Below are 72,089 nucleotides of genomic sequence, written 5' to 3' on the forward strand. Positions count from 1 at the left end.
GTGGAAAAGAAAATGTAATGGCATGGGAATCCCTCTTAACGACGAGACTACACTGTACACCTTATGTTTCGCTGATGACCAAATACTGATTGCTCAGTATCATGACGACTTGAGTTACATGACTCGGAAGCTAATAGAAGAATATATCAAATGGGGTCTCGAAGTCAACATTAAGAAAACTGAAACCATGTGCATTGTAGGGAAAAAGCCGTCCATTATATTAGACTATGAGGTAGAAATTAGACACTGATGAATACAAGTACCTGGGTATGAAGATAACTCAAGATGGAACACTCGAAGCTGCTATAAAAGACAGAAACATCCAGGGTAGAAAAGCCATATCCATGATGAACGGCATTCTGTGGGACCAAACAATATCTAAAGCGAACAAACAGCTCATATACAACACCATACTTAAAAGTGTAATCACATATGGCAGTGAAGTTTGGCCAATGAAACAAAGAACAGAGAAACTGTAACTAGCAACAGAAATGGACTTCTGGAGAAGAGCAGCAGGCAAATCAAGAAGAGATCGGATACCAAATGAGAGAATACGAGAAATGATGGAAGTCAAGCATACAATAGTTGATGACATAAAAACAAAACAGTTAATATGGTACGGCCATGTACAGAGAATGCCTGATGACAGGATTCCGAAACAGATTTTGACGTGGACACTACAAGGAAGAAGAAAAAGAGGAAGGCCGAGAAGAAGCTGGAGAGAGGGAATTGAAAAAGAACTAGAGGAAAGAGAAATCCCTCCAGGCCTATGGTTAAATAGAGAAGAATGGCGGTTAGAACTCGGAAGTCGTCGGAGAACGCTGTGAACCGATAGTAGTAGTAGTATTTTATATCTACATTGTAGAACCGGCCCTTTAGTGTAACCATTCGTATTTCACTTTAAGTAATTGTGATATGAAGGGAAACGATGTTTTTTATACGGACAACGTAGAAAAATGCTCTGATAATGTTAAATATACACATAAAGCGCAATTTGCAGATAAAATCCATGTCTGGTTCGCAACTTCTAACAAGGGTATATCCTGACATTTTGTGGGAAGAGTAAGGGGAGAAGCTTTGAATAATCAGAGCTATATTGATAACTGCCGTTCCAAATTGCTTCAGATTGTCCTCGGACATCATGCTAATAACAGTATCATGCTAGTGTTAAATAAATTTCTTTAATAAAAAAAAACTTTATCAATATTTTGTGCCAAAACTTTTAGGAAATAATATGTTATATTTGCTAAAAATACATGAAAACAGTTTAATGTATACCGAGTGTTGCGTATTTAATAATAGCCATGTATATTTATATCAAACAATAATCCACACCTTAATTGTGTAATATCGATGTTAAAAAGGGTATTCACCATAACCTTGGATTAAAAATTAGCATATTCATTACTGCTAATAATTGATCCATCGTAAAAATTCCTAGAAAATCTTGGATAATGATATTGACGGTATATAATAGCTCCTCTTATCTACAAATTTATTCCATGTAGCTATGAATATCTGAGACTGCAGATATTTATAAGTTCCATTGAATTAGTTGTCAGTATTATAAAATGTGTGCTTCAGTGTTGATAGTGTTGTCATTGTTCATTTTTGGTTCACTTATTGATGGATCTCAAGGTAAAGATAATTTCACTTATTTCAAAATTCGAGGTATAACGAAAATATGTATACTTTTTGTTGGTATGGTCATTAGCCACTCTGACAGTCTCAAAAATGTTTTCAAAGGGAATGAAAGCCAAACAATATTGCAACCACAGTTAAAAAATTTAAAATAATACCATGTGAGAAAGGATACACACGTGGACACTCGTGTCTTTTCTGGATTCATCAAGACATTATATTTAGACAAACTAGATTAACTAATGCATTGGACGTAAAAACAAGACAGGAGAAAAAAAAATTAAGATTAAAATTGATCTCTTTCTTCTTTAAGTGTTTTATTTTCTAAAATCATTTGCGATCAGTAGCATGATCTTTGCTTTTTCCGCAGCGGACCTAAATGCTGCCGTGGTGCTAACTATGATATCCCTATCGAAGAAGGTTGTAACTCATTTTTAGCGATTTTACAGGAGAGGCAAACAACAAAAACATGCATTTTTAATAATTTGTAGCGAAATGAATAAACTCTTTTACACTAATGCGATACGATATTTATAACATAATGAGGGATTAATTTGAGATGTATGTTTTGTAATTTTATTAACTATTAAAAATCTTGAGTTTGATTGAGATACAACCTGAAGACATGACTCTTCCTATAATAACTCGCTTCACAACCATTGTAAAATGGTTGTTATTGATTGAAAAATAACAATATTCTACCAAGTACTTTAGGGTCACAAACTTTTTATTGTTTATAGTAACGGTGATATATTTCGGGAATGACATTTGACTTATAAATGCAGTTTAAATCTTTATATTTGTCATTAGATATAGCACGAGATATAGCACCCGTGTCCGTCCCAGCTTGCGTGGAGGAGAAGTTCTGAATTTCTCTTCTGTACTTCGCGGAAGACGGACGGGCGGGGGAGTCCTCAACCCCGAAACGGCGCGTCCCACTAGTTAATAGGGAAATGTCCTACAGATATGTAGGATAGGTGTGAATAAGAATTTACCAAATAAGCACCAGTGAATCAACTGAGGACATGGCATAGGGCAACAGCTATGACATTACTTTATTAAGACTATAGCGGAATTATTTCTACTGTTGGCTTAATGACAGATACTCACGGACGGATATCACATAATGATTCAACTGGCCGTAATACTGCGATCAGGCAGGCAAGAGGAAACCATTTGATTATATTACCGTGACTACACCATCATGAATGTATCAAATCAGTTAGATATGCTTAGCGATCCGATTAGCGATCGGGACTCAGTTGGTTCCGGGCCAACCAGTGTCAAATGGGCTACCGGGCATATGTTTGTGAGCAACCAGGCAACACATGCAAAATTGGCACTTGGAAGAAAATTAGATTTTTAGTTAAGAAAAGCAATGGAAATAGTAACCTGGAATGTTCGAGGATTATTGCAACCAGGCAAAATGCATATACTACAACGAGAAATCGAAAGAGAGGATATAGAAATATGCGGACTTTGGCCTCAGACCCATTATATAGGACAAGGACACTTCCGAATGGCAGATCATGTTGTATACATATCGGGAGCAAATAACACAGGAAGATATGGTGTTGCAATTATGGTGACTAAAAAAGTTTCACAATACGTGTATGATTACCAACCGATAAATGATAGACTTATAAAAATAACCTTACTAGCATCACCAAACAAAATGCACATTCTTCAAGTCTACATGCCAACATCAGATGCGTTAGACAATAAAGTGAAAGACATATACTTCGGTATTAAAGACACAATAAGAAATATTTCATCTAAAAAACCACTCATAATCATGGGCGATTTTAACGATGAAGTAGGAGAAACAAGAAATGATAACATCCAAAATGTAAAAAAACTATGTGTTAGGTTAGGTATATAGAAACAGCCGAGGCGAACATTTAATAGATTTTGCAACCGAAAACAGTTTGACCATTGTAAACACAATGTTCACACATCATGCCCATCGTTTATTGACGTGGACCAGCCCAAATGGAGAATACAAGAACCAAATCGACTAAATATTGATTAGAAACAGATAGAAGACATGTTTATTAAACATAAAAACTAGACCAAGAGCTAAATGTGGATTCGATCATAACTTGTTATGGACTTGCTTCAAGATGTAGATAAAAAAAAACAATGCCGCACCAAAATCAAAACAGGCTGGAGATTTCAAATCCGAAAACATTTAGAGATGCATTAAAGGAAACTAGTCTGTTAAACACACAAGACAACACAGGAGAAATGTAGAAAGATTTTAGAAATGCCATAGAAATCTCTGTAGAAAGAACCAGAACCGAAAAAGTGATCATCAAGAGAAAACACTGGATGATAGAGAGAACGCTGCAACTTCTCGAAGAGCGAAGGAGAATCAAATCTCCCATATTATATCAAAATGGCAGCAACAAAAACGAATTAACAAGGTTAAATAGAGAAATGAAAAGAGCATATAGGGATGATAAAAATAAACATAAATAAAGAATGCGAAGAACTAGAGAGACATGCAAAGCGGTATAAATCCCATAAGCTATATAACAAAATCCGATATCTATACAGGGAATTTAAACCAATCACACAAACAATAATGGATCAAAACCAACATGTTATAAATGACGAGAAAGGGATTGCGGGGATATGTAGAAAATATTGTCATAGTCTATATGCAGATGATCCCCAGAATGCAACATAGAAGATAGAACCAAACATTCTAAAGTCAGAGGTAAAAAAAGCAATCAAAAAGTTAAAAAATAGAAAATCTCCTGGCGCAGACCAGATCACCGCAGAAGTTTTAAAAGAGACTGGAGATATTGGAGTAAATGTTATGCACATGATCGGCAAAAAAATTTGGGAAACCGTAGAGTGGCCCAACAACTGGACAACATCCATTTTCATCCCTATATTCAAAAAAGGAACTCCGCTAGATTGCAGGAACTACAGAACGGTAACCCTAATATCCCATGCAAGCAAGGTTCTACTTCATGTAATATATAAAAGACTAAAAGCTTTTCTATTGCCTCAGATATCAGAAGAACAAGTGGGATTTGTTCCAGGAAAAGGCACAAGAGAACACATCCTCAATGTCAGACATCTAATCGAAAAAACTCGTAAATTCAATACTCCTATATTCATGTGCTTTGTGGATTACACAAAGGCCTTCGATAAAGTCAAATGGCAGCAGCTATGGTCCATACTAGTGGAAATGGAAACACCCCATCACTTAATTCAACTGATTGCAAGTCTTTATGAAAATAATAAGTGTACAGTAAAAATAAACAACACCCATTCCAATCAATTCAGAATAGAGGTAGGTGTCACACAGGGATGCATAATCTCGCTAACTCCGTTTAATATCTACAGCGAACACATTATGCGAAAAGTACTAGACGGATGGAAGGGTGGAATATCAGTAGAAGGTCAAAAAATCAGTTACTTGAGATATGCCGAGGACACCTTTATAATCGCGGCAAATCAAGAAGAAATGGAAGACATAATGAGGTGTCTGGAGGAGAAAAGTAAAACATATAGACTAAAGCTAAATAGAAGTAAGACAAAGATCATGATAGTAGACAGAGCTCGGAATAATCTTCAACACATTAAAGAAATTGGGGCTTTGAAGCAGTAAATAATTTCATATACCTGAGGTCCCTAATAACAAATGACGGAGGGTGTGACAGAGAGATACGTAGAAGGTTGACTATTGCTAGAACAGCTATGATGAAACTGGTAACAATTTGGAAAAATTCTAGCATAACAATACACACAAAACTAAGGCTCGTAAGGGCACTCATTGTTCCCATAGCCACATATGCATCCGAAACGTGGACCTTAAAATAAGCGAATAAAAATAAACTAGACACTTTTGAAATGTGGGTATACCCCATGTTAAAAATATCCTGGATTGATCATCGCACTAACGTATCGATATTAGAACAACTTAAAGTAAAGGATATATTGCTTAAACAAATACAACAGAGATATTTGCAGTATTTTGGACAGATTGCTTGAAGAACAGGTACGATGGAAAAACTGATAGTTGAGGGTAGAGATGAAGGACAGAGACCTAGGGGAAGATCTCCAAGCCGTTGGGTATATCAAACAAAAATATTAACCCAGAACAATTAGCCCAGAGCAGCAAAGAATAGAAGGAAATCATGAAAAAACTGTAAAGGCCTGATGGTGTCACCACCTAATCAATAATCCTAAAAGGGATTAGGACTGAGGAGGAGGATAGCACGAGAATAGGAATAAACGACATTTATATCTGTCATAGTGATACACTCATTCTAATCTTTTTTTTTACTTCCTAGCTGAAGAACTTTGAGTTACAGGCATTTGTTCTAAATTAAAGAAGTAATTATTAATTACTTACCAGGTTTAGCGTCTAATTCACTATTTTTCAAAGCTAATTCTCATATACGTATATGACGATTAATTTTGAAAATAAATCTGAATATTGAAGCACTTTTATAGTCAAATATATTAACTAAACTAAATTATATATAAGTAACATTCCGAAAGGGATTAGGACTGAGATGGAGGATAGTACGAGCATTAGAATAAACGGCAGGTATATCTGTCATAGTGATACGCTCATTCTTATCTTTTTATTTACTTCCTAGCTGAAGAACGTTGAGTTACAGGCATTTGTTCCAAATTAACGAAGTAATTATTTTCGGGAAGAACGTCATAATTTACATGAATTATTTTCGCATTTTCATTGCGTATCTGTAAATATTTCACTTCATGACCATTTTACTTTATTACTTTTAATATCAACTCCAAAATTAATATGGGTGTCTTTCCTTTTGTTTAATCGAAGCTCTTTTATAAATATCACATGTTGCACATAAATCTTGGTGTGGCATTAAACTGGTATCTGAGCAATATGAGTCTTAGACTTTGTTTAATAACCTCAGGTACTTTGTTTGGGCGGTTTATATGAAGACCTCGTTGATCGGCTAGTAAAACACAATCAGTTACTTCCATATTAATTTCTTTATAAATACTGTTAACCCACTTATCTCTATTATCTGGAGTATCGAAAAAAAATTTCTTACATACCTGAATCTTTTCACCGTTTATCGTAAATGAATATTTATATGACTATCTGTACTTGATGATCATGATTCCCAAAAGCCCAAAATTGTGAAAACATCTGGGTTCTCATTTCTAAAGACAACCTTTGTATACAGTTTTTGGAACAGTTCTTTGTACACTCTGGTTTCATTTGCCTTTCTCAGATTTGTTGCCATCGTTGATTTGCGAATGCCAATCTTAATTTTATTTTTCCTTTTATTCAAGTTGAATTTCCAATTATTGGTATTGCATGTCCTCTTACGACCAGAAGTGCATTTTTCCGGCATATCTTATTTTTTTTAATGCGAATTTTGTTCTATATTCGTAGCACTATATTTGTATATTTAGGTTTATTTTTGGTTCAACTTCATCTATTTCTTGTAGATTCTTTTCTTTTGGTCCAGTCAAATAGCTATTTTCTATAACAAACTATTTGTATATCTACCTCAAGACGACATAACAACATATCTCGTGCTATTCGTACTATCCTATCCTCTGCCATTCTGCTAATGTGTTCGTTCCACTCTTGTTTCCGTTGTATTCTATATTATATACTCTTCTCTCCCTATCCAACAGACTTTTCCCTGATATTCGTCAAAGTATTTTCATCTCTGTTGTTTCTAGTAGTCGTCTAATTTTAGATGTGTTGGGTCTTGTCTCCGCCGTGTATGTTAATATAGGTCTAATTGCTGCTTTATAGATTCTTGTTTTTGTATTGTGTTTTAGGTGTTTGTTCTTCCAGATTGTGTAAATAAAGATCACGCCGCTTAACTTGCCTTTAAGCTTTGTTGTGGTACTTCTTCTTCAACATATTCGTAACTATATAGTTATATCTATTACCAGATATCTGAACCTTGATTCCTACTTTATTATTTTCCCATAAATTTTGGATTTTACATCGTAGTGGGTATTTAGATTTTGTCATACATTTGGTTTTTTCTGCTGATTTTATCATATTATTTTATTTCTTAGCTGTTGTATTGAAGATGTGTGTTAATATTTGGGGCTCGTCTTCTGTCTCGGCGATTAATACGGCGTCGTCTGCATAACATAATACTTGGATTTCTTTGTTCCCCATTCTGTAACCATGACATTTACGTACTGGTTGTATTATTTCGTCCATTATTATATTAAAGATAAGTGGGCTTAACGAGTCACCCTCTCTGACTCCGCTTTGTGTTGGTATACACTGTGTTAGTTTTCCATTTATGTTTGCCTGTATTGGATCATGGAAGTAGATGTTTTCGATGGTTTGTATAATGTTGATTGGTATGTTTCTTTTATACAGTAGGTGTAAGACGTCTTCGACTTGGATGACGATTTCGATGGCCTTCTCTGTGATTTTTCTTAGTACAAATACGGCGTCTACGCAGGATCTTCCGGATCTGAATCCTTGTTGTTAGGTATCTGATCAAGTTGTTAGTTTAATGATTTTGTTGGTTAGGACTTTTGTGGTAAGCTTAAGTGCGGTGTTCAGTAGAATTTCTGGTTCTGGTGACTTTCTATTTTTGAGTGAATTTTTTTGGGATCTCTACTTTCTGAAAACTTCATACATCGTACATATCTCTTATGAAGTCGTTCCGCAGTGAATCTACAATGAATTTTTCCTGGGTGATTTCCTATAGAAAATGTTTTGGTGTTATTTTCAGTTCGTGAAAAGCACAGAGAGTAGCCATAAGTTCTCCATTTGCGTTGACATGGTTTTGATTAAATATTTGTTTTACTCCTGGAACTATTTCATTTCCGATTCGTGCATTAAAGTCACCCATAAGAATTAAGAGTTCTTCATGAGGTATTGCATCCAGGATGGTTTGCAATTATTCGTAGAATGCCTCTGGGCTATAGATAGATATGACATTTAATTTTTGGTAGTCCAATGTAATGTTCATATGTATTATTCTTTTGGAGATATAACGGCAGTTATTTATATTGTCTTTAACACTAGAAAGTCGGGCTTAGCATACCTACCTAGAAAGCCCGAAGGGATCATTTTGGCCCCAAGTTCCTAAGTCAATAAAAACCAAGTTTAGAATTAACTATTTATTTGGGAATAAACAACAAATAAAAATAAACAATTTTAAGAAATTATATAAACTCTTAACGATAGAATTTGATTTAATTTTTTAGTTTCATTTTAAACATTTAAAACACCATACAGTTTGCAGTTTTTGGCATTTGCCACACATTGCCTTGTTACAGCCGTGGCACTCATTGGAAGTATAATTTCCTTTACAAAACATTTTTAACATTTTTTTCTTTTTTGGCTAGTAACAGTTCTGGTGGTTGGTAAATCCGGTGGTGCTGGGTATAGTACCAGATTTCGGAAGGTAAGGTATGGAGCCCGTAATTCTTCACACAGCTGAAGAATAAACTTACGACGACTGATTTTACTTCCAGTAACTTCTTTATAAATAATCCATGCATTTATTGCTCCTAAGTCAAGAATGTTATAAAACACGTGCATTGGCCATCGTCTTGAAGCAACTTTTGTAGTCTAAAGACGCGCCATTTGGTCCACTACATCAACCCCGTATTTTGTTTTTTTATAAAAACTTACTGTTTGAGGAAGTTTTTTTCCATCGACAGCAACATCCACTGATTGATGTAATGAGCTCAACAAAATCACATTTTTGTGACTCTTTCCTTGGTATGCAGTAAGTGTTATCTTTTCGTCGCTCTGGAATATATGGGTTACATATAATTCTCCATTTTTACTCTTTACGCTTAGAGGAACTTCCTTTCTGTTGCGATTCAAAGTACCCACAAGACTTGTTGATTTTTTTTGCAATTCCTTGGCCAATTTTAACGATGTAAAGTAGTTATCTGTCGTAACATTTTTGCCCTTTCCCAGTTGATTTTCCATTAACCGCCAAACAACATGTTCACCAACACTTGTATCTTTCTTGCGTAGATGATCAGTGCCAGTATAAGGGTAACTATTTACAATATATTTTGATTCCACGCATGTCAAAAGCCAAAATTTTATGACAAACTTATCCGGCTTATTTGATATGTACTGTGTGAACGGGCACCTGGCTTTAGAAGGCAGTAGTTGTTCGTCCACAGTAAGGTTTATTCCCGGTTTGTAACATGCACCACTATTTTCTATAAATCCATTCTAAACCGCAGAGGCTAGAGCAAATTTGTCGGTTTTCAATCGTTCAGATCTCGTTTGCTTTATGTCAAATCTGAGATATTGTATAATATCCTTGAATCTGTCTCGTGGCATAGTTTGCTCAAAAAACTGAGGACCCCATACTGTTGACCACAAGCTGTTGGTTGGGAAATTTTTGGCGCCGTAGACTCCTCTTGCGTACATAATAGCAAGGGCAGCCTCCAGTTCTTCCAAAGTTATAGTCCATGTGTCATTTTCCAAACATCGATGTGCTTCTGCAATAGTGCATTCTTTTATATGACGTAATATGCTGTCGTTGATTATTAGATGCCAAGCACTTACCACACAATTGTTCCTCACGTTCCTTTTTGCATACGACGTAGGACCTGATTCCTCTCGATAAATGTTGTGCTGAGCGCGGCGTCCTGTAATGAGCAAACATTCAATGAATATGAAGATACTAAAAAGCATAATCTTACCAGGTACTGATCCAGAATCAATAACTTTCCACGTTGTTCCGTCTTTCGATTGTTCGGTGTCTCCGATTGAAATAGTTTTTCCTTGTTGACCTCTTTTTCTCTTGTGACTTGGCTTATATGAACTTGGATTCACGATAAAATTAGCTGACTCGTGCTGTTGAGTTGTAGAAGCAGTATTTACATAAATTGGTGAGTCTTGTACAATAAAACTTTCTAACTGCTCTGAAGCATTAGAGTCACTTAAATCATTATTTTGTGGTGGTACGTATTGTTCATCGTCTGACTCATTATTTTCTGCAAATTCAGATTCACCTCCCGAAACATCTTCTTGTATTTTTCGTATTTCTTCAAGAAGTTCAAGCTCTGATAGTCCACGACGAGACATCTTTACAGTCGTCTTGAATTTTCACAATTGAACGAATGTTTCAATATTCTAGAAACGAGAGTCAGCAGAACCTAATAAACCGCTCAATAAACAAAATACTTTCAAGGAACAAACAGTATGTAACAAAATACCTTCTAGGAATAAACGTACATAAACATAATTTTATCTATCCGACAGAAAGTTAAAAGAAATCGTCAAATTTCCGAGAAAACGATAATAATTAATACAGGGCCAGTTTGGCCCCTTCAGACTTCTATGGTATGTTTGTTAGAAAATCCATTTAATAAATTTAGTAAACAATATTTTTTTGCGTTAAATAAGACTTTGTATCAAAATATTAAAAGTCATAAAATATGAAATTATTATTGTGTCAAATAAAAGAACTACAATAACTTCAAATCGCAACAGGGGCCAAATTGGCCCCTCCGACTTTCTAGTGTTAAAATTTTTATGGACAAGTATACCTACGCCTGCTCGTGCTCGTTCTTTTTTCTTCACTCCACTGTATGCTAGCAAATATTGGTTATAGTCTCTTTGGCCTTTACCTTTCTTCTTGGTTTCTTGAACTGCACAAATAACTATGTTTTTATTTATCAGTTCTTCTATTATCTCTCGGTCTTTGTTTTTAAAAGGAGTAATGTTTCATTTTGCTAATCTAATTATGAGCTTATTTTTCAGTCTCGTTTTTCTTTTCTTTGCGTAGTTCGTCATCTTAGGTTCTGTCTGGTTCCGAGGCTTTTTTGATCTCTGTTTTCTTTTACAATGTAATTCAAGAATTACTACTTGATTACAGAAATTATCTGAGAATGTCTAAAAAATCATAAAATAAATTGAGGTCTTAAGTGACACCAATTTAACAACTACAATCTGACACCTGGCCAAAGCTAAAACCCAAAGAAATTTCAACTATTCTATTTTAAATCCGTAAAATAGTTTCGAAACACAATTAAGATTTCTGCCTTAATCTGAGCCTTCTAAAAATTGCAATGCAAAGCAGACGTGGATAAAGATGTTAATAGAGACATGGGGAATTTAAAATTTGCATTCCACGACATGTCTCCTCAACTAAGCAGAAATCATTAGCGAATTGGTTTCTTGTACTCATTTTATTCTATTTTAAAATCTAGGCAAACTTTGGAAAGGATTATTTCAGAGCCATACAAAGCTATTTATACTGCTTTCAAAACTCTGTTCTACAAGTCACTGAAAAATAGGACAATTGTGGTATTGCAATGGTACACTGAAGAGCTTTGCCTACGAGCACTACAACCTCGGTTTTACTCGCCTGTCGATTATGGCCGTAAAAATTACTACAGCCTTATTAGTATATATTTAAGTAAGATAGCTTTTTCTTCTGTCTGTTTTTAAAACTTGTATGTGTACTTTATCTGGTTCTGGTGTCTCTTAGGGAAAAAGAACAGCTGCTTTTACTTATTCTACTAATTCTCGCTTTTTTTTTAGGTAGTGTAGAATGGAAAAATTATTCTAAAATAGAAATATATGAAAATGCCATACAGATCGACGCTCTGCCCTTCAATGAGTCTATATATGTCGGCCAAGTACATGTCTCGGATAATATTAGCGAGGCTCACCTTCCAGCTAATATAATTATAGGAGAAAACTACACCAGAGTGACTTTAAACAAGAAACTGCTTTTTATTTTTGAAGATATAAAAGTATGTATAAGTATGACATACAAAGGATCTTTTAATATAACATTTTTTTGCTAAACGTTAAGTTAATATTTTTTTAGTTATACTTACTTACTTACTTACTCCGTGGCGTTACAACCCTTCGTAGGTTTTAGCCGACTCGACAACATGCCTCCACTGTTTTCTGTCTTGAGCAACTTCCATCCAATTCTCCACGCCCATAGTGCTTAGGTCTCCTGCTATATTATCTTGCCACTGGAGATGAGGGCGTCCACGTGGTCTTCTTCCAGTTGGGACTTCCTCCCACACCAGTCTTACTGTTTGTTCGTCAGAATATCTTCTGAGGTGTCCTGCTCATTGGAGTCTTCTGGACTTTATTTCTTTTATTATGTTGGCGTCTGGGTAAAGTTCTTCAAGCTCTTTGTTGGTTCTTATCCTATATTGTCCTAATGCTTCATCCAGCACAGGGCCAAAGATCTTCCATAGGATTTTTCTTTCCCAAACACATAGTCTCTCTTCGTTTGCCTTTGTTATCGTCCACGTTTCGCTTCCATACATCACAACGGGTCGTATGATTGTTTTATAGACCTGTATCTTCGTACATCTTGTTAGTTGTTTTAATTTTATCAGGTTTTGGAGGGCAAAAAGACATCTGTTGCCGGCCTGGATCCTGTTGTTTATTTCCTGTGATCCATTATTGTCTTCAGTTATTGTTTTTCCAAGATACTTGAATTCTCTAACGCGCTCAAAGTTAAACTAATCGATGGTGATGTTCTGACCGATTCTGTCTCTGCTTTGGTTATTGCGGCTCATATACATATATTATTTCGTCTTGTTTTCGTTGATTTTGAGCCCCATCTTCTCTGCTTTCTTCTCGAGCCTCACAAAAGTCTCCTTCATCCTTAATCGTGTGTTTCTTATTAGATTGATATCGTCTACAAATGTCAGTAGTAAGTTTGGTCCTTCTCGATGAAATACTGTATTCGATTTTACGATTCTTGCACTTCTGATTATGTGTTCCAGAGCTAAGCTGAAGAGTTGTGGCGAAAGTGCATCTCCCTGTTTTATTTCAAATGTGTCCTACTGTGTATTACTTCTTCATATGTCGGGTATTGGTCTTCTATTTCAGCTGTATGTACCTCTATGTTTGATGTATTTCTTCTATATTGGTCGTTAAATAGTTGATAGAAGTATTCTTTTCAGGTTTTTAGGATTTCCTTGTTATCAGTGATAAGCTGCCCGCTGTCGTTTTGAAGGAAGTTTCCTGTTCTTGCTTGGTACCCGGTCTTGATATCTGAAACTCCTTTGAAGAACTGTCTTGCTTGTTTGTTCTTTCTTATTTTCTTCTATATCTCTGATTATTTGTTCCTGATACTCCCTCTTCTTCCATTTCATTAGTTTTCTTGTGTCCTAAAGGGGTTCCTTTATATACCTTTTATAACCTGATTTTTTTAGCTTTTCTTTCCTTTACTGGCCCAAAATTACAAACCAAAATTAAAATGCGTACAAAGCCCTTTGGAAAAATGAAGGGAAGTTAGATACCGGAACAGGAAATAAATTAATAAAACCATAGAATAAAAAAAAAAGACTAACCAAAACCACCAAAGAAGCAAGAAGAACATAACTAGTTAATAGATGTATACATTAAAAACAGAGTCTTTGACAAATATCATCTAATACCTATGCAAACATGTCTGGGACAATGAGCACAGAGTACAATGTAAAGATGCATCAATAATTATAAAAAAAACTACTACTACTAAGGATTTCCACAGTTTTCACTGTCTTCCTTCACTCAACCGTTTTCTTCAATATTCCCTGTCATTCCAGTCTCCATCTCGCAGGGTTTTTTTCTCCATAGCCTCGTCGATTTCATCTCTGAATGACCTTCGGGGTCTTCCTCTCTTTCTTCTTCCAATCGGGCTCCATTCTGTGATTTTGTTTATCCAGCATCCTCTGTCCGCTCTTCTGACGTGGCCGTACCAGGATATTCTCTTCTCCTCTATATAGTCGATTATGTCTGATTGCACTCCCATCCTCCGCTTAATCTCTGCGTTTTCAATTCTGTCTCTTTTTGTAAGTCTACAGCTTCTTCTCAGGAACTCCATTTCTACTGCTCTTATTCTACCTCTATTTCTCTTGTTTATTGTCCAGTTTTCGGACCCATATGTCAGGATACTTCTTGTCAGGGTGTTATATATTCTCTTTTTTGTCTTTATCGTAATGTTCTTATCCCACAACACTGAGTTTAGTTGTCTTATACAGTTTCTTGTTAGTCTCAGTCTGTTGTTTATATCTTCTTCTGTTGTTCCCTTGTTCGATATTATGGTTCCTAAATACTTGAATTTATCTGTTCCATTTATTTGTCTTCCCTCGTCTATCTCTAGGTTTCTCATATCCTTGTTTTCTGTTGTTAGGTATTCGGTTTTCTCTAAGTTTATTTCCATTCCGTTGTTTTTATATTCTTCTTCTAGTTTTCTGAGCATAAAGCTGAGATCTTCTTCATCTTGTGCGATGACTACTTGATCGTCGGCAAAACTTAAGGTGTATAGGTATTCGTCTCTTACTGGTATGCCCATTCCTTCGCACTTTCTCCTCCATGGTTTGAGTGTCTTTTCCAAGAATATTTTAAACAGAGTAGGGGACGTAGCACAGCCTTGTAGAAGTCCTTTTGTCGTCTTAAATGGATTGTAGGCTTTATTTCCACATTTAATAGCTACTTTGTTTTCTTTGTATAGTGCTTTAACTGCTTTTATTAGTGTTTGTCGGATTCCGAGATCATTCATTGCTTCCCATAATTTGACTCTGGGTATTGAGTCATATGCTTTCTTTAGATCAACAAAGGCCAGATGGACCGGTCTACCTTTTGCCATTTTCTTCTCTATCAGTTGTTCTAATGTGTACGTATGATCTAGGCATGATTTTCCTACTGTGAACCCTGCTTGGTCTTCTCCAATTTTTCCTATTATTTCAGTTTCTAGTTTTTCTTTAATAATTTTCCCGTAAAGTCTACCTACCGACGATATTATACTAATTCCTCTATAGTTTTCACATTTTTTCCTGTTTCCTTTCTTATGTATGGATGTGATGTATGCTTGTGTCCATTCCGCAGGTATTTCTTCTCCATTTAGTCCTCTTTCGAACATTCTATGTAGCATGCGGAATAACTTTTCTGTTCCGTTTTTAATTAGTTCGTTTGGTATTCCTCCGGGTCCTTTGGCTTTTTTGTTCTTCAATGTCTTGATTGCTCTCTTAACTTCTGCCAGGCTTATTTCTATCTGGTCGTATGCCCCATTTCCTGCATGTTCTATATTCTCTTCCTGAAATTGGGGACGGTTTTCTGTAAGTAGTTCTACATAGTATTCTTGCCACTCGTTTTCACTAATTTTGCCGATCTGGGTTTTCTCTGTTTTATTTCGTTGAAGTGCTTTTAATATTCGCCATGATTCTGAATTTCTCGTTCCTCCGATATGTCGTTCTATCTCTGTGCATGCTTGTTCCCATCGTTCGTTCTTTTCATTTGTTACTCTTTTCTTTACCTCTCTGTTTTTCGCTCTATATAGGTCTAAGTCTTCCTGTTTTTTGGTGTTTAGGTATTTTATGTGTAGTTTTTTCTTTTCTTTTATGCATTTCAATGTGTCTTCCCTTAATTTGATATTCTGATGGGTGTTCCTTTGGTCGTCTTCTCCAAGAGCTTCTAAAGCTTCAATTATAAAAAAAACATACCTAAAAAAGAGAAAAATCAGAGAAGCAGCCCTCATTCTACTCAATGAAGAAACATGTGTCTACTTAAAATCCCTTAACAGAATGCAACAGGCTTTGGTTGCCAATACTAATAGAAGAAGTTAAAGACAAGAATATACAAACAACACCGGATTAAGAAAGTCGAAGACATATCGTCTACAATTATACACAATATATATGCAACAAACAATACACAAACATGAACACATTTAAACAAAAGCATAATGTACATACAAATCACTTTCAGCTAAAAGAATGGCTGTTGTGGACAAGATCGTGGCCAAGTAAGTCAACCATCAAATTTGAAAAGATATAACCTCCAATAACTTTTGTCTGTTATACTCTTTTCACACAATGATTAAATAATCTTCTTAGAAAATGACTTCCAGAGTAGAAATCGAAAGACTAATATTTTAAATATTATTTAAAAATGTAATTTTCATTAGAATTAATTGTGGCTTATTCTTATTTAAGCACATTTTACTTAAAAATAGCACAAGAAAGCAGTTTTAGAACTTTATAAAAAATACTTTTTTAAATACTAATGATGATTTTCGTTTTAGATCTTGGTCAGCAACAACAAGGAAAAATTTGGCTGGAAAGGAACCAACAAGGACAACTTCTACAAACACTTTGATCAAAACGAGTATGTCCCGTTTCAAGTGGGATGGGAGTATAATTCGGTAGAAAAGTTTAATGCTTCTATATATCTAGGAAAAGCACTGATCCCTGCGTTGGGTGGCCATTTTATAGGAAAAGTGTATAAGGGACATCCGGACGAAAACCGAAATGGTAGATTGTGGATTGACTTTCCAGCTGATGAATATCCGTATTGGTTAAATAAAGGAAATTTTGAACTTGCTGTTTTGTATAAATAAATTTTTAAACTAATTTATTATATTAGTAATATAGATATTTGTAAAAATACATTGCTCAATTATTATTTTTTATTTACATTTAATAACTGTCCACTATAGTAAACATATAAGTACTGTCTTTAGTTTTGTTTTATTCTATTAGCTTTTACATTGCAAATTGAAAGGAAATCCTTTGGTTTAGAGAAGAAACGGATGCAACAAATAAAACAGAAATAAAATCACTAGGATGGTGGAGGATGGTTAGAGGAAAACGAATAGAGCTGCTTAAGGTAAATATGTCATAACAAAAACAGTAATTCACAAAAAAAATTTCTATCTCATCGAACTTTTAATGTACGAGTTTACGGTACTTTATTTAAAAAAAAATTGAAAAAAAACTGAATTCCCGAAGGATCGAATTTAAGTGTCGACCTATTTCTTATTGCAATAAATAATATGATCCCCACTTGTGACCTACCAATAAAAGCTAGACACTTTATTGATGATTTAGTCATTTTTTTGATAAGAGGATAAATAATAAAACTCTCCAGGCCTACATACAGAAAGTATTATGGAATCTCGAATCATGGAAAAATTCCGCTGGTCCTCAATTATTAACCATAAAATCAAGTGCTATGTTATTTAAAAAGAAAAGAAGTTATATCGCTCCAGAATTAAAGTTATTTAATAAAGAAATAAAATATGTTGAGAAAATTTGACAAAAGATTATCTTGGAATCACCACACTTGTCAATCTGCACTTAACATTATAAAAACTTTAAAAAAATTACACACAACACGTGGAGAGCAGATAGTAGTAAAACTCTGACTATTATGTACAAGTCATTGATCAGGTCTAAACTCGATTACGCTTTTATTATTTACGATTCATCAAAACCCTATTTGATAAAACATTTCGATGGAATAGAAAATAGTGCTCTGCGAACCATACTAGCTGCCTTTTACACTAGCCCTACTGAAAGTTTACACAGTGAAGCTGTAGAAGTACTAGTAGAATTTCGAAGAAGAAGTTTTACTAACATACAATAATACAGGCAAATCCTATGAATCCTGTTAACCAATTCGTAAATTTAGACCGTTTTAGAAATATTTTTACAACACATACTAGACTTGACTTATGATAGGGTAAATAGATACCTCAAAGAATTTAAAATCAAATTTCCAGATACCTATTGTTTATCAAATGTCAACACGATTCTTTCTTGGTTTGTTTCTGTCTTAACTATCAATACCAAACGCACCATTATATCAGTATGTCTTCCAAGAAATTTTACAGTCATACAGAAATAAACGGCATTTTATAATTGAGCAGGTAAATTGTTTTGCAGACATAATGAAATTAAAGCGAGTGTTCCACAATGCAGTCTGTTGGGTTCGGTCCTATACCTACTACACATGTGTAATATATGTGTACTGTATGACAACATAGTTGCCACCTTTTCTGATACCTCAGCTATCTAAGTAGAAGGGACGACTAGTGAAGAGGCGACCAACAAAGTCCAAATATAGGTTAACCGAGTTCATAAATAGACAAAAAATGGAGAAACAGATTGGCTAAAGCTAAATCTATTTATGTTAATTTTACCAACAAAACTATATAATATATACCAATTATAATCAACAATATCCAAGTAACATGAGCAGATATTGTTAAGTATTTGCCAAACATTAGATAACAAATTACGCTGTAAGGCTCACGCCGAGAAAAAACCGGAAGAACTAATACCTCCTGTATCTTTCCTCATTCGTAATGATGTAGTGGCGTCATGTAATCTGTTTGACTATTTCTGTCCAATTTTCTCTTTCCTGTGCGTGTTTTTTTGCTTCGGACAATGAGTACCCAGTCATATCCTTTATTTGGTCCGACCATCGTACTGGAGATCTTCCTCTGGATCTTTGACCCGCTACGTTACCTATCATTTGCTCCATGCCTTCTCTTCTTCTAGATATAATATGTCCAAAATATCTCAGGATATTTTGGTTTATAGTTGTAGTGAGTCTAGTTTTTATGTTATGTTCTGCTAGAATTGAGTTATTTGTGCAATGGGCGGTCCATGGTATACGCAACATTCTGCGGTAGACCCACATTTCAAATGCCATTATACGCTTTGAGACGGTTTTTTTTATTGTCCAAGTTTCTGAAGCATAAGTGGCGATAGGAAATATCAATGCTCGAACAAGGCGTAAATTTGTATTTTTTGTGATGTCTTCATAACTTATTTTCTCTGTATTATTGTCTAGGTTGTTGTTAGAGAATAGTATTTCGTAATATTGTTTTCACACCTCTGTGATACCGTCTGGGTTTGTTATGGTATTTCAGCTATTATCTTTAATAATCTCTGTCTGCGGTTTGAATTCTCTTGCTAGATACTTGACTTTTGGGAAAAGTTCTCTAGATTCTTGGCGGTCAGCATGTTCCTCTAGTTGTACACATATGTTTTTATTATAATTATTTTGTCCCTTCTGCACAAGTGTTTTATAGTTGTATTTATGTGGCATATTTCTATTTTTTTTTTGTTTTGAATTTGATGTGCCGTTTCTAAGTTTTCGTCTGTCTTCAGTCATTCAATGTTTTTTCCTAGCTGTTTTGTGTTTAGGATAGTATTGTTGATGGATTCAGTGATCCATTTCCTTGTGTATTTCCACGTTTTCTCAGGGTCTCCGGTAGTCACTGGTATGTCAGCTTCTGCTAATGTTTCTCTAAACTTTTCCGGGTGTTTTGGATACGATTTTTGTGTTTTTCTTGTGATTGTTTTACTGTATGACTTAATGCAAAATTCTACTTGTAACATTTTGTGGTTGAAACCACAGTCTGCAGCTGGTTATGTCTTCACGTTGATTATTGAGCTCCTCCATCGTTTAGTGACAAGAATATAATCTATTTGGTTTTTGTATCGTCCTCCAGGCGAAGACCATATTGATAATCTCTGTGGATATTGTTTAAATATTGTGTTTACTATAATAAGATCCATATTGATGGTAAATTAAAGGAGCTGTTCACCTCATTCATTTCGCTCGCTTAAGCCATGCTTACTTATCGTTTCTTTTAAATGGTCATCTATTTTAGTTTTTCCTATTTTTGCATTCCAATCTCCTAATATGATGATTAATTGTTTTTTAAGAATGTTAGAGATGTTAGGAATGTTTTCATGTATCAGGTGATATGTTTCTTCTACCATATTATTATCTTCAGCCGCTTCGGATGTTGGCATATATTCCTGTATAATATGCATTTTGGCTGGTTTAGCGTTTATACTTATTTTGATTATTCGATCATTTACTGGAAGGTATTCATGTACATATTTTGCCCGACGTTTTTGAATTATAATTGCTACGCCTTTTTGTCCTGATTTGTTAGCTCCTGATATGAAAACTTTGTAGTGAGTGGCCTTCCAATGTCCTTGACCTTCCCAGTGTGTCTCACATATCCCACAGATATCTATCTTCTCCTTGATCAGTTCATTTTCTAATACATACAATTTACCTGGCTGAAGCAGTCCCCTAACATTTGCTCTTTTAGTATCCCACTTCGCAGATATTGCCCGGTCGTCCATAATCATCTGCCCATTTCACACCATTCGACCTGGAATCGATATGGCGCCGGTTTCTAGACGGATTGCAGAGCACAGAACTTTCTGGCTTAGTCGTCATTTCGTAACGCTCTCTAATAAGATAATCAGGTGGTTTCCCGTTGCCTGCCTGATCTCAGTCTCACTGCTGATTGAACTAAGATATAGTTGCCGCCTGTAAGTAATTTACACTAGACCTGTATGGATCATACAGCCCCAGTGCAATAATGACATAACCGCTGCCCTATGTCATGCCCTCAGTTGATCCGCGGGTAATTATTTGGTTCGACCTTATTCGCACCTATCCTTCATATCTACAGGAACGTAAGCTATCAGCCATTGGGACGCGCCGTGTCGGGATTGAGGACTTCCCCCGCCCATTACGTCTTCCGTGAAGTACTGAAAATACCCTACTCAGTTCAGAGTTCTTCTCCCACGCAAGCTAGAACCAGCACGGGAAGAACTAATTATGAGGTATAAAAAAATGTATTAGCTACTTAGAAGGAACTCCTCTCTGCCGATCTATATTAAGTTCCTACTTTACAAACAAATATTAAGACCTATATGGACTTATAGATGCCCACTATGGGTGTGTCTTAGATCAAGCAATATAAAAATAATAAAAAGATTCCAGAACGAAATACTGAGAAAAATTGTAGGTATTCCTTGGTACGTGACAAACAGTGACACGTGGTAAACAGTGACCTCCCTAAGGCCCTAGAAATAGAAACTGTAGATATATTCATCAAGAAGATGGCATAAAGTCACGAGCAACAACTTCATAGGCACTAGAATATTAAGTCAATCCAGCTCTTTTATACTACTGGGCAACCTAGAAGATTAAAGAAGACAAAGTCTTGTGCACTAGATTAAGTAAGAGTCAAAAGCAGAGCATAGTGCTTATGGGCATGTGCATGTTAGGATAGTACACTATCTTGTTAGTTTAGATAAGAAAAGCTCAAGGATAAGTTCTTTATTTTAAGAAATAGTAGTAATTTAGATTAAATTGGGTCATTTATGACCAGACTGTAATTGTAAAGATCATCATTGTATTGATTATTAGTAAAAAAATACTTTGTGCATTGTTTAAAGTGGAAAATAATTATTTGCGAAAAGTAGAGAAGGTTATGGTTGGTCTTAAAGTGTAGGGGAGTTTTCCGTTGTCACAGATGCATCTGAAACGTGGCCGTTAAAGGTCACTAACTGAAGAAAAAAAAGCATTCGAAAAGTGGGGTTCCAAAAAATGTTGTCAAAATTATACACAGATCACCACAATAACATTTCAGTTATAAATCAAATAAAAATAAATCAGTCCTACCTCAGATACTTCTGACACATAGCACAAAGAACTAAAAGCCTAGGAAAAGTTGACCGAAGGTAAAAATAAAGGTCAAATAACCGCGAGGATATTCGACACGAAGGAAATGTTTAGCCATGGTCAACATTAATTTATCCTAGTAGTTCAAGACGAAGAAGGAAAATACACGTTCCATATGATTGACATGATGTCATAATACTTTTTCGATAATTAACAGACAAAAAATTAGATTATCTATTCCCATTTTTTTTTTTTTTTTTAGTTTGTTGTTTTTATAATCTTCATATTACCGTTTTAAATACTGTTTCTAAAAGTAACTTTTTTAATATTTTTTTTTTAGATTAAATGGTAGTATCTCTTAGTGGTGATATAAAGGAGGTCGCTCCAGCTCATTTATTTGCTTTCGCATAACGATATCATGATCTTTAATACACTTAAAAAGTTAAATTCACTTCGCGTCGCAAAAAGACTTCCAAAACCAGAGTAAAGGCTATTAACGTCAGCGATATTAGCAAAGACACACGTCCCCATGGCGAGATAAAAAAAGAAGTCCGGAAGCCATCCAATAAATTACCGAAACTTTTCCAAAAGATGTTCTTTATAACTTGTCCGACCTATTAAAATAATGACTTTGTAATTTGTTATACACTTGCAAGCACAACTCTGTGCGGGCTTTCCTTTTTTTCTTTTTTAAGTTTTCCAAGTTTTCCAATAAGAAAAAAGAGTCTGGCTACCTTCAGTCAAATTCAATTAAGGTTTTTTTCAACGGGTGGAATATTTGAAGTTGAGTGGCTTTGACGAAAATAGCACAAGAAAGGCAAGTGGAAAATCCTAAAAGGAAAATTTAGCTTGTAAAAGAAAAGCTTTGTTGATAATCTAGCGAGAATATTTTATAAGAGCTCGCTAGATTTTTTTACCTTAATAAATGTATTAATAGAATCAAATCGCTTTTATCAAATGTCTTGGTGGAAATAAACCGCTAATTAGGCTGCGTTGCAAAATGTAAGATATGGTATTCTTAAAACTTATAACTCTACAGTATAAACTTATCTTAATAATTGAATCGTTACAATATTTAAAGTAGAAACTGAAGTTACGTAAGCGAACGATATCTTAGTGCTCTCTAAATACTTCATATGAAAGTCGTCTAGGACAGGATTCACAGCGTAGTAATTATGAAAAATTGATTTATAGCTTCTAAACAAGTTCTCTAGTCCTTCTTTCTTTTTTTCTTTTGTCTTTTTTTCTCCTTGTTTTAATATTTCTCTCGACAATCTGCATTAGTGAGTGTATTAAGTAATTTTGAGTTGGTAATAATATAATATTATTTTATAGATTACAAGAAACCAAAAGCATACTAAATACTAAATAAATATAATTAATATAAAAATATGTAATATAAATCTACTAAATATATATATATATATATATATATATATATATATATATATTTATATATATATATATATATATATATATATATATATATATATATATATATAAAGTATACAAAGAGCTGGTCTTGCATTATCAAGAGCTTTGTAGATGTTTGCAGTTAGACCACAGATTGGATTATATTCCCAAAAATCTGGAAAAATGCCATCGTTATCCCGATTCATTATCGTCAGTAGCTCGACAACCCTTTCTGGGTCCTGGCTTGTTCTAGGATTTTTCGCCATTCTGTTCTGTTCCCTGCTTTGTTTTTCCAGTTGGTAATCTTAAGTGTTTTCAGATCTTGCTCCACTTGTTCCATGTATCTAAGTTTGGGTCTTCCCTTTGACCTTCTTCCTACTGGTGTTTGCTTTATTATATGTTTTTTAGCGCAGCATTTATATTATCAGCGCAGAATCCGATCTTTATGAATTTTATGACCTCGGGTTCATTGTATGCTATGTATAGTTCAAAATTTGCCACCTGGAACGTACGCTGCTTATTTATGTCCGGGAAACTGGCAAACACTAAAGAGGAGATGGTAAGACTGAAAATAGACATCTTGGAAATGAGTGAAGTAAGATGGCCTGGATCAGGAGTACAAAAAGCAAAACATGGATACATATACTATTCAGGTAGAACCGACTCAGAACATCAATATGGAACTGCTATATTAGTGTCGAACAAAATTGCTCAATCAGTCATAGACTTTATCCTTCTAAATGATAGAGTAGCAATGTTGAAATTACGAACAACTCACAGAAAACTAAACATTATTCAGGTCTATGCTCCAACAAGTGACAAGTCAGACGAAGAAATTGAAAAATTTTATAACAACATAGATGAAATAATGAGACTGACAAAAAGAGGTGAGATAACGATGATCATGGCTGACTTTAACGCTCAAATTGGTCGTGGTGCTGAAGGAGACCACATAGGAGCATAAGGTCTAGGTATGCCTAGAAATCGAACAACTTCAGGAAAAATCTTCTTCTTCAAGTGCCATCTCCGCGGCGGAGGTCGGCAATCATCATAGCTATTCGAACTTTTGAGACGGCTGCTCTGAAAAGTTCATTTGATGTACATCCGTACCACTCTCTCAGGTTGCGCAGCCATGACATTCTACGCCTCCCTATGCTTCTCTTTCCTTGGATCTTTCCCTGCATGATCAGTTGGAGCAAGGCGTATTTCTCTCCACGTGTAATATGTCCGAGATATTCCAATTTTTTTGTTTTTATTGAATTTAAAATTTCCATTTCTTTGTTCATCCTTCTCAGAACCTCTTTGTTTGTGACGTGTTCTGTCCATGATATTTTCAGAATTCTTCTGTACACCCACAGCTCAAATGATTTCAGTTTTTTCGTTGATGTAGCATTCAAGGTCCAAGATTCCATTCCATAAAATAAGGTCGAAAAAACATAGCACCTCGCCAACCTAACTCTTAGTTCCAGTTTTAAATCCCTGGTACATAGAACTCTTCTCATTTTGTTGAAATTTGCTCTAGCCTTTTCTATTCTTATTTTTATCTCCTGATTGTAATCATTCGTGGAGTTAATCATTGTTCCCAGGTATGCATATTTGTCCACTTGTTCGTTTATTAGAAGACTCTCGTTATTTCTTTGAGTTTTCGATATTCTCATAAATTTCGTCTTCTTGACATTCATTGTTAGACCATACTCTTTTCCATACTCTGCTATTCTGGTCACCAGTCTCTGAAGATCTTCAATGTTTTCGGCTAAAATCACAGTGTCGTCCGCATATCTAATGTTGTTAATGGGAACTCCATTTACCTTTATTCCAGCTGTTTCACCCTCAAGAGCTTTTTTCAGGACCTCTTCGGAGTAGGCGTTGAAAAGAATTGGCGACAATACGCATCCCTGTCTTACTCCACATCTAATTTCAATTTCTTCTGACAGCTGTTCGTTAACACGTACTTTTGCTCGCTGTTTATAGTATAAATTTGATATGATCCTGAGGTCGTTGTAGTCAATCTTCTTTGATTTCAGGACATTCATTAAATGTTCATGTCGTACTTTATCGAATGCTTTATTATAGTCAATAAAACATGCGTATATATCTTGATTGACGTCCAGGCATCTTTGTATTAGTATATTAAGTGAAAAAAGAGCTTCACGTGTTCCTAGGCCTTTGCGGAAACCAAATTGTGTATTATTAACGTCTATGTCCAGTTTGTGATATATTCGGTTATGGATGACTTTAAGTAGTAACTTTAGCGTATGAGACATTAAGCTAATGGTGCGGTAATCGCTGCATTCTCTTGCGTTTTTCTTTTTAGGGAGACAAATAAAAATAGATGTCAACCACTCTTTGGGTAATACGCCTGAACTATAAATTTGGTTCAAAAGTGTCACTAAAACATCAATGTGCTTCTCATCTAGAATTTTTAGGATTTCTATAGGAAGCATATCAGATCCAGGGCTTTTCCCGCTCTTCATTGTTTTTAATGCGTGCAATATTTCTTCTTTTGTAATATATGGACCTATTTCTTCTGACGTAAGTTCTATGTGCTCCAGATCTCCTCTTTCATCATCGAACAATTCATCGATATATTCTGCCCATCTTTGTATTTTCTCGTCCGTATGTGTTATAGCAGTACCGTGTCTATCCAGAATTGCACAAGTGGGATTTTGTTTTCTTAGTCCTGCCAGTTCTTTGACTTTCTTGTGTAGGTTAAACAGATCATATTTATTTTGAAGGTCTTCGATCTCTTTGCATTGCTCTTCAAAGTATTTTTCTTTTGCCTGCTTTATCGTCTTTCTAATCTCGTGGTTTATCTCTCTGTATTTATTGTTATCCTTGTTTTTAAATTGTCTCCGTTGTTCCATCATATTGAGTATCTCGTCATTCATCCATTCCTCTTTTCTCCTTGAGGAAGTCTTTAATATTTCTTTACAGGGTTCCAGTAGACAATCTTTTAGTCGATTCCAGTACTCGTCAATATCGTTGGTGTTTGTGTTCAATTTTTTGCAGTTCACATGCAGTTCATGTTGGAGGCATTCTTTTACTTTAGGTTCTTTAAGTTTTCTTGTGTCTATTGTAGGGATTCTTTGATGTCTTTTAATATTTTTAAGGGTGAGTGTAATTTTGGCTATAAGTGGATTGTGATCTGAGGCCACGTCTGATCCAGGATATGCTTTCACGGCTTTAACAGCATTACGGTATCTTTCATTGATCATAATGTAGTCTATCTGATTCCTGACTATTTTCTCCGATGTATCTGCGGGCGATCGCCATGTATACAGTCGTCTGTTTGGTAACATAAAAAATGTGTTTGTAATAATAAAGTTCTGCTCTTAACAGAATTGTAACAGACGGTCTCCTCTCTCGTTTCGATTTCCCAGACCATAGTTTCCTATACACTTTCCGCTTTGTCCCTTTCCAATCTTTGCATTGAGATCACCTAGGACTATCGTGATTTCTCTTGTTTTCGTTATTCTAAGTGCCTCTTCGATATCTCGATAAAATAATTCTACTTCTTCTTCGTCGGCATTCGCCGTAGGAGCATAAACTTGTATCAAATTCAGTTTGGCATGAGAAGTCACTAACTTCAGTACCATTGCTCTTTCTGAGATAGGGAAATAGCATTCCACCGCTCTATTAGATTTTTTATTAACTATTACTGCCACGCCGTGTCTGTGTTGGTTATTCTCGCTACCGGAATAATATATTGTGGCTTCGTCTGTTGAAAAACAACCTGAGTTGGGCCACCTAGCTTCACTGATACCCAGTACATCGATATTCAACCTGTTCATTTCTTGAATAACATTGTGCATTTTACCAGGCTGAAACATGCTCTGAACATTCCATGTTCCTATTCTAGTGTTGGACAGTCTTATTTTTTCATCTGCGTTCTTTTGACAAGGAATTCGCTGATTAACGACCTGAGAGTCCTTATCTTCTTCTCTTCTGCCGGATCTTGGCTTCCGAGGGCCATGATCAGTAACGCCGTTATTAGTTTCTAAAACCATGATGATTTTACTAGGGATATCCATGGGGATCTTTAATGTAGTGGTTTCCCCTTGCCTTCTACATCCTTATGCTGTTGACCAGTATATTGGTTCCTCCATCTTCGAGATCGATTTCTCAACCCCAGGACAAAAGGGTGCCCTACCACCTACCAATTCTTCCGCCTAGAGCCGTTGATTAGTAAGTGTGAGATTGCTTATACCGGCAATCGGTCGGTGAAATTTTCACCATATCTGGCTACCCTCACTTAGTTTAGCCTGCAGACCAATGCAGTTGTCCGGGGTGTGGCACTTGGAGCCATAAGTGAGAGTTAGGTGTCTTATGAGGACCAGTTACCAAGAACCATCTCCCATCTATGATGCTCGATGTGGTCGTTCCGATAAAAGGTGCTACCTCTATAACACAACCCTACACCCCTTCAGGAAAAATACGACATCTTTAATAGTTATAAAAAAGTAAAAGAAATGACAGGTAGACACAAAATGAGATAAGCAACAATATTAAAAAAATGATAATAATGAAATAACTATGGGTACAGAAGACGAACTAGAGAGATGTAAACAATACATACAAACTCTTTTTGATGACGATAGACCTTGTTCTCCACACCATCCACACATAAGCGAATAAATGAAAAAGGCACAGAAATAACCAAAGAAGAAGTGATTCATGCAGTAAAATCTCAGAAAGATGGAAAAGCCACTACAGCCTCACAAGAAAGAAAACTAATTACAGATAACGAAAGTAAAAGCCTAGATTTAATAACAGCACTATTATATGACACAGGTAAAATACTAACAGACTGGCTAAAATCAACATCCGTAGCATTACAAAAAAAATCGAAAACCTCACATAAATGTAGATGTATATGCATGTTTTATTGACTATCGAAAAGCATTTGACTGCGTTAACCATCAAAAGATGATCGAAATTCTGAGAACAACTGGAGTTGACGAACAAGACTTGCGCATTATCTCAGAACTATACTGGCACCAAACGGCAACAATTGAAATAGAGCACACAACATCCGAAGACATACAAATCCGACAAGGAGTGAGAAAGGGTTGCGTCTTATCACCGCTACTGTTTAATTTGTATTCGGAGTCTATATTCAGAGAAGCATTAGACGAGGTCCAAGGCGGAATTAAGATTAACGGAATCAGCATAGACAACATCAGATATGCTGATGATACCATCTTAATAGGAAGTAATGCACAAGAACTTTAAAATATAATAAATGCAGTAGTTCATCACAGCGAAATGTTCGGTTTACATCTAAACGTTTCCAAAACTAAAACTTTAGTGATTTCAAAGACACCAATAAACGTACAGGTGTATGCCAAGGGTCAAATAATAGAACAGGTAAATTCCATAAAATATTTGGGAACAAATATCAATAGTCAGTGTAATCCAAAAAAAGAAATCCTATCAGGAATCGAACAAGCAAGGAAAACATTCATAAGCATGAAAACATTGTTGACAAGATCAGACCTTAGTCTACAGCTTAGAATCCGAATGATCAGATGTTACGTTTTTTCTGTCTTACTGTATGGCTGTGAAAGTTGGATAATGGACTCTGAAATAGAAAAAAGAATAGATGGCTTTAAGATGTATATATAGAGAAGAATGTTGAGAATTCCATGGGTAAGAAGAGTTACTAATGTTGAGGTACTTCGTCGCATGTGTAAACAAAAAGAATTAGTAAGAATAATCAAAGAGAGGAAAATGAAATACTTGGGTCATGTGTTGAGAGGCGAAAGATATGAATTACTTCAAGTTATACTGGAAGGAAAAGTACAGGGCAAAAGATCAGTAGGAAGACGCCAGAACTCGTGGCTGAAAGACCTGAGGAAATGGTTCGACCGCTCATCCGCAGAAATCTTTCGCGCAGCAGTTTCCAAAACTACAATTGCCATTTGGATCGCCAACCTTCGAAAGGAGACGGCGCCATGAGAAGAAGAATGATATAAATAAACTTGTCTGTCAGATAAAATGTAAAATATTTATCGAATAATAAGAAGTTATCTGGAAGATAAATTGTGTTTATTGTAGTTTGTTATTATGTTGTAGGTTATCGTAAAATAAAAAATATAACCTAAATATTGTTGTTTATTGTGGGTGAGAAACATTTATCCGGTATTAGAAGATTTACTGAAATCAAAGAGTTAAATGTTTAATGTTTATAAACTTAGTGCGAGAATATAAAACTTGGGACAGAATCGACCATTTTAATTTTTGTTATGATAAAAACCTTTATAAGAGGTTTAGATTACTGGTTTACTGCAACATTGTATGTACATTTAAATACGGAGATAACAAAGGATCCTATGTTGTATGCAGAACCGTTTATCCTCAATGAACATTTAAACCGGCCGTTTAGTATGAAAGAACTTGAAATAGCATTAAATTGTTTAAAACCAAGTTAAGCACCAAAAGTTGATAGAATTTCTGCTGAGGTGTACAAGGTTCTTCCAGAAAACGGAAAAGTGTTTGAACTTGGGCTTGCTAATAATTTTTGCATCAAAACCTTCTTCTAGAGGGTTTTTATTATGCAATAATTTTTCCTCTTTATCAGAAAAGAAATATGGAAAGTGCAGAAAGTTATAGAGGTATTAGGTTCTTAAATACAATAACCAAGTTATTGGCGTATTACCTCTACTAATAACTAACTATTATTAACCAGTTAGTTAAAAAGTATGTTCGCGAATACAAAATCGGCAGTCTGGTCTAAGGAAGGTCTAACTAAATGGTTTGACTGTAATATAGGAGTGAGATAGGGATGTCTTTTAAATCCATTACTGTGTTGCACTTTTCTTGTATGACCTACATGAAGCATTGGGAGGCGGTTTGGAGACAAATGGTTTAATTATAAAGCTTTTATTATATACAGATGATTTGGTTTTCATGGCAATCAATCCGAAGATGCTAAAGCGGATGATTAATGAACTGGAAAAATACTGCAGGATGTGGAATCTGAAAATAAATTTAGATAAATCCAAAATTCTTGTATTTAGAAGAGGAGATCGTGTGATCAGGGAATCTTGGAAACTAAATGATCGAGTATTAGAGGTAGTGAATAACTATAATTATTTGGAAATGATAGTAACACCCAAGTTGTCATTTAAAGCTCATCTAAAAAAGCGCCAGAATTTGGCAAAAGTGGCGATTTACATGGCTTGGAGTAGTTTAGTGTCTTAGGTTGATATACCCTTTTTGTCTAAAGTAACAGTATACGAGTCGGTTGTAAGATCAATTTTGACTTATGGGACTCAGGTATGGGGTATTTTTGAGTATGATGAGGTAGAAATAATCAAAAGATTTTATACAAAAAAAAATGTTTTTTTGTCCAGGGTATTACCCTAACTTTATGTTAGATTTGAAGACAGGTGTTGCTTGAGTCAGTCTATATACAATAAATTTACATAAAAAATATGTTAAAAAAATTCAAGGATATTCGAATGATAGGTTGCCAAAATTTCTTTTAAAAGAAAGGATGGGAGCAAGGTGTGGCTAGTGGAAAGATTAGGTGAGCACGAGAGAAAAATTTGGTTTTAAGGTAAGTTGTGAATGGAAATGGAGATACAGCTGGCTTAGTATGATTGAGAGTATGATAGAAAACAAGAAGGCGGAGATACAGTCTCAAGCTGAGAATAGGGCGCTAGAATTAAATTTTTGTGGACACTACAAATAACTGCGAGAAGAAGTAAGCATGCATTATCTACTGAAAATGGAAAATTTTGGTGACATTCAATGGCAGTATAAAGTAAGATGTGGAGTTCTATATTTGAATGATTGACCTGGAAGAAATGATGAAAGAAGGTTTTGCTCAATGTATAACCGAATATTTTGAAATATTCGGTGTTAAGACAAATTAGATTAGAAGTGGTTGGGTAGAAATAAACTTAGTAGAGTCGAAGTAGTTACTATGATGAGACAGGGACGGGCTAAGTTAGCAGGTTATTGGAGGGAGGCATGGCCGTATAGGTATGAGTTTTAGCCGTGGTACTTGTTTTTTAAACAAGTACCACGCGTTTAAAATCGAGCAGGGAGACATGTAGTCCCTAAAGTAATTTAAATAGTTTATCCATTGTCATCGACCTAGAGTCACAACATAAACAAAATGTAACATTAGGAATGATGTAAACCAATATAGGAGGTCACACATTTAACTTTATTGTTAGCTACAATTACATAAGGCACTGAGGATGATCTGCTCAGATTGAAAACGTTATGCCAGTATTTAAATTTTGACGACACTTTTTATAAAGTTTTAACTATATGTTTTTATTCCACAATACAAGTGTTTTAACTTCTGTGTTTTTTTAAACGATGGTATACAGCCAACTACGGGGTTTTTCCCATTAATTTTATATTGTAAATAGTGGTTAATAAAAGATTATAAACTTACTTATTCTATCTCATTTTCTTCACTTAGTTTAGGCATTCAATGTCTTTATAATCTTGATAATTAAAAAATTGATTAAAAAACGTTTTCCAAGAAATATTGCTGCTATTGATTAAATAATAGCAGTATAGGATTCCAAAATAAAAAATATATAGCTATATCTAATTCTGTATTCTTGATAAGAAGTTTAAACGGAGATAATGAAAATGGGTTGTTAATCGGAGATTATGATTATACAGTAAAGCCATTTTAAGGAGTACACTAAACAATCTATGAAGACAATTTCTGTAATGAATTCCATATTAAAACCAAATAGGTAACACAATTTTTTATGTATGGAAGAGAAGGTTTAGGCAGTATTTTTTCCAATGAAAGTTGGTGCAAAGTTAAAAAGATTTAACCGTTCTAATCTACAGCAACATTCTATAACCTAGCGAGAGATCAAAATAAAGACAATTTTGAAGATGAATTGCTATATGAAGACATTATTGAACTTTCTAAAGTTAAAGATGTTTGAGCTAACCTCATATAATATTTTAATGTTATGGAGAATCCTCAGAAGAATTATTAATATACATGTATTATTTTTTTATTTTTTATTTCTTTTTTTTCTTAATTATCTTCATTTTAGTTCTTTTATATTTTGTCTCCTATGTTGTTCAACCTCTAGGTGGAGAATGTTTTTGCAGAGGCACTTGAAGGCACTGATTGTGGTATAAAGGTCAACGGGTACCCGATAAATAACATTCGTTACGCTGACGACACCGCAATAATCACAGATAACGAACATGATATGCAGTTGATACTAAATAAAATAAACACCACAGGAAAATCATATGGCCTGACGATAAATGCTGGAAAAACAAAATGCATGACAATAAGAAACTCTTCAGAGTACAACTGCACGTAGATAATGCTCCAATCGAGCAAGTGAAAACATTCAAATACTTGGGAATGATGGTGAATGACCAATGGGATCCTCAACAAGAAATAAAATGCTTTTCTTAAATTTAAACCGCTACTTTGTAACCGCAATCTTTCCTCCAATCTCCGTTACAGAATGGTTAAGTGCTATGTATGGTCCATATTGTTATACGGCATGGAGACATGGACGTTGAAAATATCTTCCATTAACAAGTTGGAAGCCTTCGAAATGTGGACCTTGCGAAGAATGTTCCGCATACCATGGACAGATAGGGTGAGAAACGAGGAAGTCCTAAGAAGAGCAAATACTGAGAGAGAATTGCTCAGCTTGATCAAGGCAAGAAAGATTGGATACCTGGGCCACATCCTGAGAGGGGAAAATACGCAATCCCTCAACTAATTATCCAAGGAAAGATTGAGGGCAAGAGAGGAGTAGGTCGCAAACAAATGTCGTGGTTGCGAAATATAAAGAACTGGACAGGCGTAACTAACACTGGCAAACTTTTGCATGTCGCAAAAGACAGACGTCTGACCTTAAGATAATTCGCCAACGCACTATAGGTGCACGGCACCATAAGAAGAAGATTCTTTTATTTGTTATTAAATTTTTCCTACATAATTTAATTTATTTCTATCCCCACAAATTATTGTACAATCAAAATAGATATTAAAATATTAGTGTAATTTCTTTGACAATTAATTATATATTGGTGTGTTCCGAAATAAATTTTACGTTTATCTTAGAGATAAATATCCGCAACATAATTTGTTTTTATTAGTTTAGAGTTTATTATTTTAAAAATTTAATTTTTAACTCTTTCCGATATTTGTTGATCCTATAATATTAGCTGCAAATTTGATGATCGATAAAAAATATTGTTTGGATTTAATCCAAACTGGCAACAGCGCTCCCACGTCTTGCTCCTCACTGCAGCATCGCGCGGTCTAAAATTTGACTCTGCTAAAGATTGCACAGAGAATTTCTTCCTCTTTACGTTTAACTGCCGACCCGAGAAGACACCGCTCTTAAGATTCAACTGCCGCACGGTGAATCATACGATCACGTGTTAACAATAATTGTAAGTGATAATATTTCTTATATAAAGCAGAGAGCAAATAAATGGTAACTGTATTATCTATCAAACAACTTAAAGGTATACTGTTTATAATTAAAATACATCTCTACTGAGTGTGAAGTACTTTATTTAAATACACACAACAAAAAGAACCACCCCTTAATGGAAATATAACAAAAAGTCGAAGGATTAATCCGAAATAATTATATCTTATTACTTGTGCCCAGCCGAAATATTCGTTCGGCTAAACTTGGACGGTGTTAGAGAAACCCTGTCCGTTTTCAAATATAATTAAAAAGTCGAGCTTTCCTAACAAATCTATTGCCAAACTAGAATTACGCTGGTTTGTGTACGTAGTTCCATTTCATAAGACGACTTTACGCAAAAGTTCAGCGATTCTCCAAAACTGACTTTTTGAGATTTTTGAGTCAACTATAACGATGACGTCACGTTTTATAACCAGTTTTATAACCAATCATAACACAATTCAATAATATAATTACCAATAAAATCTTTGTATGGAACCAAGCTTACACGAAATAAGGCAACAGAGCATATGACGTACATCGACGATTGTTTCACGGTTATTATATTTTACAAATTTCAACCGATCTCATTATAGAGCGATCGCATGTTATGAGATGTCCCGGCATAAGTTTTGCGCTGTTCGCATAAACTGAAGATGAAACACGTAGGGAAGTTAGAGAAAATTTTGTATATTATAATTCTGTGGAAAACCATTATTCGAGCGACTTCAGAAACAATATGCATTAGTGAACTCAATTTAAACCGTCGCATTCAACTTGATAGAGCATAAATTGTAATTTATAATAGTTTTATTAGTTATAAACTTCTTCCCAGGGAGATTTTCCGTTATAAAGCCACTTACATAGATTAAATCAAGTCGGCTTCCCCAAATGGATCATGAATTTAACTCTATACAATGCTGATATTATCTATTTTGATCACGAAAATATTTAGGTTAATTTGTGGTAAATATAACTATTATGAAAAGACTAAAAAATATTGATTAATGAGAGAAATACTAAGCATTTTGAGGAGAAAATTAAATACTAAGATTGAAATGTGTTTGACAATATTCAATATAATTTAACCAATTTGACAGAATAAAACTTGAAACCATGCCCGTTAATCGCTTAAAAATGTTAGTGAATGCTCTTAGGTTTGATGGTGCCACAACTTCAGGGGAGAGAAAGAAAATCGACCGTGCTGCCCCGATCTCCGAAATATTCAATGATTTTTTTTAAAACTCTAAAGAAATGCACTGTCCTAGTGGTAATGAAGCAGTGGATGAAATCCTTGTCGCTTTTAGGTGTAAATGTGGATTTTCACACACACACACACACACACACACACACACACACACATGGGTTCATCCCAACCCCTAGGAACATAAGTGTGTCACTGCTAGTCAGTGGGACCCCCATGTCCGAAGATCAGACCGGTCACGTTCCAAAAGAGCTAGTCGTTTTGGCTCGGTACCTATCTGACCCCCAGGTTTTTCCTTCCTCCACCCCTCCTCTACGTCTGACATACGCAGAGGCTATGAACTATTACGTCAGGCGATTTTGAAAAAACAACACCCTCCGTTTTTCTTGACTTGTGGTTAGGCCACCTGACTGTAAGGGTAGCTTAGTGTAGCTTTTCTGCCTATTTAGTTTACTGACCTTAATTTTTTTGCATGACATTTTGGGCTCTGTGTCCCGAAAAAATGTGTGTCCGATCATGGGGTCAGCAGCAGGCTGACGGCCCCCTGTTCGGAAGTTGTGTGCTCGATCAAACAGTCGCCAATTTGGCAAAACTAGTTTTGGTCTCCTTGCCGACTGAGTGATCGATGGGTCTGGCCATCAAGCCCGTATTTGTTGTACATGGCCTCGATGCTCAGATTTCGCGGTTGCCTAGGACAATTTGGTCCTGAAGGGCTGTTTCCTGAAGGGTTTTACCTGAAGGGCATGCCTGAGGGGCCTTAGCCTGATTACCTGAGGGGCCTTAGCTTTAATGAGGTGTGGATCTGTGTCCAGATTTGATTATTTTATTTGTCAACAGTTTGTTTGTTAGTAGGAGTTTTAAGTGAAAAATGATAAGAATAGGATTTAAGAGTGGGTGGATTTCGGATGTACATACCAAACAAATCAGCTAAATATGGCATAAGCATTAAATGCTTGGCTGACTCCCGAAGAACTGGACTTACCAAAGAAAAACTTAGGCGTTGGAAACCCACACAATCAGTTTTACGCCTATGTAAATCGCTTGAAGAATCGAACCGTAATATTACCGCCAACAATTAGTTTACTTGATTGGAGCTGGTAGAATAACTTTAAAAAAGATCTCTAATACTCCAGTCACTGTGGAGGAAAAGAGGTCAATACCTCTAAATTTTTTATAACTGAATCGATTTTGCTAATAATTTGGAATTAGGCTTATCTTACCTCCCTCTTCAAAAGTTATATATGCGATAGGTGAGCTTTTTATTTTTAAGGGGTAAAATCACCCCTTATTGAAAATAATGAAAAAAATTTATATTAAAGCATTTTATGGATTTAAATCGTGTTAAATTAGGTAATTGAAATATTGTCAATTATATTAATGGATATTGTGTACATTTTCAACCCTTAAATAATCTTAAAAACCACCCATTTTAATAAAAATAATTGTAAAAAATCGTTTAACAGATTCAAACGCTTTTGTAGTGCATTTATATCATCTACAATGTAATTCTCTGCTTATATAAAATAATTTTGGTTAATTGCAACACTTCAACCCTTAAAAACTACCCCTATGTCAAAATATATAAAAAAATCTTCAACTTCAAAAGTTTTTAATGTACATTTATATTCAAAAATTCCTTTCTTATCAATAAAATATTTTTTGATTGGTTGCTTATTTTCAACACTTAAAAATAATATATCAAATTATTCATTGTCTGAAGCGTCATTCTCGTCGTGTTCTAACTCCACCTCTTCGTCTATTGCAGGACAGTTTTGACAATTGTCGCCAGAGCATGTTCCACACGTAGCATTGCAAAATAGACCTAGTGTACGACAGCCACACGCTGAGCCGCAACCCTTTTTGCAATTGCAAAAAATCAGTTTCAATAGTTCTTCTGGTGCAGGTGAACTTGTCATTTTTATTGGTTGTAAAATATCATCACTCTTGAACCATCCCCAATCCGTTATATCAATCTCTTTGTTTCCAAGCCATATCTGAGTTTGTAAATAAACTCTTTTGATATGCTCATTCAGGGCACTTACAGTTGGTACAAGAGATGATAATTTAACTGCACTATTTTTAGTTGTGGCTTTAATAAACCATTCGTATCGCATTTGTTAAAGTAATGATGAATAATCTTCGACCTTATTCATTTTGTTCATGTGGGTGTCTTTGGCAAGGCCATACAGCAAAATTGTACAGTATCTCCCAGCTTCTAAAATGTCTTCGAGATCTGAAGTACTCCTGTCATTGGCACTCATTGGCGGCTTGCCCACGCAACTTCAAAGGAGTGTCGGTTCTCTGTGTTCGTTAGTTCTCTGAAGCAAATAGGTGCCTATATTATATACATAACATATATATGTATGTATGTATGTATTATATACATATTTGTGTGAGTGTTAGTATGTCTGTTACCAGTTTTCGAATATACTTGAATAAAGCATTTATATATACAGAAAATAAGTTGATGCTCCAAAATATAAATAACATGCTCCAAAATTTTTTTAAAATAACTCCGTTAATTTTTAAGCTACAGTGTCCATTAAAAGAATATTTTGAAGGTAATTTCAAAAGCTCCAAGACTAAGTAGATTAAAATATGTTAAAATTCTTTCTTTTTAAATAGTAAAGGGCCAAAGTGCTGATTACAGGTGTGTCAGCCGCTGTATCTCAAACTTCAATTGGCTATATCTCTATTATTTTTCGAGCTACAACAAAAATAAAAAAATCAAAATTTTTGTTAAAAAAACTACATATTGGTATAGAACCATTTTTCACGTATCTCTTATAGTTTTAGATTTATTTTGAAAAAATGTAAATTTTTAGATAATTAAAAAAAAGATTTTTTCAAAAAATACGCATTTTAAACAGGCTAAACTTTTAAAACTTATAAATAACACTAAAATAAAATGAATTGTAGAAGATATACGTTTAATTCCAATTCTGATCGAAATAATGTTACTTATACTGCTAGTTTTTTTTTTAACGCTAGAGTAATTCAAATTCTTTCCTTCGTATTTCACTTTATTTTAATCGAAATGGCTTTTAACATAGCTCATTTTTAAAGGTTTTTTCTAGCTCTTTAAAAAGTGTTGTATGAGTTTTTATCAAAAAAGATGTCCTTTTTTCGATATTTGATGTTAAATGCATCGAGTATAGTATCCCAAAAACAAAAAGTCATCTTCAAACAATTATAAATCGCTTAGTATTGCACTTATAAAACTTAATAAAAAAACATTCTCTTTGTTTTTTATAAGCTTTTTTTTGCTTATTATAGATTTTTCAATAAAACGCTTTGTTTTTGAGTTATTCGTTCAAAATCATTGGAAAACATGTTCTTTTTTGCGAAAAGTTTACTTTTTCAAGTGCGTATAACTCAAAGAGTATTAATTTAGCGAAAAAAATTTATATGACATTTTTTGTTTATAATTTGATTCTATATCAATTCCCGGGGTTATTTTGAGTGTAAAAAGTTCAACCTCCTAGATGGGGTGCCAACCACCCCAGGGGTAGAAGCACACATCGACACTATATAACTTATGTTTTTTGAGTAATTTACTACCCACTGTAAAAATTTCAGATAAATCGGTGCAGTTATAAAAAATTTAAAGGGAAAATGCCACAGTAACTGGACTATAAGAGATGTCGGCACTATTGAGATGAATACAATTATTATACCATTAGAGTTCAAAGTAAATAAATCTGGACAGGTGGGATCAACTCTTTATGAATTTGCTAAAAAAATAACCTTTGTGCTTGTATCGTCCATGCATAATAGGATTGAGACAGGCCCTGATAACAATAAACCGGAAATTGTCTGTTATTATAACAAAACAAAAAGTGGTGTAGACATTTTGGATATGAAAACTGCTTTATATTCATCTAATAGAAAAACCTGGAGAAGACTGTTAGTAATATTTTATATTTTAATTAATATAAGTTGTGTCAATAGTTTCATATTAAATTTGTGTTTTCGTCAAAATTTATCGATGAAAAGGATCCACTTTATTCAAGGTTTGGCTATCACACGCATAAAACCACATCTAAGGAGATGTCTATTAATTATAAATTTTCCTAGAGATTTAAGGTTACTTAAACTTGAAGTCATTCCTAAAGACTTAGAAAATCCCAGCGAAGAACTTCCATCTGACAAACTTCAGAAAGGCAAAACATATTCTATCTGCCCACCTCAGAAAGAGAAAAAAACATCATACAAATGCATAAAATGTAGCGATCTCATTTGCTTGCAGTGCAGAAGAAAAGTATGCAATAATTGTAGTGTAATGGTGGTCTAACTTTATAATTAATGGTAATTATTGAAAATTTTCACATGGTTTTCAATTCAATTTTCAAATGGTTATCAGTTGTTTAAATATTCTTGTAAGTATCCCTGTGTTAACAAATAAATTGTTAAAACCTGGAAGTTAACCAGTATAGTGAGAAAATATCGGCTATTAAGTTAGGTGAATTTTAAGTTAAATATACCCGTTAAAAAAATTACAAGAGTGAGTTAGTGAAGTTCCTAAGTAGGAGTAAGAGAGACTCTGTAAGTCAGCTTATATTACATCAATTATATTAGTAATAAACAAAAATATATATTTGACAACATAAGAAGAACCACCAAATATTTCAAATACAACAAAGAATTTCTTATCTTTTTTGTTTTTGCACCGGCTTAATTGCCTTGTTATTGTTTTGATACAGGACCGCATTCAGATGTAATGACTAGTCTCAAAGTTTATTTAAATGGATGATATTAATTCCGAATTAGCTCAGAAAATGAGCTGTATTTCACCACCAACACTTTAAAAATCGTACTCATCAGTAACCAGTTCCCTTAATTTTCGCATCCAAAAAGCAAGCTATTGTATTTAGTTCATTAGAAAATGTAAAATTAGAAGATTACCTTCTATCACTAGGATCAGTTATTACTTTAAAAGATAAATTGTTTTCGTAACGTATAGCTAACAACAAGATTTGTATTTATTTATCTAAGGAAGAATTGGTTGACAAACTGATCAATGTTCATCAAGGAAAAATCATAGTAAACAATCAAATAATACAAGAAAGAAGATTAATTACTTCTAGTGAACGACTATGTCGTTAGTGAATGGACCAACGAAAAGATATAGTCATCACATTCCTCGACTACGAAAAAGCTTTTGACACCGTAAAACACGATGAAATAATAAAAATGCTACACAATGCTGATATTGATGAGAAAGATATAAGAGTTATCCAGAATCTCTATTGGAATCAAAAGGCACGTGTGAGGCTGAACAAATCAACAAACACAGAGGAATTCGAAATTTTACGAGGGGTGCGACAGGGATGTATTTTGTCTCCTATGCTGTTCAACCTCTATGTGGAGAATGTTTGTGCAGAGGCACTTGAAGGCACTGATTGTGGTATAAAGGTCAACGGGTACCCGATAAATAACATTCGTTATGCTGACGACACCGCAATAATCACAGATAACGAACATGATATGCAGTTGATACTAAATTAAATAAACACCACAGGAAAAACATATGGCCTGAAGATAAATGCTGGAAAAACAAAATGCATGACAATAAGAAAGGGCGCATTTTTCAGAGTACAACTGCACGTAGATAATGCTCTAATCGAGCAAGTGAAAACATTCAAATACTTGGGAATGATGGTGAATGACCAATGGGATCCTCAACAAGAAATAAAATGCCGTACCGAACAAGCAAGACAAGCTTTTCTTAAATTTAAACCGGTACTTTGTAACCGCAATCTTTCCTTCAATTTCCGTTACAGAATGGTTAAGTGCTATGTATGGTCCATATTGTTATACGGCATGGAGACATGGACGTTGAAAATATCTTCCATTAACAAGTTGGAAGCCTTCGAAATGTGGACCTTGCGAAGAATGTTCCGCATACCATGGACAGATAGGGTGAGAAACGAGGAAGTCCTAAGAAGAGCAAATACTGAGAGAGAATTGCTCAGCTTGATCAAGGCACGAAAGATTGGATACCTGGGCCACATCCTAAGAGGGAAAAAATACGCAATCCCTCAACTAATTATCCAAGGAAAGATTGAGGGCAAGAGAGGAGTAGGTCGCAAACAAATGTCGTGGCTGCGAAATATAAAGAACTGGACAGGCGTAACTAACACAGGCGAACTTTTGAATGCCGCAAAAGACAGACGTCTGACCTTAAGATAATTCGCCAACGCACTATAGGTGCACGGCACCATAAGAAGAAGAAGTGAACGGCTAATATTATCCAATGTATGCTCAACAATTCCACATAATATTCTCAGAATCAGAACTACAGCAACTAGGTTTTAAACTTAATGTCTCCCTTATTATTCGTTAGAATTGGCACATCTCGTCCCGAATTTTACATACTACGTTTCCGTAGATAGGTATAAATATTTTACCTTTAGTAGACCTAATACTTCCTGAATCCTTGTTAATTTGCCATGACATTAGAAACTATAGAATTTTTATATCTGTAGACCAACACTCCTATTATATTTGTAAAAATATTGACCAGATCGACTCAAATTGTCCTCAAAAAAATAATAACTCCAGTTCAATAATAAATAACACAGTGACTATAGCAGACATTATAACCGACGTAACACAATCCTCAGCACAAAACCATTCAGAACCAAATTATTTTAACTAAACGTTAATGAAACTGGATCAGAAACTAATGAATCATTGATCACTATACCAATTAGCACAGAACCTACACTGCAAACACAGAGTAAAAGAGCTTTCTCCGAAACAGTTACACCACCTTAAACTCCTGAGTGCTTTATGCGGCCTGCTAACGATACACGTTCAAAAAAGAAGAGAACTATTTCAACAATAAATCCTATTGATATACAGAAATTGATGCAGCTAACAAAGTATTTTTTAAAGACGACACAAACGAAAGTGTTCTTAATTACCAAGAAACGATATACTTTTTTAAAGATGCGTATGTTGGACCCGACCCGTTGAGTGTTGCTCAAACTTTTATAAAATATATTGAGGGTTTACTAAAATTATTAGACAACATCTACCATTTGTTTATTGAAAAAATAATGAAAACACGTTGCACAAAGATTAAGAGCAAAATATCCAAATTGCTGGATACAAATTCCTCCTCTGAATTAGACAGTGAACAAGTACGAGAATAAAAATTAACATATAGAACAAAAATGTTAATTCTTCAGTGGAACATAAACGGTTATATACATATACATATACACAACTAGAAATGTTTAAATTAATAATTACTAAACACTCACCTACAATAATATGTCTCCAAGAAACGAATTACACTGACCAAAAATTAGCAAATTTAAATGCATTTACAGGTTATCATAAAAACAAACGTGATTTTAAAAATGTCAGTGGGGGGTTTCTAATTATGTTAATAACTCATTGGAATCTAGACAAATACCTTTAAAGACCAACCTTGAAGCAGTAGCAGTAACCATAATAACTCCAAAAATGATTAACTGAAACATTTATTTTCCACTGAATATGATATACAAAGTATAAAAGAGATACATTATATTATAGATTAAATTCCATGGCCCAAAATTATAATAGGAGATCTAAATGGACACAATCCACTTTGGGAATTTAATAGATATAACAAAATAGGACACATAATAGAAACTGTCATTAATAACAACAATATTATCCTACTTAACGATGGATTTCTAACAAGATTTAATTCTTTTACTGAAAACACTATTTATATTAAGTTATCTCGCTCGTAGACTCTTCTTTAGTACAAAACATAACTTGGGAAGCTAGTACGCAATTGTATGGAAGCGATTATTTTCCCATAGTAATAAATTTTGAAAACAAACGAAAAATTCAACCATACACTAGATATTATACAGAAATAGAGGATTGGTCACTGTTCACACAATTTGTGGAGAATCAATTGAATTCTTTTTCGGATCCATCCACGCAAGAAAATACAAACGACTTAGTAAATAAATTTTCCCCCCACATACTTTCCGCAGCAGATCATATTATCGAAAAAAACAAAATAGTGAATAATCGTATTGGAGTACCGTGGTTGAGCAATCACTGTCAGGATGCTATAAAGAAGACTCACAGAGCATTTAATAATTCCAAAAAACAACAAACACAAGAAAATCTTCTAGAGTATAAAAAGTTAAGGCCTACTTGTAGAAAAGTGGTAAAAGAAGCAAAAAAGGAATCGTGGAAAAAATTTTATCAACAATAAACAGTTCTACCACAGCAGCAATAGTGTGGAAACAAAATTAAGAAAATTTCGAGACGCCACACAAACTCATCAATAAGTTTTTTAGAATATAATAACAAAATTCATACATCTAGATCTGGAATAGCCAATGTATTATCTTCATCCTACGAGTCATATTCAAGTAATGAAAACTGTTCTCAAGAGTTTTAACAATTTAAAATCAAAGAAGAATTACAAGAATTTAATTATGATAAAAGCTATAACCTACCAATAATGCACCAATACTAGAAGAAAATTTAACTAAATATATATATTCTATTAAAAACTCTGGTCCTGGTGCAGATGATATTCCTATTATTTTCCTTAAAAATTTGACTAAAAATGGAACTGCCTATTTACTAAACATATATAGCAAAATATGGCTTAAAGGAGTGTTTCCACATACTTGGAATAATGTTCACACAATACCTATCCTTAAACCTGGTAAACCACGTTAAGACCCAAAATCCTACAGTCCTACAAAATTTAACACTTTTTAAACTCACTTGTTTCCAACTTACCCAACTCATCCCCATCCTCATCGTCTATAGATGGAATGAAATATATTCATTTTCACTATCTGATTGTGTTAAAAAGTATTCAAGTTCTTCTTCTGTTAACTTTTTAGGGTTTTTAACGGATATTTTTTAGGTTTTGGCTGAGAACAACCTGGCTCTGCGTTCTCCATCATGGCAATAGTCAAACACGTGTCAGAATAAAAGGAAACAACAAAAGTGACAACTATGCCATAACTTCCGTTACCTGATACTACCCTTAGATGCTAATGTAGCAAATAAACGCACAACTCTCGTGCTAATAAAATATCATACTATAAACAAAAGTCATGTTTAAAGCGCAGATCCGCGCCGTTATCACCGAGGAATGAACGGCCTGGACGCGGATCCTCGCCTTGCGCAATGAACTTGTTAAGTTTAAAGAAATTCACTTGTCTTTAAGTTAGTTGTTAACTGTCTCGAAAGCACAAAAAACGCTTTAAAAGGCGCAATACAATAGCGTTGATTTATGGCGATGCACTGGCCCCACTAACCCACGGACCACCTAAAAAGAGTAGTCAGAGGATTTGTGCCATAATATTATAAGTATCATGATTTTTGTCTATCTCATACCAAAAAAAAACACAGATCTGAACGATATATCGGCGTGTAAACATCTCCAGTTTATCGGAGACGCGTATTGTTGAGCTGAGATAGTGGCTGAGCACCAAGGGGCTCAGCCACTATTTTACCTACCTGAATTTAATACACTATACTTAAACGGTAAGTTATTTTCCTTTAAACAGATAACATTATTAAGTTAGGTCAGGTATTTTCGTGATTTTTCAATTAATTGCTAAGTTATTCGCAATCCAAATTTTGCGTTTTTTTTCGTTATTATTCTAATCATTTAACCCTTTTGATTCGGCATCAGGTGAATTGTAGTAGTTTCCCAGTACGGGCAAAGTCAACATTTGCTGATTAATCCGCTTCCCGGTCACAATCAGTAATTATGGTGGTAATTACATATATTCATTTTTATTTATTTTTTGTTCGTATTGGCGTTATTAGAAAAAGAAACAAGTTAGTTACTAAAAAATTAATTTTTATTTGAATTAAAAATTCATAAAGAAGCAAAATAACCAAAAAAATGTGAACAAAAAAACATTAATTCTAATTTTGAAACAAATTCAACAATACAGAACTCAAAATTTTAAAATTGTATGATATCGTTCAAAACAACTTACTACACACAAAGGCACATTACACTTTTGACACAAGTACCTTGTGTCTTTTCTAATTTTGCGTTTGGCACACACGACACATCTTTTTGACAAAGGTGGAATGTTTTCTCGTAACGGATACAGCATGGGAAAATGTCTTTCTACCAACCGTAATGGATGATCACCAGCATTCGGTATGTTACTTCGTGATAGTCGAGGAGTACTTTGTTTATATTTTTGTAAAATTTGTTTTACCAAATCCCTTTGGAAATCCAATAGAGGAATGTTTTTCCCAGTTTTGACTTTGTAAATAGCATGTGAATTTAGTACAACCAGGTCAAGTATATGAAAAAAGACCTTTTTTTACCATTTCACCTTTTTCCTTACGGATTCAGTAGAACTTAGAAACATGTCCGTTCTGTCGACTCCACCCATATTCATATTGTACGCGATAATAAATTCAGGTTTTTCAACTTCTTGGTTTCTGCTATTTTTGGTTTTAGATATATTAGCTTCGTGCATGGTTGTCAATATTACAACGTCTCTTTTATCTTTCCATTTGAGTGCCAAAGATTTGTCACTAGAAAAGTATTGTATAGAACCTTTTTCCAGATTTTTTTTAAATTTTGGCATAATTTTTTGATTCTGCTTTACAGTTTCGCAACGATTAGTCTTTTTTTCGAATAAAGCTTCAGCCAGTAATGGACTGCTGTACCAGTTGTCCATGTAAATTTTGTGGCCATTATTCCAATATGGCTCGGTCGGCGTCATAACGATATTTCCAGATATACCAAGATTCTTAGAATACTGAGTTATATCTGTATCCGCTCCGGTATATATTATGAAATCTAATATATAACCGGTTTCACAATCAACGGCAACAAAAAACTTAATTCCAAAACGATGCCTTTCGGAAGATATTTGCGAAACGAGATACGTCCTTTAAATAACATAAGGCTTTCACCTATGGAAATATTTTCAAATGGTAGAAGTTTTTCTTGAAAATATTCATAAAATAGTTACTTATGCTTCTAATTTTCACAAGACGGTCATTTAAGTTACAGTTATTGTTATCCGAAAAGTGGATATTTCTCAATAGCTGAAAATATCTATCTCGAGGCATACACTGTTGAAATGTTGGTGTTTCTAGTAAAGCATCTTTGGTCCAATAATCACACAGTCTTTGATTTTTTAGTTGTGGCATGAGCAAAGATACGGCAATAAACACATACATCTCATCAATATCTGTGTTTTGCTAGTTTTTCATGTGAGAAGGGCCAGGCATGCCAGAATTGGTTTGTTCAACGAGTTTTTCCATTATCTCTTGTGTAAAAAAGGCTTCAAACACTTGTAGGACAGATGAAGCGTCCGACAATGCTTCAATACCACATCCAGAGGCATCGTTTGAAAAATTATGTATTGTAGGAGCAATATTTTTTTCTTGCCACTCGAAAGGATCCGATTCTTTTTGTTTTGTTTTTCGTCTTTTGGGTTGTGGAATATCAGGAACAACGAGTTTGGTGTCACTTTCTGAACTGTCATGGTTTTTCTCACTATCACTGCAAGTCGGTTTGCAAATATTTTCCCACCCGTAGCTCTTCTCTGATTCAGCATCAAAGTTTTTGTCTGACTTACTGTTAAAAGCAAGTTCTAATAATTCTTCTTTAGATAAACCCTTTTTACGAAACTTATTGTAAAAAACGTGCAAATACAATGCGTATGCCTAAGAAGTTATGACTTCACTGACGCAAAATGAACAAGTATCGACCCGTATCGGAGCTAGTAAGAATCGATGCTTGTAATCCCCACTATTGATATCAGTTTCCTGTTACGAAAGGGTTAACCAGCGATTTCAATAGGTTTTACACAAAATACACATAATTTTCTACTAAGGCACAGACATACTTTCACTCATCCTTACAAACTAATAAGTGTTGTTTTTTAAGTTGAAAATTTAATGTCACTGTATAATTAAATAATAATAGGGGTAGTTTTTATCCCTAAAAATTAAAATACAAACAACGGCATAAGTCCAAAATGGAAGTGGAGGGTAAGTAGAAATAAATCCAAATTTAAATACAGGGTATCGCCGTATTTCACGTTCATTTACTGGACTAATTAACACATTTTCTACGATACTAATACACTAAAACTCTGGAATCTGTGTAGGTATTTTATTTTAATGAATTTTATTCTTTCTCTATTACTTTGCCAGGCCGTCTTTGTGTTCCATCTGGCTTGTTTGTTTGTCTACTTATAGGTTAGCTCGATATGTCCTTTAATACTTGAAATAAACGATGGGCGTTGATGTATTAAATAAACTGGACAGCAGTAATAAAATAATGTCACATCATTCAAACAATAAATAACTGTATTTCGACGAAAAACACGAACGTCTGACCGTGGAATTGTCCGTCCAGTAAAGACGACTATTAGTACACAATAATATTTTTCGAATGTGTCATGTGTTACTGTACAGGGGCATATAAAGGGAGGCATTGATCACGATAAAATATACGTGACATTCATTTTGAAAAGCAATCAACTCGAACACGAAATGATTAATGGAACCCTAACAATCTAATAATGAATACTCGTACGTCACGCTATCTATCAAAAAAAAAAAATAAAAACAAGTATAATACAAATGAGTATATGTAATCACACCAGTGGTTATGTATGCACTGTAAAAGGTAGTCAAAGGTAATTACTCATTGTAAAAACGAAATAGGGAAAAAACATTATATTTTTAACCATTTTAAAATAAATTTATGGACGATAAGAACTTATCGGAAAAAGTTTTTTAAAATCTTTTCTATATAATGATATTTTTCAATTTCCTATGTATAGTAAATCGGTAATTATAACTTTTTTAAAGTTAGATACGTAATTTGATGAAGAATATAATATATCGGTTAATATAACAGCAATATACGATCGATATTACTAATACGAAAAATTATCGTTATTATTCTTTAAGACCGTTCCTCGCGATTCTGGGCATAGCTAAATTCCAATGTAAAAGTTTATATCAAATAACACAAAAACTATGGCAGATATTGAGATGATTCTTTTTTTATATGAAAGGTCTTAAAAAGTTCTAGTGCACTATTTGGTTGTAAATTAATAAATTGTTTAAACAATATTTTTTTTTTCAAATATTTTTGGTTAAAATAAACGTAAAAATTTTTTTTTTTAAATAGGGCACTACAGAATTTGACCTACTTTCCGAATCTGTTTTTATTTTTAACATAAAGTGTAACACTAAGCAGCTATTTGATATAAACTTTTTAAAAAATCTCAAAGTTCTGCTAAATGTTACTCTCTCTCGGTCAGTACAGGCTGTCTTTGTCGATAGCTTCTGGATTCTCGCCGACAGGTAGGTAAGAAATATACACTCTCATAAATAATGTTGAATAACAATATTATTAGGGCTTATTAAAGAGTAATACCTAAATATTTTGCAGTATTTGAATATGGAATTTGATTATTTATATTTATTGGACAATACCCAAATATTTTGCAGTATTTGAATATGGAATTTGATTATTTATAGTTATTGGAATATTTATTTTAAACGTTTTTGTTAGTAAAGTTTACATAATATATGAAGTTTGTTTCGTCACTTGCTTGTCCAGTCATATTAGTCCAAGGTAATAAGGATTTTCTCGTGACACTCAATAATCCAGGTAGCTGACAACTTTTTTAGTTATTGTAGACCTATAAGAAGAAAACCTATCTGTTTCCTGCCTAAAGTTCGGAGCCGTTTTTTAATGATTAACAATTAAATGCAAAAAACGCGATTTTTTCTATTTTTTGCACTCTATTAGAAAGCTAAATAATTGACATAAAATTACAAAATTTTATTTTTTAGAATATTGACAAAGCTTCAAAATGCCGATTTTTGAAAGTTGAAAAGTCAATTTGTTGCTTCGCAAACTGCAAAATAAGTGACAATTGATATTTGTTAAAAACTTTCAGTAAACTTAAACTTTAAACTTTAGAGTTCCACCCAAAGTTGGGTATTGGGGTACTTAACAAACCCTCAAAATTTGGGACCGATATATTAATTAGTTTAAAAGTTATTGTATTTGTTTATCTCAGAGACCTTTTTTTTACAATAACAACAGAGATAGAAAATAATAAAGATAGGGTAATTCTGAGGGTGACAAATGAAACAAAAGACTTATACTATCAATATGTATTAAAAAAAATAAAAATAAAAGAATAATTTATTATAGTCAAAAATCCTGATGTCAAATTTTTGAAATTATGTAGTTTATAAACATTTAGAATAACTTTAAAAATATTGTCCCTAGAAAAAATCTTTTTTTACATTCGAAAAGCTAGTATTTTCACCCGAATTTTCAAATAAAAAAATTTGGCCTAGGTTAATTTGGGCCAAAGTTAGCCATGTTTTTTTGTGAATTCACAGCTAATTTGATTATAATAATTAAGGAACCTTATTGACGCCATGTTAAAGAATGGGATTTGTATTTTTTGTTAAAAAATTTGCACAAACATTGTACCTTTAGAGGACTTTCTACGAATTTTCAAAAATGTAGTTCAAATAGTGACTAGGAAGAACCCACAAATCCATGGCGTTTAAATACCGAACAAACAATTTTAAACTAATAAAATTTTTTTTATCTCCGGATCTACTCAATGGATTTTGATCACTTTGTTTTAATTTGTATGTAATTTCTACGTACATTACAAATATGTAATTTGTTTATATATTAATTAATTAATAAATGGTCTAGTTTGTTTAAACAATTCGTGAAAAAATAATTTTCTTCCAAAAATCTATTTTTTTAATACCTAGTATCATTAATAATCATAGAAAAAATCGCCTTTTTTGCATTAAATTGTTAATAATTAAAAAACGGCTCCAAATTCAAGGCAGGAAACAAGTAGGTTTTCTTCCTATAAGGTCTATAATAACTAAAAAAGTTGTCAGCGACCTGGATTATTGAGTGTCACGAACATGGTCTATTTTTTGCTTATTTCCCTGGAGTATATATTTGATTAACATCTGTGTAATTTTTCTGTCGGTTCCTCGCTGGTTTTGCATATTGCTATGATAGCAGTATCATCGGTAAATGTTGCAATTGTATTATTTTCTAGAACAACAATATAACACGTATACAAAAGGTAAAGACACTTCTTTGTGGCAGCCCTGCTGTAATTTCTTTCAGTTCCGTGTATGTATCTTCCTGTTTAATTCTGAAATATATTTCCAAGTATTTGAGAGTATTGTTTTGGTAAATATAGTCTTAGTTTATAGTTATGGCTTTGCTAGCTATGTAGTTGACTTTCCAGCAGTAAATCCTCATTGAGATTGACCAACAATATCCTATGTAAAATGTTTAAGTCTTTCAAACAATACATTGCCGAAGATTTTATACGCAGATGCTAACAGAGTAATGCCTCTATAGTTCTTACAATCCAGTTGATCGCCATTTTTATGCAACGCATTATTTCATTTAGCCACTTTTCTGGTACCAATCTATTCTGCCATATAAGTACTAGGTATTAGTTTATGGATTACTGCAAAGAGTTGATCACCACCTTTTCATACATTTCCCAACAGATTTAATCGATTCCTGTGGCTTTATTTTCTTTGAGTTTTAGGACGGCATTTGACACTTCTATTATTGTTGGGTCTTCACTGTGTAGTTGACAATGTAGATTTTGTTGATTGTCTATGTTGTAACCTCCTTCAATATCGTGTATATAATATATTATATAAATATATATAATATGATATAATAATAATGTACCTATAATATGATATAATCCGTATAAAACGTCTTCCGACGTCCATTTTTCATTCAATTCGTTTGTTTCATTCTTCTTTAAGTTGTTTCGAGCTCATTGAGTTTTTTATTCCTTCCATCCGTGTTTTCTACGGTAGTCCTCTCTTCTGGATTCCTGTAGTTGTTCATACAGGTACTTGTTTCGGGAGTCTAGTGTCTTTCATTCATTGGACATGTCCGTACCATTTGAGCACCACTAATAGACGTAAATCCTTTCATTTTAATTTCATTAATGTTTTTATTCGCCACATCTCAACATTTTCCATTTCAGAATATTTATCATCAAACTGTAATCTACGTTAAAAGCCAATTTGTCAGTAAAAAAAAGTAACAAAAATAACCAAAAGAAAATATAAGACATAAAAAAACCAATAGGTACTGTGACCTCAAAATATCTTGTTATACATTATTTTGTAAAAAAATTTTATAAAAGTTTGTCTTCGATTTGATTGTTATGAATCATTTACAGGACGATTATTTGTTACCTGTATGTACCCTTGCTAAGTTGTGAATTAATTATTTAATAAATAATATTACTCTGGTATACTCGTATTATTCTAATTACCTCATAACCGCACTGAATAGAAGACCGCCCGATCGCTTTATTGTATAGACCCAAGACTTTTCACCACAGGGGGTTTTAAGTAGGTATAAATATAAAATCTAGTACAAGGGATGACGTTTAGAATATTCTTCGTGAATGAATTTTGTTTACGTAAAGAAAGATATTTTTGAAATAGATATCTCACTGAATTTTACCGTTAGGATTTTCGAGGATAAGCCTTAAGAAGCGTTTCCTAACAGAGTACTTTTACATTTAAGCAGAAATGGCCCATGATAATAGGACAACAAGATAAAGCCACGCGCATGAATAACACTGTCTCTCTCTTCTATGCCTACATCGCCGAACGACAAAATGTTAAATGTTTTATTTTACGTTGCGTTTGTTATGCAGTTCGCTAAGTGAATATATTGCTACATTAGCTACATGAGCTTTTCGGCATAAAATTCTAAAATATAATTAGAAGTAGATTATGCCTTCAATATTTTAAAAATGGTAAACTGTGTTATCGTTGATTGCAATAGCAATAATAACAAAAAATCCATCAAAGTGTCGGTGCTTTACATTCCCGCGGAAAACAAAACCTTGCCAAAATTTTTGTTGAGAAATGCATGCAAAAACAAAAAATGAACGTTTTTACAGCAAGTGTATGCTTAAAGAATTTTACTAAATCTGATTATCAGCTGAAAGAAAAATTGTTGGGTTTTCCGGAAACAAAATGGAAACTAAATCCAGAAGCTATACCTAATGTTTATTTACCAACTTAACCCTACGTTAGGTGCGTGGTCTACGACTGTAGACCACATCTGTTTGAACGACGATTGTCTTGAGTTGGGATATACTATGAGGCTGTGCCGTTCAGTAGCTATTAATAACACCGTAATCTATAAGTTCAGTATATCCGTTGCAGCGAGCTAGTGAAGTGCTAATTTTTAAACACGTGTAAACACGATTGGTCTACGATTGTAGACCACGCGCCTAACAGTGTGAAATTATTTTTCGAATACCTACGTAGTGTTTTTATATAATAAACTGGTCATAAATTAGATAAGTGTTGTTTTTTCTTGAATTGTACTTCTCAGAAATGTATTCATATTTGTCAAATATTCAATTTTGTGTTTTTGCACAAATGTATGCATTATTCTGATACATAATTTTATAGTATTTTCCTTCTTTGTTTCAGAGAAACATGTATGACTCTAAGAAAAGGCGTACACAGAGTAGTATAGACCCAGCTGTATGGTTAAGCTGGTTTGAAGAGGATTCAAGTGGAGACGAGAGCCCAGTAGAAGAAAATGAGGAAGATTAAGAAGAAGAAAATGAAAATATAGTGGAAAGAAGTGATCATGAGACTGACTCAGAACTAGAACTCACCTCAGATGAAGATGAATCACAAAGCGACGATAAAAAAATTGGTGATGGCAAATTTTACAAAGGTAAGGATATGAAAACAAAGTGGAGAAAGGATTGTGGTAATGTACAAGTGAAAATGCGTTCTCATAATCTTCTAATATACTTACCCGGACCAAAACGTGATGCCCTCAATACAATGCTTGCAATTGACTGTCTTAAACTTTTTTTGTCTGACGCAATCATTCGAATAATAGTTTGTTCAACGAATATATATATTTAGAACATAAAAGAGCGATTTTGTAGGGAACGGGATGCTAGATTAACTGATGAAACAAAGATAAGAGCTTTGATAGGAATTTTGTTTTTAATAGGAACACTGAGAAGTTCAAGAAAAAACGCTCGCAAAGTATGGGATGATTCCAAAGGCAATGGAGTCGAATCATGTTACCTCGCTATGAGCGAAAAACGGTTTAGATTTCTACTCCGTTGTTTAAGATTTGATGATATCGATACACGAACAGAAAGAAGGGAATTAGACAAATTAGCACCCATTAGAAATGTTTTAGAAATTTTCTTGGCTAATTTTCAAAATAATTTCATCCCTAGTGCGTATCTGACTGTTGACGAGCAATTATTGGCTTTTAGAGGACTCTGCTCATTCAAGCAATATATACCCAATAAACCAGCGAAGTATGGGATAAAGATGTTTGCGCTGGTTGATGCCAAAACCTTTTACACTTTCAATCTCGAAACATATGTCGGAACTCAACCTGATGGCCCGTATAAGGTTAGCAATACTGCTGAAGATATTGTACTATGATTGGTGCAGCCAATAGAGGGAACTCATCGTAATATTACAGGCGATAATTGGTTCACCAATATTCCATTGACCAGAAAATTGCTACTTTAAAAAAATTAGCTTATCTCGGTACAATGCGCAATAATAAGCGTGAGATCCCCGCTGAGTTCTTGCCTAATAAAAAAAGAGAAGAGAAAACCTCTATCTTTGGTTTTCAGGAGAATATGACGTTAGTGTCTTATTGTCCCAAAAGAAACAAGTCTGTTATTTTGGTATCTTCAATGTATCACGATAATGCCATTAATCCAAAAACAGGGGATTCCAAAAAACCTGACATCGTCACCCGATATAACAAAACTAAAATTGGTGTAGATTGTGTCGATCAGTTTTGTGTAAACTACAATGTTGCAAGAAACACGTGTCGTTGACCAATGGTAATATTTTTCGACCTTTTGAATATATCGGGTATAAACGCTCTTTGCGTATATAAAGGAAATCATCCCTTTAAAACCAAAGTCAAGAGAAGTGAGTTTATTGAGCAATTTGCTTGGGAATTGATCAAGCCTCAGATAGAGGCGAGATCAACTAACACCTACGTACCAGTAGAACTAAGAAGACGAGTGCGTGCTCTTCTTGGAATCGAGGCCCCGCCTGCTCCACCGGCAAAACCAGAAAATTACGTAGGACGTTGTCATATTTGTCCTCGAGCCTGCAACAAATCTACAAGAAAAGCTTGTGTAAAATGCAACCATTACACATGCAAACAACACATGGCAGATATAGCTGTATTTTGACCGACTAAATATATACTTATTTTGTGCTCACTTTCATGACTTTTAAATGTTTTTTTTATCAATTTTGTAATATTAGGTAAGCTTAGTATCTATTAGTGTCAGAAAATTACATTTGGTTTAATTTTAGCGCACTAAGAATTTTATGTTGTTGTTCAAAACTTATCCCAGAATAATAAAGGTAGAAAAACATGCTTTCCGTTTTTTTAAATAACTACACACAGATATATGTATATTAATTAAAATGAATTTTATGTTAAAATATATGTATAAAAAAATCTATTTTTAATGTCCTTTTCAAAATTTATCACATCAGATGTCAATTAATAATAAAAGAAAATGGTCTACATATGTAGACCACGCGCCCAAGGCCGCTACAAAATACCACGCGCCTCTATCCAATAGAAACACCGGGTAGAAATAAAAAAAAAATGAGACTACTAGTCGAAAATATATTTAATAATAAGTGAGTACTTAGAATGCCAGAAAAAGTGTTTATTGATTTAATTTATTACATTCTAGTATATCGTCAGCGATAGTACCCAGTAAACAAGAAAATTGAAGGTAATAACCAAGAAAATAGTTACTGTTGTCTTTCACGTTTAATTGGCACCCAAGCTGTTTTAATTGAAGATGCAGACAAATTTAGATAACTTAAAGAAAAAAATAAACAATTGCGAATTATGCTGGAAAACATAAAGTTAGAGGCAGATGCTGTAGAAAAAATTTTTACTAAAGATCAGTTGCGAACATTAAAAACTAAAAAGAAAATTCTATGGTCCATTGAAGACTTGGCTTCAGCACTTTTCTCACAGTAGAAAGGGAGAATGAACAATTCTCCGTAGAGAACTTCTTACAGCCTCATCATAATTATGTGAATATTCTAGAATTGGTTTGACTTAACCGATATTTACGTTCCACTTTGTTCTGTATCTTTATCGTTGTTCCAATTTTTGAAATTGTAAATACTTCTTTCGCTAACAACAGTCAATATCGAAGTATGATTTACAAGTAGTTACATCAAATTGTTCCGTATTTTGTAAAAAACACAAAATATTCAATAATACCAGTTTTGCGCAACCACTTGATGATTCACCGGGATTAAATTAATAAGTGCTTCAGATCCAAGAAACTTCCAAGGAAAGAGAAGCATAGGGAGGCGTAGAATGTCATAGCTGCGGAACCTGACAGAGTGGTACGGATGTACATTAAATGAACTTTTCAGAGCAGCCGTCTAAAAAATCCGAATAACTATGATGATTGCCGACCTCCGCCGCAGAGATGGCACTTGAAGAAGAAGAAGAATGCTTCCTGCTCAAAGTTGGGCTAAATACTGAAGTGTCGTTTCCTTTTACAATAGCATTTTCGTAAATCGTTAAAACTCCCGTTAAAGGATGTCAGAACTTGTCGTCTTATTTTTAGCAGTCCGTTAAATGTGGTTTAATTATTTTTGTTTGGTTATGTTTACATCATTCAAAGTTTGCTATTTAGAGATTATAGTGGATATAAAACTTTAAGATGACCGTTAAAAGTTTAAATTCAGAGGCCTCTTAAATTTAACGTAAATATTACAGAATACATCCCATTTAATTCTGAAAAGGTTTGAAAAATAAATTACATTCCATAAAAATTATAAAATCTACTTCTTTATACTTATTCACTAATATCTTTTATTTAAAACATTTTCCTTATGCTGACTTTATTTTCAAAGAACTCTTTTCACTTCTGGTTAGAAGTAAAAAAGCCTTCGTAATTACAGAGAGCTTTTCTCGTAGAATAAATGCCTTTTGAGAGCATACATAAATCTAGTGTTAGTTTAACATAAAGTCGATTTGCATATCTCTGAATCTTGTTATTGTAATATCTGCGATTGTTAGCTTACTAACTCTTTTATAAGGTACGATCCATGGTCTGTTATCTTTATGTTTAGTAATTTGAATAATCGGTAGACATTTTGTAAAAGCACGTATGATTGATTAATACGTACAGACACAATGAAACATTTAGAAAAGGATACAATAATTTGTCAAAACTATACCAATCTTAAGGAAAGTAAGATTTCCTGATTTTTTCATCTCTTAGTAGAGAAAAATGCTGCACTTGTTTCTTATATAATGCAAACTATGTTATAGCTACGGATAACGATAATAATAAGCCTGATACATCATTATTACGGGTTAACCTTTCACCAGAACGGAAAGACGAACTAGTTCGTCCTCCTCTTCTACATCAAGTGATAGTTCTAGCTCAAGCAGTAGTTATAGTCCAGGTTGTATTGTTTTCTTGTCGAATTCACATAATGTAAGCCAGGTAGCTGATACTCCGCATGCGGCTTTCAAGCAGTAAATACTCCAGGAGCAAGCATTCAAGTACCAGACGTTGAAGTTGCAGACACTCTAGCATCCAACTTACAAGGATCAGGACCTGAAGTACCAGATACTCAACTAACAGACATCCAACCAGCCAACACTCATCCAGTAGACACCAAAATTGCCAGTTCTAAAAACAAAGAACTCTGGCCAAGCATATACCTCAAGATCTAAATCACAAAAACCTATTGTTGCTAGGAGTATCAGACCTGCTTGTGGAGATAAATGCCGGCCAAAATGCTCTAATAAAATAGAAGAAAATACCAGGAAAAATATTTTTAAAAAATATTGGGCCCTGGAAAATATAAATAGACAGAGGTATTTCATTCACAAATGCATGAAACCAGTCAAACCATCGTACAGATACAGTAGTGCAGAAAGGCCTAAACAACATAACAATGCATACTATTTTCACATAAATATTAATGAGCAAGTTTGCCTATGCAATTACTTTTTTATGGCTACGCTAGATATCAACAATCAAATTACAAGAACGGTCGTTAACAAAGCTGAAAAAGGGTTCCTGGAAGTAGACTTAAGCGGTAAACAAAAAAACCATAAAAAGTGGATCCATCGATTAAATATGGAGTTCTTGAGCACATTCGATCGATTCCTCGTATTGAGAGCCACTACCTTCGCAAGCAAACCAAGTGATAGCAAATTTAGTGATATTCTCAAAAAAATTATAACACAGATTTTAACAAGTTTCTTTATACCCAGAAAAGGTCGCTGTGGGTTGTGTGATGCATATGAAAATGCCATAAGAGAAGCTAAGGAAATATTGGAACACAAGTATGTATTACATTTGGAAGCAAAAGATTTATCGAGAAAAAAGAAGGACCAAGAAAAGGCAAAGGCTAATCCCAATTATATTGTATCAGTCTATGACTATGAACTGTATCTGTTTTTTATTATAAATCGAAGTTGAATTGCTACAACTTCACGGTGTCTGATTTGAACACTGGTTCAACGGAATGCTACTTTTGGCACGAAGGGCATGGAAATAGGGTGAATGATGAAATAAGTTCATGTGTACTTAATTTCATAGAAAAAAACTGGACACTTCTAATAATGAAGCTGGGCTTGACTTCGTTTTCTTTTCAGATAATTGTTTATGCTCTGGATAAATACCCTATAATACGTTCAATAACCCATAAATATTTAATAAGTGGACATAGTCAGAATGAAGGCTACTTTATTCATTCAACTATTGAGAAGGCTATAAAGAAAAATTTAAAAGCTGGTCCTATATATGTGCCAAGTCAGTATGCACAAATCATTCGTTTGGCAAAAAAAGAAAGAACCTTACCATGTAAATGAATTCGGTTATTTGGATTTTTATTGGCTTAAAAAATTATGTGACGATATAGGCATCAAACCTTTGAAGATTAATGAAGTAAAGGTTTTTAAGTTAAACCAAGGAAATCCTACCATCCTCTATTATAAAACCTCCTATAAAGATGAAGAGTTCAAGCAAGTAGATCTCTGCCGAAGAATAAACAATACCATTCCAAGTACCTTAAAACAGGCCTACAAAAGTGTACTTAGCATTAAATACAATAAGAAAAAAGATCTCTTGGATTTAATAAAGAATAATCACATTCCCAGTTATTACTTAGCATTCTATACCTCTTTGTAACAATAAATAAAACAGTTTTGTCTGTTTTTCTTTGTGTTTGCTTTATTATACTCTAACAACGTGGTTTTTAAGATGATAATATCTTGTTCTAAAAAAGTGTGACAATATCGGCATGTTATATTTTTTTACTATTAACTGCAAAAATTGAATTTTCTAAGAAAAATAATACACCAATAACACTAAGCTAATATAATTCCAGTTTACAATAAAATAGCATATTAGCTTGCATTTAGTCGTGGAACTGACAAATACATGTTTAACTGAACTAAAATCTATAACATCATTTTTCTCAAAACAACGTTTTTTGAATTGTGACTCTTTTTAGCGGAGGTGCGATATGTTCAAACTAATTTTACAAAAAAACAAGGTTGTGGAAATAAATTATAGACTTACTCGCAATCTATTTATTTAGTTTGCGACGACCGATTTCGACCACTACAGTTTTCTGGTCATCACCAGGTTACTGATCAAGTACAAATTTTAAAATGCTGAAACAATTACATATTTTAATTTAAAAAAATTTAAAAAAGTGGAACAGTAGGCGGTACTGTAGATTAACGTGAAGTTTCATACTATGTTTTCATACTGTATCTTTAAAATTTAAAATAATACATTTAAAATTAAATAAAGTAAAATTATTATTTAATAAATTTTTATATTTTAAACAAATTAAATAAGCATCGTAGTTTTTTACTTATGACACACCTGTCAAATTCACACCAAATATTAATATTAAAATATAAATAAATACCTATCATTTAATGTGAAATTTGATTATTATATAAACTGTATAAATGTATAAAATAATAATTGTATTTATATGAAATTATTTTAGAAAGGGAATTATTATAAAATTTTAAATAGATAATTGAATGTTTTTATTAATCGGATGACATTTATGACTTTTATTAAATTTTGACAATCGTTACGAATTGAATCTTTTAGTGTTTAGTCTTTTAATTTTTTACTTCTCATTTCATGTGTATATTTGTTAGTTACTTTTTAAGCAGTATTTAATTTAAACCTGCTTAGAGTAAATATATAATGACTAGAAACGAATTGATCAAGAGTAGTAAATCGATGTCAAGAACCGCTATTCTATGACTGATAACGCCACTTTGTGGCGCTAGTTCCTGACGCTCGCCTTAGCATTTTACTGTAGAGAAAAAAAAGTTATACAAAGCCAGCTTCACCTCAAAAACCTTTCATCAGGTATGGTGGAAAAAATGCCAATATTACTTATGTTTGTCTATAGGGAAAATTTTGAATAAAAAGTAGGTTAAAATAAAATAAATAGTACTTACATTCCAAAGGTATGTTTTACTATGGCGTATATGGAACGCTTATTTATGCTAAAGTTTTGTATATAGGTGTTTAGTTTATTACCTATACATCGATATATGAAATATATATTAAGGTGACAGTCTAGAAGCTTTTTTTACCTTTTGTTGTTGTGATAGATTGAAAGTTAAAAAGACATTCAAGACAAAACTGTAACGGTTGATACACTTTTAATACGTATATTATAAATTACAGTTATTAAAGAAACCGACTATACAAAACATCGACCGACTTGATCTGGTGTTGAGAGCGAAGTGAAGTTGTTCGCACCAAAAGCTGGCTTCTTCTTTAACGGGTAAAAATGTAAAGCGCTCTAGTTAGTGGCGCGTATGTTTGAATATAGATAAAAAATGAATATATTATTACTGTGACAAATAAGTTTAAAATAAACATGGATGGGAAACAGAACGGGCTGCCCACCTTGAAAGGCTAAAGTCTTTTAAAATAATATAATAACTTAACAATTTTAAAAATGAGCAAAATTGTTCAAGAGTCCAGCACTATTCACTGCATGGTACAGAACAGATGACAGAGACTGCTCTCTTGATGATCCCTCTCGTCGTCTTTATGGACACTACCCTGGAAACTCCGTCTGGACCTGGATGCAGCTCGAGTACACATCCCAACTACCAAATTAGAGGCGGCAAGTTCTTCTCCTTGATAAGAACTAGTGTGCAAATATTAATGTCTTTGGCAACTTGTTTCCATTTTTTCTGCTGCTGCAGCTCTCCTACGAACTCCTTAAACCCACTTGACCAAATGTGCTGCACAATTTTTGAAGGTGCTGAAAGTGGTTCAATCTATTTTAGTTTATGGACATTAAATCAGGTTAAGGAATAGCTGTCAAAGGCCATTAGCCATAGACATGGGCTAGGATGACGTAGATTGTGTGTCTCGAGAATTCGTAAAATAATTTGTTTGCATAAATGGTTTGGGATATAAAAACGGTAGGAAGAGACTGGGAAAGATTGGAAAAGATATGTTTTTTATTGGAGTGTGTTGATTGGTCAAAGAAGAGATTTAAGGAAATGGCATGAAAGAAAACGAGAAGTTTAAATTTAAAAGGAAAGCATTAATTAACAAATTATTTGAGGAGATACTGTCGATGTCTTTTGAGAGGTCACCAGATTTGGAGATTTGCCAGCAGCATTTGATTGTCAATATTTTATTTCGATTAGAGATAATTTTCTTTAAGCAAAGATCGACCTGGAAGAAAAGTATGTTGAACTAAGAAAAACGGGTTTAAGAAAAGGAAGCCCAGTAAATTTGCAGATTAAACTTTGATCTAAAATTTTCAAAAACAGTCATATGGAGCTACCTAATCTTTTTATTAAAGACGTTTCGTGTATTACATTATACGCACTATCAGTTATCTACAAATTAATTAAATAAGCAAACATCTATATAGTCAAAAAAATTGAACATGGTTTACTTTACAAAAGATATGCAGCATATTAAGTTGGAATTGAGAAAAATAGCTTAATTTATGAGCCATACAGATTAAAATATAAAACGTTTAGTTTAAGATAAAATTTTAAGTTTAAGTAAGAAAAATAAAACTAAGTTATTTTTGCAAAAGATATAAAATGGTACCAAAAAACTTTATTACATTAAATTATTGTTTGTAAAAGGGATATAGCAATAAATATTATCAATATTTAATTATCAAAAATTTCTTCAAATATTTATTTAAATATAAAAAATGTTTGCGGTTTATTTAATGAAACATATAATAAATCTTAAAAAGATACCATTTATGATACATCTGTAAACGTCCGTGAGCAAGAATATCTTCCAAAAAAGCGGAAAATCTCCCAGCCACTCAGTCTTTGCCACAGCGAGTGTCTTCGAGCTAGCGAGCTCCATATGGAAAACTCTGGTAATCCCTCAAATAATAGCGCTAAGTAAGGAAACAGCGGCACCCATGATGAATGGCCCTTGGTCCCCCTTTACCCTGTCCCACTTTGTCACTCCGTTTTTCGTTCTTGATCGATGATTGGAGGGAACGCAGCTGCTCCCTTAACACCTCTATTAAATGTAATTTTTATCGTGAATTCATCAAACGTCGGGCGGCATTTTTCATCCAACGTTAATGGATTATAACGTATTGGGTGGCACTTTTCGAAAGGAAAGCATTTTTTACTCTTTTATTCCGGGGATAATACTTCGACGCGCCTGATGTGATAGAGCTGACGACAGAAGAGACAGGAGGCAGGGATTAATGCCGCGATTGATGTACTCGTGTATGCCTGTCGGTTTTATGTTTTGTTATAATATGCTCTGAGGCACGATAAGATATCAAGTATTTATCATTATTACAAGCCGTAATGGAAATACAGATACAGTTTATATTTATTATACTCTTTAGGTCTTTTATCTATACTATTTAAATCATTATAATCATAAAACATATTTTATAAATATTAATTAGGTGTGCAAACTATTCACTTTTTTCTTATATAAGCAATTTTGCTACTGGCGCAACCAGTAGCGACACCATAGTTACCACACTAACCAAACCGAACAACCAATTTGGCATCCAAGAGACTTGATTTAGTTGCAATATGGACGTAGAAGAGATAGATCACTGCACTTATATATGCGATGAAGAGTGTTGAGAAAAGAAGAGACAATTTTGGGTACATCCTTTTGTTTCTAACGTTTTATAAGTGGAGTATTTTTAACCTTGTACGATGATTTGCGAAAGTATCCAACCAAATTTTTTAACTGTATGCGTATGTCAACCGCGTCATTCGGCGAATTACTAAGTTTGTCCAAGAATAATAATGTATCCAAAGAAAACACTATTCTTCGAAAATCCATAACACCAGAAGAAAAATTATTGGTCACTTTAAGATGAGTCTCTTGTAATTTTAGAAAAAAAAAACTATAAATACGTATATTTCTTTATTATCTTATTAAAAAATCAGTAAGGCTTTGAACGTAGATAGGATAAATTTTTTAAAACAGATCCATAAAGGTCTGTGGGTGATAATATTGGTTGAGGAGATTAAAGGTTTATGTAACTTTTCGTAGAAGTAGTAGCAGTGGACAGCTGAGTAAGCATACTGTGTATTTGGTCGAAATATCGATATAATCGAAAATAATTGATATTTGTCGTGTTTATTATTATCATGGTGTTTTCTGGTCTCAGTTGACTTATCTAACGCTGTAATAAACGGATCCATTTTATCTCGTGTGTCTCTCACTGCGACCACTCTTTGCAAGAACTGTTACTGCTTGAAGTAAATTTATTCACTCTTTCGTTCCATCCCGGATCCAGATTTTATGAATTTCTGCCTCTAAATCTCTCGAGCGTAACATGACCTTATATTTCAGGGACCTTTCCTAGGAAGTGGCTGTTTATTTATAAAACTGCATTAATATTTTCGACGTGGATATACAACAATTACAACATTGGTGAGAGAAGTATGTGCAGCGATATACAACAATTTAGCAACATTTTTAACATTGCCTACTAATGAAAAAGAATGGAAAGATTTAGCATTAGGATTAGAATTGATAGAAAGCATTTAAAGTAATTAAACCTACGGATTTGGGTTTATTGTGTTATAATTACAAGAATTACTTTTCTCTTTAGGTACGTTTAGATACGTTGTGCGAAAGATTCAATAACACTAAAAAGTTATTACATGATGAGATAGGTGCTTTATTTCTTTTGGAATCTACTCACAAGAGTTTGCATAATAAATTACAACTGACTGATAATATTGTATTAGTACGTACATAGTTTTATTTTGTATAACCAGTTTTTCTTTCAATATAGTCATCAAACCATGTCTATTAGTTATTTATTAATCATTAAGAATTCAATTCAATTCTTTCCAATGATAGTAAAATTCTCCTGTTAGTGAGTCCATAGTAAATCATGAGGATAAAACCAGGAAAAAAACCTCATGATACTATACCGACATCGTCAATATTTTTCCTTACATGTAGTTTACTTTCAATAAACACCAAATTATGATTTAAGTGTATGTTATTTAAAAAACATGTACCTCGGTATGTTATTGACCTACTAGTAGTGGTAATTTCCTATTTTCATAAATTCAAAGAATCTAATTATGCTAAATGAGACCAATTGTGTCGCAAATTCCTCGGAACAAAGCAGTAAGATATGGTTACCCATATTAAAAGAGAAAGTTAATAAAAGGAAAATACCACTATGACTAAGTAAGTAATATATCGAGGATACATTATTTATGTGTTTTAAATAACACATATATAAAATTAGAATTTGGTGTTTATTAAGAGTAAACTAAAGGTAAGGCCAAATACTTACCATGTCTGGATAGTATTATGGGTTTTTTCCTGGTTTTTCCCTTATGATTTTTAATGGAATCACTAACAGGAGCATTTTCCTGTCATTTTGGCATGTGGTAATATTTTTAAAGACGAATCACATGCAATGAGTTTTTCTGACAGATATTCTCAAGTTGATTTCATGTAATCGAATGCTAAAATAAAGTCGTCCCAGGAACGCAACTCAGCAATATTGGCAATATTATTTTAAAGTCGTCTACTTTAGTGTGTAATGTATGTCTGAATTGTTAATATAAATGAGTCAGATAAAATTAAATTATTAGAAGAATTTTTCACCAAGTAATAAAGAACAAAATTTGTTTAATTTATTGTTTGTATTTTGAGACCAGTTTCCGAAGTGAAAATTAAAACGTCAATCTAAGAGTTTTGGTAGTATCACCGATAACAATTAAAGTCTGTACCTAGTTTATTTTTATTCGCCTTAAAATATTCCTGTTAAGCCTTCGGTTGATCTCCAAATATTCTAATCCTTGGAATAGCAATTATTTTTTATTTTTAGGAACAAATTTGGTATCTTCTTTTGAGTTATGAATAACTTTGAGTAGCCTAATCCTGTTTTCCACATACTTTTTTAAACACTTTTCAATTATTTTTGTCAATATTAAAATTATTTAATATTTTCCCAATATTTGTTGTATCTTCAGAATCACGCCCTGATTGTCTTTTCATTTTTGATTCATTAACGTTACAGACAATTATGTTAGAAGCCAGATTCTGCCTCTTGGTCATCTCACATATCATTTCTTCTTTATCTTCCCTATTGTTAGAGTCAATATTGTCAAGAGAATCTGATAGATTTTTTAAATATGTGATTTTTAGCTCCATATCAATTTTCGCAAGCAATAGGTAAAAAAAGTCAACAAGAATACCTAAAGAAATTAGGTATCGTTGGGTCGTGAAAAACGTGGACGATCGAGGAGAAGCTGAAGAGAAGGCGTAGACAGGTATATTAGAGATAGCAACTTAGATGAGGATGCATGAAGAAATCGAGATAGATGGCGATAAGTTATCGTAAAACATTGTTGAGCATTGTTAATAGATTTTTATATACATATTTGTTGGGAAAAAATATACTACTGTGATCCAACGATATATCTCAAGACATAAATATCTCCTCTTAATCACAGTAGTATGGTACTATGCAAAGCAGCAATACAAAATCTCAATTTAAAACACCTACAGTTTGCGGTTCATGATTACGGGTATTGTCGATGGTTTTTAATAATAACAATAAAATTTTTCACAAAATAATATTTAATTCGAACAGTGTATCAAAAATTTCCCGACTGTAAGTCAAAAACATAAAACTCCAGCTCGACTTAACAAAAATAAAGCTACTAGCAAGCTACAATGATTCTAACATCCTGTCAACAATAGAAACAAGTCCAGTTGTGCTTCCACCCCCGCCTTTTTCAGGGATAGGGGCAGGCCACCGCCGACACCAGTGCATTTCTACACCCTCATCCCCAGCCGCCCATTCCCCAAACTGGATTATCTCCATTCGAGTTTCATCGGCACTTATGTTATTAACTTTACTGGATTGTGAACTGATCTGCTTAGTTGACGGACGGCTCGATGGCTATACAAGGCACATCTGCAGTGATCTTTTTAGTCCGTGAGCCGGGATAACTCGGCTGACGCAATGCAGTTGTTTAATTTACACCTTGTATGTCGTATATATTATATATATATATATATATATATATATATATATATATATATATATATATATATATATATATATATATATATATATATATATGTATAATAGTGTTAATCACAGCTGTTAAAGTTAGAAAATAAACCTTAAAATTATTTGGAAAAAAACAGGTGAAAGAATAGGATATAGAATATATATATATATATATATATATATATATATATATATATATATATATATATATATATATACATGTATATATATATATAATATATATATATATATATATATATACATCCCGCTATCCTTTTAAACCCTTTTCACGTTGCAGTAATTTAGCATCACCAAGAATTGCTATCATTTTCTATTTAAAAATTGTGTATGTTCGTTTAGTGCACCTTTGTAGGCTTGGCACTGTTGTCGGTTTTTCAATATTCCGATTTTTTTTATATATTTAATTTTTTACGTCATACCTACGTTTTAACATCGAGCGGTAAAATCACTGTATTTGGCATCATTTTAGAGCCAATAGATGTTGCCGGTATTAATCCTTAAAATAATATTTTAGATACCTAAATATCGATCGCTTTGGGTTCAAGTTCAAAGAACGACATTGAAACTACCTGCTCACAAGTTGCAGTCTCAACGGGTTTTTTCTTCCTTTAGATGTTATATTTATTCAACCTAGATATTTTTGCCCAGAGAATCGTGTAGGGGAATATTTTACATAAATTTCAATTTACAACCTGTTTAGTCGAAGCTATCGATGAATAGTTTGAGATAAATATTATGGTTTTATGGGATTAAGGCCTTAATTATTGGTTGTGATCCTGTTAATGTTTGAAATTTTGATTTCCATTCCTGAAATCGTTCTCAAAAAACGCTTTTTTGTACAAAATGTGTATACACATGTTTACATAATTTGTACAATAAACAGAGTTATTGTAAAATAATAGTGGAAATCAAAACGTTAAAGATTAGTTAATTAAAAATGTAATTTTCATCTCAATAACGACCAATAATTGTGGCTTAATCACATAAAAAAATAATATCGGATACCTCGCTAAATAGTTTAAAAAAATCTTATACAGAAATTTAAATTCTAAATAATAGTATGAGGGGTAGCTGACGAAAAATTCGTAAAGACGTGCACTTGATTTTGCTTTGTTTTTTTAAACAATCTTAAAAGGCAAAAAAAATTTTTTTGCTTATAAAACGTTTTGTATACATTCTAAAGAAAAATAATTCAAATAAAAGTTGTAGACCATAAAAAGTTTTTTATGTAGAGAAATACCAAATTTAAATACATATATAATTGATATAATTTCAAAAAACCGTAAACTTTAAGATATTATGTTTGTAGTAATTTATAAATGTTAATAACTTTGTTTTTTGCCTAACGACAGGTAATATAGCTACTTGAAATTATGGCAATTGATCAGTTATTAAAGTGTGCTAAATATCAAGCAGATCAAAAAATATTTTACAATTTATTCAATTTGTTTATGACAGAAACCGATTATTTAAACAACCGTACTTGTCCAAACAGTATGACTCTACAAGTATTTTATAACTTGCAATCGATTCTTTGCGCTTTCAGTTTTAAGGTATATTAAAAAAACTTAAACATATTATTAAATTTTTTATTAAAAACAGTTTGAATAGGGGACTTTTTAGTTTTTAGACCACTTCACGTTTTTTCAGTTTCTTTGACAAGTGAGGATTGTCTATTCGCTTATTTCTTAATATGGGCTATGAGCAATTATCTAGTCAAGTCAACACTATTATAGAAGTTACCCATACTTTTCCAGTACTCATTCAGACGGTTCATCTTAATTGTCCCCATATGGAACATAAGTCCGAGAAAAGTCTTAAATTCTGTTTGTGTTGTCTCTTTCCAAAACGCAATCCTCGATTTTTCTGAACGACTTTGTGCAAATATTTCGTCAGATTCAATCAGAGTCACTTCCATCATTCATTTAATCTACATCGTCCTCGACAGATGCTTCTAACAATGATTGTAATTCAGCAGTGGTCAATCTACGTTTATGTTCACATCTAGCTTTTTTAGATGTCGAAGGCATATTATTTACATCCATCTTTTTATAAATACTATAACTCACTTTTACGGAGGTAATTAACAATAAAAACGTTCTACTAGAAACTATCAACTTACGACTTCCAATACTATAGGCCACTTGAGGCACAATACGTTTTTACTCAATAATAGTTCCTGTATAAGAAAAATTATTTTTTAATGTGCTTCAATAAAGCACACTAGACATATTGCAGTATTGCCATCACATTCTTCACAGTATGTTTTAACTTTCTACTAGTCATGCTTCTTCTTAAAAGTTTGTAACATCTTGTACACTTTCTTCTCTTTGTATTATCTACATCGCTTTGCCTGAGATGGTATCTTTGGGTGTAACTAGGGTTACAATATTTCTTTAATTGCAAATGCTTTCGCGAACTCCAGTCTGAACATAAGGATAGGTTGTCGCTTTTTTTACGTTTTCTATTATTTAGCAACTTAGCATTGACTACTACGGTATTAAATGCGGCATTAAATATTAATTCCACTGCCACTTTCCGGTACCACTTCAGAATTTTGCGTATTGGGCTTTGGTAAGAAGCCACTTGATCACTAAAATCTACACTCTTTTTCACCAAGTTATAATCGAGAATAGTTTGTGGTTTTAGTACTTGTGTATAATTTTTCTTTTCATTTGATTAAACCAAGATACAACTATTATGTTTAAATGTTGTAAGGATTAAAGCTGGTCTTTTGTCGACCCATTTTATCACTTGTAAAATCAATTATGGGGTTAAGTTTCATCGTGAGTAGCTGGTTGCAACTTTTTTAATCGAGATTTTGGTTTTACATGTTTTAATAGTAAAACATCTGCACATGAATAATTCGTTTCTTGAACAATGATTTCAATTCAACGACCAATATTCTAAAATAAGGTGTTATTACGTCGTCCGGAATATTATAAACTGGTTCTCTTTCACAAAGCATTGGAAATATGGTTTACATTCTATATTTAGAAAAATCTGTTACTGCAACTCTTGTTCGACTAAACTAAACTAAATTAATACACAAAACAAATTAATCTATTTTTTTTATAGAAATGCAGATTCCTGTTGGATTTTTATCAGTGAGGCATGAGTCACTGGTGTCTCGTATATCCGGACCTCTTATCGCATTACAAACATAATTCTCAATTAGCAGTGCGGTACAAGATACATTTAGGTCGTATAATCTTAAAGCCGTAATAAGACCATAAGACCGTATGTTATAAATAAATATATTCCTATAAGAATTATCTTAAAAGATGAAAAAATACAATAAAAAAGTGCAATATTAAGTGTTATTTAAAAAATAATAAGTCATTCACGGGCGTACAGTTAAAAACAAAAGTTTTCAGTGTTCTATTGCTTGATTATTATTATCTGGTATCCTGAAAATGTTGACATTTTTTCCTGGTTTGATCTTCCTCAACTAACGTCATCTTTCTTATTTGGTGGGTTGTATTGTTCAGGTCTCTTTAAGTGTTTTTGTTGCTATCCATAGTGAATGATTTTCTTTAGACAATGTACTAATGTAGTGTTCAAATGTGGAATTGTGTGCATCATGTAGCGCTGATCTTAATTGTCTGTTTATCTATCTCTTGCTCTTCATTTTTCGACTATTAGTGGTATAATATAATTCTGAGTGTTATTTGTGTTTTCTTGATTTGGAATTGTTAATCGTGTAGCTCCATATGAAATAGTAGAAGATGAAAACGACAGCATATTCATCGATAAAAAAAGGAAACGCGATAAAGATATCTGAAACAACTGTTTTATATTTTACCAAAACAGATGAACAGAGCACTATAAAGAGGTAGTAGAATTAGCTATGAAACAGCTTGAATGGGGAAAAGAAGTAAGCTTAGACCAAATACCAGCAGGAATTATTCAACTGAGGAAAAAAATTAAATGGATATTTTACGCTAATATTTCACGTTCTGCGACGCATTCCACGTTTAACTGTCTTGTTTAGTTTTCTGTCATTCTATTTGTTAAATCCTATCTCATTCTCATCACAGCGTCAAGGAGCAGTAAATGTGTGCACTAAACGGGAGGCATATGTCTAACAGTGAACGTTGGAGATTTTTCGAGTTTATCATATCTTCTTCTTTAAGTGTCTCTCCTATCGGAGATTAAATATCATTAGGGCGATTCTAATTTTATTTACTGCTGTTTTGAATAATTCGTTAGTGGTACAGCCAAACCACTCTCTTAAATTTCTCATCCAGGACATTCTTATACGGCCTGGATTTCTGCGTCCTTGGATTTTTCCTTGCATTATATTTTGTAGGAATGTGTACTTTTGTCCTCTCATCAGGTGGCCAAACTATTCAAGTTTTCTCTTTTTTATATTCAGTATAACTTTTGGATCGTTATTTATTCTGCGTATTACCTCTTCATTTGTAATTTTATCCACCCAACTTATTTTTAGTATACGGCGGTAGCACCACATCTCAAAGCTTTCAAGATTTTTAACATTCTTCTGTTTAAGAGCCCATGCCTCAACAACCGTAAAGCAAAGTACTGAATACATACTAAGTAGTTAACTAAAAGTGGACGTATGCAAAGATATTCATGACATAATCGTATGGTATTCGCTAATAATCCTGTCACGTAATATGTCACACACTTCTGTGCGTTAATTCGTTTTATTGCTGCCAGTTTAAGGTGTTATTACATGCCGCCATGTTTAATTTTTCTCCACCATCGTATTATCTCCGTTAAATCCTATCATTTTAGGCTCCATATGTCATGATTAGACCTATAGGACCGGAGATACGCAACTAAGGCTCTTTTGACATAACATATATAGGAGCAAAGATATATACCTAAGGTCCTTTTGGTGTTAATGTATTTGATTTCTACGTCGTAGTATTCTATTGGTTAAATTGTACCATTTGAGGTACTGTACGTCACGATTGGACTAATAGGATCAAAGATACATAACTAAGGCCCTTTTGCCAGGCTACTCTATTTAATTTTTATATCTCATTGTATTCTATTAGTTAAATTCTATCATTTGAGGTACGAAACGTCACGATTGGACTAATAGGACCGCAGATACATAACTAAGGCCCTTTTGACAAGCTGATGTATTTTATGTTATTGTAATCGATTGGTTAAATCCTATCATTTGAGGTACTGTACGTCACGATTGGGCCACTAAAAACGAAGATACGTAACTAAGGCCCTTTTGACGTGATGCTGTATTTGATTTCTATGTCATTGTATTCTATTGGTTAAGTGCTATCATTTGAGGTATCGTACGTCACGATTGGACTAATAGGACCGAAGATACGTGACTACGGCCCTTTGGACATGTTGCTGTATTTCATTTTTTTATTTCATTGTTTTCAATTGGTTAAATCCTGTCATTTGAGATACTGTACGTCACGATTGGACTTATAGAAACGAAGATATATAATTAAGGCCTTTTTGACATGCTGCTATATTTGATTTTTCTGTCTTATTGTATTTTATTGGTTAAATCCTATCATTTGAGGGGCTGTACGTCGCGACTGGACGAATTAGAGTGAAGATACAATAGGTAGTTGCAATATATCATAACCCGTTCCTTTTAACCAAACATGATTCCAAAATGATTTGTGGATGAAAAAAATATATATATATATATATTCTTAAATTTACTATTTCGTTGTGGGCAATATTATATTCAACAGCGATGCCAAATTTCTGATGCTAAAATGATTGATAATGAAAGTGGGATATACATTTTCATGTATATAATGGCAGCGAGTAAACGGTAAAACCCTGAACTAAATATATATAATATTTTCACTGTACCATCATTTTAGACTCAAACATTTTCTGGAATAAACTTATATAACTCAGTAAGGGATAAAAAGAGAAAGCGGATATTTTAAAATACCAACACGGTATCAAAACTCTAATCAATGAGATGGTTAAAATTCTTGTAACAAGTACAGGAAAACAGTTATTGAGGTCTTGTAAAGTAGCGTCGATATACAGATGCTACTTTGCAAGACGATGCTAAATTGATGGGAAAAGCATAATGTGTCGATGCGAAAATGATAGTAGGATGTATATATATATATATATATATATATATATATATATATATATATTCAAATTCAAAGAAGTCCTGGTTTATGCAAATTTCAAGAAGATGGATTTGTAATATTTTGGTCTAAAAGGTTTTATACTATAATAAAAGTTTCTGTAGGAAGAATACTAGGAAAAAGATTTTTTACGTCAAATGAAAGCAATCTGGAGTTGTTAGCTAATTAAAAATGTTGTATTTTATGAACTAGTTCTATTGTATTTTTTATCGTAAATTTAGTTGAAAATTTAGTGTGTTCTAAAATAATAACAGTTTTTTTGAAAGTTTATATGGCGGAGCTATATAAAAAGAAACTACAGGTCTTATTTGGTGATTCGGTTTGTGTAGTTTGTTATGTGCTATCTTTGTTAGAATTTA

At 33.5% G+C, this 72,089-nt stretch overlaps 1 protein-coding gene across 1 annotated transcript; it reads left to right on the plus strand.

The window, feature by feature from the left end:
• Window positions 1–1,490: 1,490 nt before the first annotated feature.
• On the plus strand, window positions 1,491–17,089 carry LOC140447479 (uncharacterized). Its single transcript, XM_072540148.1, has 3 exons — window positions 1,491–1,638; window positions 12,161–12,375; window positions 16,659–17,089. Exons 1-3 carry the CDS (start codon window positions 1,572–1,574, stop codon window positions 16,971–16,973), a joined length of 597 nt encoding a protein of 198 aa, XP_072396249.1. The 5' UTR covers window positions 1,491–1,571; the 3' UTR covers window positions 16,974–17,089.
• The last annotated feature ends 55,000 nt before the right edge of the window (window positions 17,090–72,089 follow it).

Source organism: Diabrotica undecimpunctata, chromosome 8 (assembly GCF_040954645.1).
Source record: "Diabrotica undecimpunctata isolate CICGRU chromosome 8, icDiaUnde3, whole genome shotgun sequence".
Lineage (NCBI taxonomy): Eukaryota > Metazoa > Arthropoda > Insecta > Coleoptera > Chrysomelidae > Diabrotica > Diabrotica undecimpunctata.

What these genes read in the sequence shown, in the direction of transcription:
- LOC140447479 (XM_072540148.1), top strand. Translation starts at nt 1,572, where the DNA reads ATGTGTGCTTCAGTGTTGATAGTGTTGTCATTGTTCATTTTTGGTTCA. An exon ending in ACTTATTGATGGATCTCAAG is followed by an intron (nt 1,639 to 12,160) that starts GTAAAGATAATT and finishes CTTTTTTTTTAG; the next exon opens with GTAGTGTAGAATGGAAAAAT. An exon ending in TTATTTTTGAAGATATAAAA is followed by an intron (nt 12,376 to 16,658) that starts GTATGTATAAGT and finishes TTTTCGTTTTAG; the next exon opens with ATCTTGGTCAGCAACAACAA.